A 72,089-nucleotide genomic window follows, 5' to 3' on the forward strand; every position below is an offset into this window, starting at 1 on the left:
TGGTCCTCCATCATGACGTCCCTGCACAGATCCCTCTTACCCGGTGATGTAAGGAGGGGCTGGTGGTCCTCCACCATGACGTCCTTGTACAGATCCTTGTGTCCTTCTATATACTCCCACTCTTCCATGGAGAAATAGACGGTGACATCCTGACACCTTATAGGAACCTGACACACAATGAGACAGTCATCATCCCGACACCTTCATAGCGTTACTATATAATGTCCCAGCATTCCCGGTAGTCCTCACCTCTCCGGTCAGCAGATGAATGATCTTGTTGGTGAGGTCTAGGATCTTCTGCTCATGTATCAGTGAGTGAGGTGGAGGTCCTGTGATGGGGCTGTGGGTCCTGCTCCCTCCTCCTGACACACGGGAAACGGCCGCCGGAGGTCACACCCTCATCACATGTTTTCTTCAGGACAGCGTAGTCCTGTGTATGGGGAGACACTGATACATGTCCCGATACACATTCTTTCAATCCCTCATACTCGTAGTATATTAATATAGATTAGAGAGACGTCATGTGACATAACTCCCAGAATCCCTCACCTCTCCCGTTAGCAGGTAGATGATCTCCAGGGTGAGGTTTAGTATTCTCTCATTCTTATGACGGATTCCTTTACCCATCATGATGACACAATTAATGGACCTAATATAAACACAATTGGGCAACCATCTACAGAAAGAGAAAAAAGTCATTTCAAGCCTGAACCAACAATTTTCTATTTGCTCCCCCCTCTAGTAGTAAGCGCACATTCACACCGGGCAGTATTTTTTGTGCAGTTTTGCCATGAGTGCCACAAAATCTGCATTTAATTCCATGCCGATATGCCATGATGCAGTGAAGATACCCTAAAGCTTGTGTCCAGCTTGGCCGTCCGCCGTTTCCCCAGTAGTTACAGAAGCACCCCTCCACCCTCCCAATAGTCACAGCAGGCCCCCCACTCCCTCCACCCTCCCAATAGTCACAGCAGGCCCCCCACTCCCTCCACCCTCCCAATAGTCACAGCAGGCCCCCCACTCCCTCCACCCTCCCAATAGTCACAGCAGGCCCCCACTCCCTCCACCCTCCCAATAGTCACAGCAGGCCCCCACTCCCTCCACCCTCCCAATAGTCACAGCAGGCCCCCCACTCCCTCCACCCTCCCAATAGTCACAGCAGGCCCCCACCCTCCCAATAGTCACAGCAGGCCCCCCCACTCCCTCCACCCTCCCAATAGTCACAGCAGGCCCCCCACTCCCTCCACCCTCCCAATAGTCACAGCAGGCCCCCCACTCCCTCCACCCTCCCAATAGTCACAGCAGGCCCCCCACTCCCTCCACCCTCCCAATAGTCACAGCAGGCCCCCCACCCTCCCAATAGTCACAGCAGGCCCCCCACTCCCTCCACCCTCCCAATAGTCACAGCAGGCCCCCCACTCCCTCCACCCTCCCAATAGTCACAGCAGGCCCCCCCACTACCTCCACCCTCCCAATAGTCACAGCAGGCCCCCCACTCCCTCCACCCTCCCAATAGTCACAGCAGGCCCCCACTCCCTCCACCCTCCCAATAGTCACAGCAGGCCCCCACTCCCTCCACCCTCCCAATAGTCACAGCAGGCCCCCCACTCCCTCCACCCTCCCAATAGTCACAGCAGGCCCCCACCCTCCCAATAGTCACAGCAGGCCCCCACCCTCCCAATAGTCACAGCAGGCCCCCCCACCCTCCCAATAGTCACAGCAGGCCCCCCACTCCCTCCACCCTCCCAATAGTCACAGCAGGCCCCCACTCCCTCCACCCTCCCAATAGTCACAGCAGGCCCCCACTCCCTCCACCCTCCCAATAGTCACAGCAGGCCCCCCACTCCCTCCACCCTCCCAATAGTCACAGCAGGCCCCCCACCCTCCCAATAGTCACAGCAGGCCCCCCACTCCCTCCAGCTCATCTTCTCAGTAGTCACAGCCACGATGCATACCCCTCCGCTGCGTGCACTCGGTCCCGCAGGAGCGGTCTGTGATCAACTTCAGCCCCGGGTCCCGATTGGGGCCCCCAGCTGCTGAGTGTATAAAGTGCAGGGAGCGGAACCAGGTCGCCAGAGAATGGGATTTGTCCTGCGAACACACAGGAAAGTACACAAAATATTAGTTCTGGAAGCCGCAGGGAATCCCACCACCCGAAAAAAACACACCAAATTGTGGTGCAGGGTTATCAGGCAAAAATGTCCGCTGCAGAAAATCTAAAAAAAAACCAAACAGTTTATACTTACCCTCTGGCGTTGTCATGGCGACACGTCTCCCTCTTCTATGCGTAGCCCGGCCTCCTGGGATGACGCTGTAGTCCATGTGACCGCTGCAGCCTTTGATTGGCTGCTGCAGCCACATGGGTTGAAACGTTATCCCAGGAGGCCGGGCTACGCTCAGAAGACGGAGACGTGTCGCCATGACAACGCCGGAGGGTAAGTATAAACTGTTTTCTTCATTTTAACTCAAAAACCTTTTTTCTCATTTGCGATATTTGCGGTGGAATCGCAGGGTTTCCGCCGCAACGCATGGCTCATCTTCCCTTTAAATTCAATGGGGAAAACCTGCACCAGAAAAGCAGCGATTCTGCAGCATAAATTGGCAAACTACGGCTTAAAAACGCACCGCCGGTCAGTTTATGAAGGGTTTTCGGTGGATTTGTTCTTTCTCATCCACTTTGCTGCTAATGTAATTCGCCGCGGTCTCTCCGCAGTATTGACGCTACGTGTGAACTGACCCCAATTCTCTAACAAGCGCGTGGCTCCCAAGTGTCCTGGATTTTAGGCCCGATACTTCCTTCTAGAGGAAACACTGTGGTTGTCCCGGTTACGAGGGCACTGTGGCTGTCACAATTGTGGGGAAAATATGGCTGTCACTGTTATGGGGGAACTGTGGATGTCACTGAGCTATTACTATTATGGGGCACTGTGTCTGATATGGGAGCACTCTGTACATTACTTATGTGAGGACAACCTTACTGTAATTGTTATGGGGGCTCTGTGGCCGTACCATGGCTATTACTGTCATTGTTATGGGGGCTCTGTGGCCGTACCATGGCTATTACTGTCATTGTTATGGGGGCTCTGTGGCTGTACCATGGCTATTACTGTCATTGTGATGGGGGCTCTGTGGCTGTACCATGGCTATTACTGTCATTGTTATGGGTTCTCTGTGGCTGTACCATGGCTATTACTGTCATTGTTATGGGGGCTCTGTGGCTGTACCATGGCTATTACTGTCATTGTTATGGGGGCTCTGTGGCTGTACCATGGCTATTACTGTCATTGTTATGGGGGCTCTGTGGCTGTATCATGGCTATTACTGTCATTGTTATGGGGGCTCTGTGGCTGTACCATGGCTATTACTGTCATTGTTATGGGGGCTCTGTGGCTGTACCATGGCTATTACTGTCATTGTTATGGGGGCTCTGTGGCTGTACCATGGCTATTACTGTCATTGTTATGGGGGCTCTGTGGCTGTACCATGGCTATTACTGTCATTGTTATGGGGGCTCTGTGGCTGTACCATGGCTATTACTGTCATTGTTATGGGGGCTCTGTGGCTGTACCATGGCTATTACTGTCATTGTTATGGGGGCTCTGTGGCTGTACCATGGCTATTACTGTCATTGTTATGGGGGCTCTGTGGCTGTACCATGGCTATTACTGTCATTGTGATGGGGGCTCTGTGGCTGTACCGTGGCTATTACTGTCATTGTTATGGGGGCTCTGTGGCTGTACCGTGGCTATTACTGTCATTGTTATGGGGGCTCTGTGGCCGTACCGTGGCTATTACTGTCATTGTTATGGGGGCTCTGTGGCTGTATCATGGCTATTACTGTCATTGTTATGGGGGCTCTGTGGCTGTACCATGGCTATTACTGTCATTGTTATGGGGGCTCTGTGGCTGTACCATGGCTATTACTGTCACTGTTATAGGGGCTCTGTGGCTGTACCATGGCTATTACTGTCATTGTTATGGGGGCTCTGTGGCTGTACCATGGCTATTACTGTCATTGTTATGGGGGCTCTGTGGCTGTACCATGGCTATTACTGTCATTGTTATGGGGGCTCTGTGGCTGTACCATGGCTATTACGGTCATTGTTATGGGGGCTCTGTGGCTGTACCATGGCTATTACTGTCATTGTTATGGGGGCTCTGTGGCTGTACCATGGCTATTACTGTCATTGTTATGGGGGCTCTGTGGCCGTACCGTGGCTATTACTGTCATTGTTATGGGGGCTCTGTGGCTGTACCATGGCTATTACTGTCATTGTTATGGGGGCTCTGTGGCTGTACCATGGCTATTACTGTCATTGTTATTGGGGCTCTGTGGCTGTACCATGGCTATTACTGTCATTGTTATGGGGGCTCTGTGGCTGTACCATGGCTATTACTGTCATTGTTATTGGGGCTCTGTGGCTGTACCATGGCTATTACTGTCATTGTTATGGGGGCTCTGTGGCTGTACCATGGCTATTACTGTCATTGTTATGGGGGCTCTGTGGCTGTACCATGGCTATTACTGTCATTGTTATTGGGGCTCTGTGGCTGTACCATGGCTATTACTGTAATTGTTATGGGGGCTCTATGGCTGTACCATGGCTATTACTGTCATTGTTATGGGGGCTCTGTGGCTGTACCATGGCTATTACTGTCATTGTTATGGGGGTTCTGTGGCTGTACCATGGCTATTACTGTCATTGTTATGGGGGCTCTGTGGCTGTACCATGGCTATTACTGTCATTGTTATGGGGGCTCTGTGGCTGTACCATGGCTATTACTGTCATTGTGATGGGGGCTCTGTGGCTGTACCATGGCTATTACTGTCATTGTTATGGGGGTTCTGTGGCTGTACCATGGCTATTACTGTCATTGTTATGGGGGCTCTGTGGCTGTACCATGGCTATTACTGTCATTGTTATGGGGGCTCTGTGGCTGTACCATGGTCATTACTGTCATCGTTATGGGGGCTCTGTGGCTGTACCATGGCTATTACTGTCATTGTTATGGGGGTTCTGTGGCTGTACCATGGCTATTACTGTCATTGTTATGGGGGCTCTGTGGCTGTATCATGGCTATTACTGTCACGGCGGTGATGTGGCTGTTATTATTATGCATATACTTTGAATGTGACTGTAATGGGGGCATTGGGAATGTTACTGGGACACTATGACTATCACTGTTATGGGGACACTTTGGCAGGTAGTTGTTACTGTTATGGGAGAACTGTTGTTGTCACTTTCAAATAGGCACTGTGTGTCACTATTATGGGGACACTGTCACTTTTACAGTTATGGGGGCACCACAGTTATTTTGGTTATGGGGACACCGCAGCTATTATAGTTATGGGGACACTGTCACTTTTACAGTTATGGGGACACCGCAGCTATTACAGTTATGTGGGCACCGCAGCTATTACAGTTATGGGGACACCACAGCTATTATAGTTATGGGGACACCACAGCTATTACAGTTATGGGGACACTGCAGCTATTACAGTTATGGGGACACCGCAGCTATTACAGTTATGGGGACACCGCAGCTATTACAGTTATGGGGACACCGCAGCTATTACAGTTATGGGGGCACCACAGCTATTACAGTTATGAGGGCACCGCAGCTATTACAGTTATGGGGGCACCGCAGCTATTACAGTTATGGGGACACCGCAGCTATTACAGTTATGGGGACACCGCAGCTATTACAGTTATGGGGACACTGTCACTTTTACAGTTATGAGGGCACCGCAGCTATTACAGTTATGGGGACACCGCAGCTATTACAGTTATGGGGAGCTGTGGGGGGTATATGATACCTGGTATGTACATACTATAGGGCAGCATCTCTATATATCTGCTATATACTTCTATATGATATACATACTAATAAGGACATACAAACATGCTGCTCCAAAATACAGAACAGAACAAGAAAAATGCCACTAGATCTAATAGAATGTATGCACAAGCCGTCATGGAGCCGCAGACCTTAATAACAGCCTATCATACAGTCACAGCAATGTCTCCTCACTGCCCCGCCTCCTCTTACCCTCTCACCCGGAAGTCGCTCACAGTACAGGCCACGCCCCCGCACACTTCTTTTCTGTCGTTTGGTTGTAGTCATGGAGACGCCATATATGGAGGGTGGGACGTTCCCAGGTCCGTGTCTTGTGTCTGTTCTCCAACATGAGCGCGATCAATCTTCCAGAGCGAGCAGGGGAGACGCTGTGAATAGCCGGCCTGGGGTCTGTACTGAGCGGGGTCAGTCTTAAGGGGGAGTCTGTGTTGATAGTGGTAAAGAGAGTTTGGTCTTTGTTGAGGGGTGTTCTGGGGTCTGTTATGGGAGGGGGTCTGCTATAGGTTCTGTGGTGGAGTGTCTGGTCTGTACTAAGGGGAGGGTCTTGTCTGGGGTCTAAACCATGGGGAACAGCTTGTGTCGTAGAGGGGGGAACTATAAGGAGCAGTCTATGTGAGTGAGGGGGCACTTCAGGGTCCTGTGTGTGCTTGCGGGGGCACTTCAGGGTCCTGTGTGTGCGTGCGGGGGCACTTCAGGGTCCTGTGTGTGCGTGCGGGGGCACTTCAGGGTCCTGTGTGTGCGTGCGGGGGCACTTCAGGGTCCTGTGTGTGCGTGCGGGGGCACTTCAGGGTCCTGTGTGTGCGTGCGGGGGCACTTCAGGGTCCTGTGTGTGCGTGCGGGGGCACTTCAGGGTCCTGTGTGTGCGTGCGGGGGCACTTCAGGGTCCTGTGTGTGCGTGCGGGGGCACTTCAGGGTCCTGTGTGTGCGTGCGGGGGCACTTCAGGGTCCTGTGTGTGCGTGCGGGGGCACTTCAGGGTCCTGTGTGTGCGTGCGGGGGCACTTCAGGGTCCTGTGTGTGCGTGCGGGGGCACTTCAGGGTCCTGTGTGTGCGTGCGGGGGCACTTCAGGGTCCTGTGTGTGCGTGCGGGGGCACTTCAGGGTCCTGTGTGTGCGTGCGGGGGCACTTCAGGGTCCTGTGTGTGCGTGCGGGGGCACTTCAGGGTCCTGTGTGTGCGTGCGGGGGCACTTCAGGGTCCTGTGTGTGCGTGCGGGGGCACTTCAGGGTCCTGTGTGTGCGTGCGGGGGCACTTCAGGGTCCTGTGTGTGCGTGCGGGGGCACTTCAGGGTCCTGTGTGTGCGTGCGGGGGCACTTCAGGGTCCTGTGTGTGCGTGCGGGGGCACTTCAGGGTCCTGTCTGTGCGTGCTGGGGCACTTCAGGGTCCTGTCTGTGCATGCGGGGCCTCTTTGGGGTCCAGTGTGTGCTTGTGGGGGCTCTTCGGCGTCCTGTGTGGGCTCTTAAGGGTTCTGTGTGGGCTCTTCGGGGTCCTGTGTGGGCACTTCTGGGGGTCCTGTGTGGGCGTGCGCAAGCTCTTCAGGGGTCCTGTGTATGCATGCGGGGGCTCTTCGGGGTCCTGTGTGGGCTCTTCGGGGTCCTGTGTGGGCTCTTCGGGGTCCTGTGTGGGCACTTCTGGGGGTCCTGTGTGGGCGTGCGCAAGCTCTTCAGGGGTCCTGTGTATGCATGCGGGGGCTCTTCGGGGTCCTGCGGGGGCTCTTCGGGGTCCTGCGGGGGCTCTTCGGGGTCCTGCGGGGGCTCTTCAGGGGTCCTGTGTATGCATGCGGGGGCTCTTCGGGGTCCTGTGTGGGCTCTTCGGGGTCCTGTGTGGGCTCTTCGGGGTCCTGTGTGGGCACTTCTGGGGGTCCTGTGTGGGCGTGCGCAAGCTCTTCAGGGGTCCTGTGTATGCATGCGGGGGCTCTTCGGGGTCCTGTGTGGGCTCTTCGGGGTCCTGTGTGGGCTCTTCGGGGTCCTGTGTGGGCACTTCTGGGGGTCCTGTGTGGGCGTGCGCAAGCTCTTCAGGGGTCCTGTGTATGCATGCGGGGGCTCTTCGGGGTCCTGCGGGGGCTCTTCGGGGTCCTGCGGGGGCTCTTCGGGGTCCTGTGTGGGCTCTTCGGGGTCCTGTGTGGGCTCTTCGGGGTCCTGTGTTCACATGTGCGGGTTCTGATTGTGTATGCGGGATGTCATTCATTACACAGGAACCAACCAACCTTGTACCTTATGTAAGAGCCGGACCTCATGTATTACACAACAATAATGAATTCTGTATTTTTACAGGTTCAGGAGCTTTGGGCTTGTTCTCTACAACTGGTCCGCTGTGCTGGGGGGCAGCTATAGGGGCATAATACTGTGTGAGGGGCAGCTATAGGGGCATAATACTGTGTGAGGGGCAGCTATAGGGGCATAATACTGTGTGAGGGGCAGCTATAGGGGCATAATACAGTGTAAGGGGCAGCTATAGGGGCATATTACTGTGTGAGGGGCAGCTATAGGGGCATAATACTGTGTGAGGGGCAGCTATAGGGGCATAATACTGTGTGAGGGGCAGCTATAGGGGCATAATACTGTGTGAGGGGCAGCTATAGGGGCATAATACTGTGTGAGGGGCAGCTATAGGGCATAATACTGTGAGGGGCAGCTATAGGGGCATAATACTGTGTGAGGGGCAGCTATAGGGGTATAATACTGTGTGAGGGGCAGCTATAGGGGCATAATACTGTGTGAGGGGCCACTATAGGGACATAATACTGTGTGAGGGGCAGCTATAGGGGCATAATACTGTGTGAAGGGCAGCTATAGGGGCATAATACTGTGTGAGGGGCCGCTATAGGGGCATAATACTGTGTGAGGGGCCGCTATAGGGGCATAATACTGTGTGAGGGGCAGCTATAGGAGCATAATACTGTGTGAGGGGCCGCTATAGGCGCATAATACTGTGTGAGGGGCAGCTAAAGGGGCATAATACTGTGTGAGGGGCAGCTATAAGGGCATAATACTGTGTGAGGGGCAGCTATATGAGCATAATACTGTGTGAGGGGCAGCTATATGAGCATAATACTGTGTGAGGGGCATAATACAGTGTGAGGGGCAGCTAAAGGGGCATAATGTGTGAGGGGCAAACTATAGGGGCATAATACTGTGTGAGGGGCAGATATCGGGGCATAATACTGTGTGAGGGGCAGCTATAGGGGCATAATACTGTGTGAGGGGTAGCTATAGGGGCATAATACTGTGTGAGGGGCAGCTATAGGGGCATAATACTGTGTGAGGGGCAGCTAAAGGGGCATAATATTGTGTGAGGGGCAGCTATAGGGGCATAATACTGTGTGAGGGGCAGCTATAGGGGCATAATACTGTGTAAGGGGCAGCTATAGGGGCATATTACTGTGTGAGGGGTAGCTATAGGGGCATAATACTGTGTGAGGGGCAGCTATAGGGGCATAATACTGTGTGAGGGGCAGCTATAGGGGCATAATACTGTGTGAGGGGCATAATACTGTGTGAAGGGCAGCTAAAGGGGCATAATACTGTGTGAGGGTCAGCTATAGGGGCATATTACTGTGTGAGGGTCAGCTATAGGGGCATATTACTGTGTGAGGGCCAGCTATAGGGGCATAATACTGTGTGAGGGGCAGCTATAGGGGCATAATACTGTGTGAGGGGCAGCTATAGGGGCATAATACTGTGTGAGGGGCATAATACTGTGTGAGGGGCAGCTAAAGGGGCATCATATTGTGTGAGGGGCAGCTATAGGGGCATCATATTGTGTGAGGGGCAGCTATAGGGGCATCATATTGTGTGAGGGGCAGCTATAGGGGCATAATACTGTGTGAGGGGCAGCTATAGGGGCATAATACTGTGTAAGGGGCAGCTATAGGGGCATAATACTGTGTGAGGGGCAGCTATAGGGGCATAATACTGTGTGAGGGGCAGCTATAGGGGCATAATACTGTGTGAGGGGCCGCTATAGGGGCATAATACTGTGTGAGGGGCAGCTATAGGGGCATAATACTGTGTGAGGGGCAGCTATAGGGGCATAATATTGTGTGAGGGGCAGCTATAGGGGCATAATTTTCTGTGAGGGGCAGTGTCAGGGGGTATATTCTATACAGTAGTTTCAGGAGATCTAGATTAATTCAATGGCGTGACCTGCAATAAGGGTGTGGCGTAAACCGTTAATTAATCGTGATTTTGATTTAGGCCATAATTGCCCAGCCCTCCCGCCATGTATAGCCGTTTCATACGTCCGGGTCATGTGTTCGGTGGATACAAACACTACAATGTGAATAAAGCCTTCAGGAGGATGTCGGATGGATTACAGGACTTTGATGGTCTTTGATTATGGGCTGCCGGCAATGATTGGCTGAAGCGGTCACACACCGCCACGTCACTGCTGGCAGCCTGTAAAAAACAAAACTGTGTCTGATCACCTGAGCAGTTGCGCTGGATTTGAGGGGAATTTAACTCCTTCCCGCTTTTAGGCGTGACTGTACGTCCAAATTCAAGGTGCTTTCCCGCACACGGGCGCACAGTCACGCCCTGTAGATGAAGCCGGCACAGGAGCTGCGCGCTTCATCTCCGGCCCTGTCATACACAGCTGACATCCCGCTGCAATGGCAGTTACCGCCGATCTCAGCCATTTAACCCCTTCAATGCGGAGGTCAATGGTGTCCGCCACTTTGAAGTGGTTGACAGAGGGATGGAGCTCCCTCTGTACCCCCCCAGGCCCCCCGCGATGGATCGCGGATAGCGATGGTTGCTATGGCAACCAGGCAACTGTTGCTAGGCTTCCTGGTTGCCCAGGTGCGGCAGCCTATCAGGTCCTGCCCGAGGCATGACGTAATAGGTAACTGTCAGATGATGAATGACGTTACAATACACTGCACTACACAAGTACATACAGAAGTAGTGCAGTGTATTGTACCGGCGATCAGAAGATCAGATCTCCAAGTCCCCAGGTCAGTGTAAAAGAAAAAGTGACAAAAAAAATGTGAAAGAAAAATCAATAAATAAAAGGTTTAACTAATAAAAACAATAATCGCCGTTTCCCTGATCAACTCCTTTATTATTAGAAGAAAAATGAAAACATGAAAAAAAAACGATACATAATAATAGGTATCGCCGCGATCGCAACGGCCTGATCTATAAAAATATCACATTGTTTTTACCGCACGGTGAACACCGTAATTTTTTTTAAGAAAAAGTGATCAAAAAGTTGCAAGTAACGCAAAATGGCACCAATAGAAACGACAGTTCGTCACGCATAAAACAAGCCGTCCCGCAGCGATATCAACGGAAAAAGAAAAAAGTTATGGCTGTCAGAAAATGGCGACACTAAGACATGATTTTTTTAGAAAAGAGTATTATTATTGTGGGAACGCAGCGAAACGTAAGAAAACGATATAAACTTGGTGTCGCTGTAATCGTATCGCCCGCAGAATAAAGTTACCACGTTGTTATACCGCACGGTGAACGCTGTAAATAATAAAAACCGGGCTGGAATGGCTGTTTTTTGGTTTCCTCATCTCCCCAAAAAATGCAATAAATAGTGATAAAAAAAAATCGCTGGTACCCCAAAATGGAACCAATAAAAATTACAGCTCGAGACACAAAAAACGCGCCTCACACGGCTCCGTCACCGGAGAAATAACACGTTATGACTCTAAGAACGCAATGATGCAAAATGACGGCCCAGACTAGAATTTCACTAAATACCCCACATCGTCATCTGCTGGACCCCACAGGTGGACCCCGTAGACGCAGCCGAGATGAGGAAACTTTAGGGCCTTGTGCGGCTTATAGGGCTAGTGAAGAAGTCAAAGATTAGGCAACACCGGAGCTCAGATATTCTGTATAATCCCCAATAATCCCGGCCTGTGTATAAAGGATCGGTTCAAAGCCACACCAATCCATGGATTATTCATTCTCCCCATTATTACATCATCCTATTATACCCTGATGTACTCCGCCCATCATCCTATTATACCCTGATGTACTCCGCCCAGCTTACATATACCCTGATGTACTCCTCACAGCTTACATATACCCTGATGTACTCCGCCCAGCCTACATATACCCTGATGTACTCCGCCCAGCCTACATATACCCTGATGTACTCCGCCCATCATACATATACCCTGATGTACTCCTCACATATTACATATACCCTGATGTACTCCTCACATATTACATATACCCTGATGTACTCCGCCCAGCTTACATATACCCTGATGTACTCCGCCCATCATACATATACCCTGATGTACTCCGCCCATTTTACATATACCCTGATGTACTCCGCCCATCTTACATATACCCTGATGTACTCCTCACAGATTACATATACCCTGATGTACTCCGCACAGATTACATATACCCTGATGTACTCCGCCCATCATACATATACCCTGATGTACTGCTCACAGATTACATATACCCTGATGTACTCCGCACATATTACATATACCCTGATGTACTCCTCACATATTACATATACCCTGATGTACTCCTCACATATTACATATACCCTGATGTACTCCTCACATATTACATATACCCTGATGTACTCCTCACAGATTACATATACCCTGATGTACTCCTCACAGCTTACATATACCCTGATATACTCCTCACATATTACATATACCCTGATTTACTCCTCCCATATTACATATACCCTGATGTACTCCTCACATATTACATATACCCTGATCTACTCCTCACTTATTCTGATGTACTCCTCACATATTACATATACCCTGATGTACTCCTCACAGCTTACATATACCCTGATGTACTCCTCACATATTACATATGCCCTGATGTACTCCTCACATATTACATATACCCTGATGTACTCCTCACATATTACATATACCCTGATGTACTCCTCCCATATTACATATACCCTGATGTACTCCTCACAGATTACATATGCCCTGATGTACTCCTCACATATTACATATACCCTGATGTACTCCTCACATATTACATATACCCTGATGTACTCCGCCCAGTTTACATATACCCTGATGTACTCCTCACATATTACATATACCCTGATGTACTCCTCACAGCTTACATATACCCTGATATACTCCTCACAGATTACATATACCCTGATGTACTCCTTACATATTACATATACCCTGATGTACTCCTCACAGATTACATATACCCTGATGTACTGCTCACATATTACATATACCCTGATGTACGCCTCACAGCTTACATATACCCTGATGTACTCCGCACATATTACATATACCCTGATGTACTCCGCCCAGTTTACATATACCCTGATGTACTCCTCACATATTACATATACTCTGATGTACTCCTCACATATTACATATACCCTGATGTACTCCGCCCAGTTTACATATACCCTGATGTACTCCTCACAGCTTACATATACCCTGATGTACTCCTCACATATTACATATACCCTGATGTACTCCTCACATATTACATATACCCTGATGTACTCCTCACATATTACATATATCCTGATGTTCTCCTCACATATTACATATACCCTGATGTACTCCTCACAGCTTACATATACCCTGATGTACTCCTCACAGCTTACATATACCCTGATGTACTCCTCACATATTACATATACCCTGATGTACTCCTCACATATTGCATATACCCTGATGTACTCCTCACATATTACATATACCCTGATGTACTCCTCACATATTACATATACCCTGATGCACTCTGCCCAGTTTACATATACCCTGATGTACTCTGCCCAGTTTACATATACCCTGATGTACTCCTCACAGCTTACATATACCCTGATGTACTCCTCACATATTACATATACCCTGATGTACTCCTCACAGCTTACATATACCCTGATGTACTCCTCACGGCTTACATTTACCCTGATGTACTCCTCACATATTACATATACCCTGATGTACTCCTCACATATTACATATACCCTGATGCACTCCTCACATATTATATATACCCTGATGCACTCTGCCCAGTTGACATATACCCGATGTACTCCTCACAGTTTACATATACCCTGATGTACTCCGCCCAGCTTACATATACCCTGATGTACTCCTCTCAGATTACATATACCCTGATGTACTCCTCTCAGATTACATATACCCTGATGTACTCCTCTCAGATTACATATGCCCTGATGTACTCCTCACATATACCCTGATGTACTCCGCCCATCTTACATATACCCTGATGTACTCCTCACATATTACATATACCCTGATGTACTCCGCACATCTTACATATACCCTGATGTACTCCGCCCATCATACATATACCCCGATGTACTCCTCACAGATTACATATACCCTGATGTACTCCTCACAGATTACATATACCCTGATCTACTCCTCACATATTACATATACCCTGATGTACTCCTCACAGCTTACATATACCCTGATGTACTCCTCACAGCTTACATATACCCTGATGTACTCCTCACATATTACATATACCCTGATGTACTCCTCACATATTACATATACCCTGATGTACTCCTCACATATTACATATACCCTGATGTACTCCTCACAGATTACATATACCCTGATGTACTCCTCACATATTACATATACCCTGATGTACTCCTCACAGCTTACATATACCCTGATGTACTCCTCACAGCTTACATATACCCTGATGCACTCCTCACAGTTTACATATACCCTGATGTACTCCTCACATATTACATATATCCTGATGTACTCCTCACAGCTTACATATACCCTGATGTACTCCTCACAGCTTACATATACCCTGATGTACTCCTCACAGCTTACATATACCCTGATGTACTCCTCACATATTACATATACCCTGATGTACTCCTCACAGATTACATATACCCTGATGTACTCCTCACATAATACATATACCCTGATGTACTCCTCACATAATACATATACCCTGATGTACTCCTCACAGATTACATATACCCTGATGTACTCCTCACAGATTACATATACCCTGATGTACTCCTCACAGATTACATATACCCTGATGTACTCAGCACAGATTACATATACCCGGATGTACTGCTCACATATTACATATACCCTGATGTACTCCTCACAGCTTGCATATACCCTGATGTACTCCGCACATATTACATATACCCTGATGTACTCCTCACAGCTTACATATACCCTGATGTACTCCGCCCAGCTTACATATACCCTGATGTGCTCCTCACATATTACATATACCCTGATGTGCTCCTCACATATTACATATACCCTGATGTACTCCTCACAGATTACATATACCCTGATGTACTCCTCACATATTACATATACCCTGATGTACTCCTCACAGCTTACATATACCCTGATGTACTCCTCACAGCTTACATATACCCTGATGTACTCCTCACATATTACATATACCCTGATGTACTCCTCACATATTACATATACCCTGATGTACTCCTCACATATTACATATACCCTGATGTACTCCTCACATATTACATATACCCTGATGCACTCTGCCCAGTTTACATATACCCTGATGTACTCTGCCCAGTTTACATATACCCTGATGTACTCCTCACATATTACATATACCCTGATGTACTCCTCACATATTACATATACCCTGATGTACTCCTCACATATTACATATACCCTGATGTACTCCTCACATATTACATATACCCTGATGCACTCTGCCCAGTTTACATATACCCTGATGTACTCTGCCCAGTTTACATATACCCTGATGTACTCCGCCAAGTTTACATATACCCTGATGTACTCCTCACATATTACATATACTCTGATGTACTCCTCACATATTACATATACCCTGAGGTACTCCGCCCAGTTTACATATACCCTGATGTACTCCTCACAGCTTACATATACCCTGATGTACTCCTCACATATTACATATACCCTGATGTACTCCTCACAGCTTACATATACCCTGATGTACTCCTCACAGCTTACATATACCCTGATGCACTCTGCCCAGTTTACATATACCCTGATGCACTCTGCCCAGTTTACATATACCCTGATGCACTCTGCCCTGTTTACATATACCCTGATGTACTCTGCCCAGTTTACATATACCCTGATGTACTCCGCACAGCTTGCATATACCCTGATGTACTCCTCACATATTACATATACCCTGATGTACTACTCACATATTACATATACCCTGATGCACTCCTCACATGTTATATATACCCTGATGCACTCTGCCCAGTTGACATATACCCTGATGTACTCCGCCCAGCTTACATATACCCTGATGTACTCCTCTCAGATTACATATACCCTGATGTACTCCTCTCAGATTACATATACCCTGATGTACTCCTCACATATTACATATACCCTGATGTACTCCTCACATATTACATATACCCTGATGTACTCCTCACATATTACATATACCCTGATGTACTCCTCACATATTACATATACCCTGATGTACTCCTCTCAGATTACATATGCCCTGATGTACTCCTCACATATACCCTGATGTACTCCGCCCATCTTACATATACCCTGATGTACTCCTCACATATTACATATACCCTGATGTACTCCTCACATATTACATATACCCTGATGTACTCCGCACATCTTACATATACCCTGATGTACTCCGCCCATCATACATATACCCCGATGTACTCCTCACAGATTACATATACCCTGATGTACTCCTCACAGATTACATATACCCTGATGCACTCCTCACAGTTTACATATACCCTGATGTACTCCTCACAGCTTACATATACCCTGATGTACTCCTCACATATTACATATACCCTGATGTACTCCTCACAGATTACATATACCCTGATGTACTCCTCACATAATACATATACCCTGATGTACTCCTCACATAATACATATACCCTGATGTACTCCTCACAGCTTACATATACCCTGATGTACTCCTCACAGCTTACATATACCCTGATGTACTCCTCACAGATTACATATACCCTGATGTACTCCTCACAGATTACATATACCCTGATGTACTCCTCACAGATTACATATACCCTGATGTACTCAGCACAGATTACATATACCCGGATGTACTGCTCACATATTACATATACCCTGATGTACTCCTCACAGCTTGCATATACCCTGATGTACTCCGCACATATTACATATACCCTGATGTACTCCTCACAGCTTACATATACCCTGATGTACTCCGCCCAGCTTACATATACCCTGATGTGCTCCTCACATATTACATATACCCTGATGTGCTCCTCACATATTACATATACCCTGATGTACTCCTCACAGCTTACATATACCCTGATGTACTCCTCACAGCTTACATATACCCTGATGTACTCCTCACAGCTTACATATACCCTGATGTACTCCTCACAGATTACATATACCCTGATGTACTCCTCACAGCTTACATATACCCTGATGTACTCCTCACATATTACATATACCCTGATGTACTCCTCACATATTACATATACCCTGATGTACTCCTCACATATTACATATACCCTGATGTACTCCTCACATATTACATATACCCTGATGTACTCCTCACATATTACATATACCCTGATGCACTCTGCCCAGTTTACATATACCCTGATGCACTCTGCCCAGTTTACATATACCCTGATGTACTCCTCACATATTACATATACCCTGATGTACTCCTCACATATTACATATACCCTGATGTACTCTGCCCAGTTTACATATACCCTGATGTACTCTGCCCAGTTTACATATACCCTGATGTACTCCTCACATATTACATATACCCTGATGTACTCCTCACATATTACATATACCCTGATGTACTCCTCACATATTACATATACCCTGATGTACTCCTCACATATTACATATACCCTGATGCACTCTGCCCAGTTTACATATACCCTGATGTACTCTGCCCAGTTTACATATACCCTGATGTACTCCGCCAAGTTTACATATACCCTGATGTACTCCTCACATATTACATATACTCTGATGTACTCCTCACATATTACATATACCCTGATGTACTCCGCCCAGTTTACATATACCCTGATGTACTCCTCACAGCTTACATATACCCTGATGTACTCCTCACATATTACATATACCCTGATGTACTCCTCACAGCTTACATATACCCTGATGTACTCCTCACAGCTTACATATACCCTGATGCACTCTGCCCAGTTTACATATACCCTGATGCACTCTGCCCAGTTTACATATACCCTGATGCACTCTGCCCTGTTTACATATACCCTGATGTACTCTGCCCAGTTTACATATACCCTGATGTACTCCGCACAGCTTGCATATACCCTGATGTACTCCTCACATATTACATATACCCTGATGTACTACTCACATATTACATATACCCTGATGCACTCCTCACATATTATATATACCCTGATGCACTCTGCCCAGTTGACATATACCCTGATGTACTCCGCCCAGCTTACATATACCCTGATGTACTCCTCTCAGATTACATATACCCTGATGTACTCCTCTCAGATTACATATACCCTGATGTACTCCTCACATATTACATATACCCTGATGTACTCCTCACATATTACATATACCCTCATGTACTCCTCACATATTACATATACCCTGATGTACTCCTCTCAGATTACATATGCCCTGATGTACTCCTCACATATACCCTGATGTACTCCGCCCATCTTACATATACCCTGATGTACTCCTCACATATTACATATACCCTGATGTACTCCTCACATATTACATATACCCTGATGTACTCCGCACATCTTACATATACCCTGATGTACTCCGCCCATCATACATATACCCCGATGTACTCCTCACAGATTACATATACCCTGATGTACTCCTCACAGATTACATATACCCTGATGCACTCCTCACAGTTTACATATACCCTGATGTACTCCTCACATAATACATATACCCTGATGTACTCCTCACAGCTTACATATACCCTGATGTACTCCTCACAGCTTACATATACCCTGATGTACTCCTCACAGATTACATATACCCTGATGTACTCCTCACAGATTACATATACCCTGATGTACTCCTCACAGATTACATATACCCTGATGTACTCAGCACAGATTACATATACCCGGATGTACTGCTCACATATTACATATACCCTGATGTACTCCTCACAGCTTGCATATACCCTGATGTACTCCGCACATATTACATATACCCTGATGTACTCCTCACAGCTTACATATACCCTGATGTACTCCGCCCAGCTTACATATACCCTGATGTGCTCCTCACATATTACATATACCCTGATGTGCTCCTCACATATTACATATACCCTGATGTACTCCTCACATATTACATATACCCTGATGTACTCCTCACAGCTTACATATACCCTGATGTACTCCTCACAGCTTACATATACCCTGATGTACTCCTCACAGATTACATATACCCTGATGTACTCCTCACAGCTTACATATACCCTGATGTACTCCTCACATATTACATATACCCTGATGTACTCCTCACATATTACATATACCCTGATGTACTCCTCACATATTACATATACCCTGATGTACTCCTCACATATTACATATACCCTGATGTACTCCTCACATATTACATATACCCTGATGCACTCTGCCCAGTTTACATATACCCTGATGCACTCTGCCCAGTTTACATATACCCTGATGTACTCCTCACATATTACATATACCCTGATGTACTCCTCACATATTACATATACCCTGATGTACTCCTCACATATTACATATACCCTGATGTACTCCTCACATATTACATATACCCTGATGCACTCTGCCCAGTTTACATATACCCTGATGTACTCTGCCCAGTTTACATATACCCTGATGTACTCCGCCCAGTTTACATATACCCTGATGTACTCCTCACATATTACATATACTCTGATGTACTCCTCACATATTACATATACCCTGATGTACTCCGCCCAGTTTACATATACCCTGATGTACTCCTCACAGCTTACATATACCCTGATGTACTCCTCACATATTACATATACCCTGATGTACTCCTCACAGCTTACATATACCCTGATGTACTCCTCACAGCTTACATATACCCTGATGTACTCCTCACATATTACATATACCCTGATGTACTCCTCACATATTACATATACCCTGATGTACTCCTCACATATTACATATACCCTGATGCACTCTGCCCAGTTTACATATACCCTGATGCACTCTGCCCAGTTTACATATACCCTGATGCACTCTGCCCTGTTTACATATACCCTGATGTACTCTGCCCAGTTTACATATACCCTGATGTACTCCGCACAGCTTGCATATACCCTGATGTACTCCTCACATATTACATATACCCTGATGTACTCCTCACATATTACATATACCCTGATGCACTCCTCACATATTATATATACCCTGATGCACTCTGCCCAGTTGACATATACCCTGATGTACTCCGCCCAGCTTACATATACCCTGATGTACTCCTCTCAGATTACATATACCCTGATGTACTCCTCACATATACCCTGATGTACTCCGCCCATCTTACATATACCCTGATGTACTCCTCACATATTACATATACCCTGATGTACTCCGCACATCTTACATATACCCTGATGTACTCCGCCCATCATACATATACCCCGATGTACTCCTCACAGATTACATATACCCTGATGTACTCCTCACAGCTTACATATACCCTGATGTACTCCTCACATATTACATATACCCTGATGTACTCCTCACATAATACATATACCCTGATGTACTCCTCACAGATTACATATACCCTGATGTACTCCTCACAGCTTACATATACCCTGATGTACTCCTCACAGATTACATATACCCTGATGTACTCCTCACAGATTACATATACCCTGATGTACTCAGCACAGATTACATATACCCGGATGTACTGCTCACATATTACATATACCCTGATGTACTCCTCACAGCTTGCATATACCCTGATGTACTCCTCACATATTACATATACCCTGATGTACTTCTCACATATTACATATACCCTGATGTGCTCCTCACATATTACATATACCCTGATGTGCTCCTCACATATTACATATACCCTGATGTACTTCTCACATATTACATATACCCTGATGTACTCCTCACATATTACATATACCCTGATGCACTCCGCACAGCTTACATATACCCTGATGCACTCCGCACAGCTTACATATACCCTGATGCACTCCGCACATATTACATATACCCTGATGTACTCCTCACAGATTACATATACCCTGATGTACTCCGCACATATTACATATACCCTGATGTACTCCTCACATATTACATATACCCTGATGTACTCCTCACAGCTTACATATACCCTGATGTACTCCTCACATATTACATATACCCTGATGTACTCCTCACATATTACATATACCCTGATGTACTCCTCACAGCTTACATATACCCTGATGTACTCCTCACATATTACATATACCCTGATGTACTCCTCACATATTACATATACCCTGATGTACTCCTCACATATTACATATACCCTGATGTACTCCGCACATATTACATATACCCTGATGTACTCCGCACAGCTTACATATACCCTGATGTACTCCGCACAGCTTACATATACCCTGATGTACTCCGCACAGCTTACATATACCCTGATGTACTCCTCACATATTACATATACCCTGATGTACTCCTCTCAGATTACATATACCCTGATGTACTCCTCACATATTACATATACCCTGATGTACTCCTCACAGCAAATTAATCAGAAATACACTCTATACATTGTTAATGTGGTAAATGACTATTCTAGCTGCAAACGTCTGGTTTTTAATGCAATATCTACATAGGTGTATAGAGGCCCATTTCCAGCAACCATCATTCCAGTGTTACAATGGTACATTGTGTTTGCTAACTGTATTAGAAGGCTAATGGATGATTAGAAAACACTTGAAAACCCTTGTGCAATTATGTTAGCACCGCTGTAAACAGTTTTGCTGTTTAGAGGAGCTATAAAACTGACCTTCCTTTGAGCCAGTTGAGAATCTGGAGCATTACATTTGTGGGTTCGATTAAACTCTCAAAATGGCTACAAAAAGAGAGCTTTCATGTGAAACTCGACAGTCTATTCTTGTTCTTAGAAATGAAGGCTATTCCATGCAAGAAATTGCCAAGAAACAGAAGATTTCCTACAATGGTGTGTACTACTCCCTTGAGAGGAAAGCACACACAGGCTCCAACCAGAGTAGAAAGAGAAGTGGGAGGCCCCGCTGCACAACTGAGCAACAAGACTAGTACATTAGAGTCTCTAGTTTGAGAAATAGACGTCTCACAGGTCCTCAACTGGCAGCTTCATTAAATAGTACCCGCAAAACACCAGTGTCAACGTCTACAGTGAAGAGGCGACCCCGGGATGCTGGCCTTCAGGGCAGAGTGGCAAAGGAAAAGCCATATCTGAGACTGGCTAATAAAAGGAAAAGATTAATATGGGCAAAAGCACACAGACATTGGACAGAGGAAGATTGGAAAAAAGTGTTATGGACAGACGAATCGAAGTTTGAGGTGTTTGGATCACACAGAAGAACATTTGTGAGACGCAGAACAAGTGAAAAGATGCTGGAAGAGTGCCTGACGCCATCTGTCAAGCATGGTGGATGTAATGTGATGGTCTGGGGTTGCTTTGGTGCTGGTAAAGTGGGAGATTTGTACAAGGTAAAGGGGATTTTGAATAAGGAAGGCTATCACTCCATTTTGCAACGCCATACCCTGTGGACAGCGCTTGATTGGAGCCAATTTCATCCTACAACAGGACATACACACACTATAACGTTACTACAGCGTCCTGACAATGAATATACATTACCTGCAGCCAGGACGGGATGTTTATTCAGAATCCTGACACTTCTGTAGCGTCTCTGTGGTATTTACAGCAAGGCAAGCGTAATCTCGCGAGATTACCATGTAACCTGTAATTTCAAACGAGATTACGCTTGCATTGCTGTAAATATCACAGAGACGCTACAGAAGTGACAGGATTCTGAATAGACATCACGTCCTGGCTGGAGGTAATGTTTATTCACTGTCAGGACACTGCAGTAATGTTATAGTGTGTTTATGTGGCTGCATATAGCGATATAGTTATATCGCTATGTGCTGTGTAAATGAATGGAGAGAAGTGTATGATGCTGATTGGCACACGGACAGTATTGCTAAAGAATTCAATTTCTACTACCAATACCTTGATAATATCAACACGACTCCTGATGGCCGGGATCCCTGTCTGGACAGGCCTGCATAACCTATTTTTTTACTATCCCACTGGGTCCAGATGGGTTTCTGACCGCTTATTACAAAAGATCCTCTGACATCCTGGTTCCCAGATCTATAAAGATTTGTAACTCCCTCATGGTCGGTGCTTTCTGGCCTACTGAGATTTCTCTTAATACTGATGTAAAAAGGTGGTCTAAGCTTTTGGCAGCCGGGACATCAGAGTTCTTGAAAGAGCTGATCGGTCCTGAACACATGGGATTTATTCCAGTGGGTCCCATTGATTCTTCTCGCCGAAAAGACTTGTTGACCGTGTCAACTGGGATTTTATGCGCGCTACCCTTACGAAGTTTCGTTTCCCATCTAGTTTAATCTCAACCGTGTTTTGCTCATACTCTGCGCCAGCAACAGTTTAGGGTTAATGGTACACTTTCTGATCGATTTCATATTAAAAATGTTACTCGGCAGGGATGCCCCCTCTCCCCAGCACTTTTCATCCTGATTTTTTTAAACGCTCCTCCAGAAGATTAGGTAAAACCCCTGATATACAGGGTCTGACAGCCGGTAATTACACCCATATACCACTGCAGCCTCCATGAATGATCCCGTTGTTTTGATTACTGACCCTGTCACATTGGTTCCCTCCATCCTACAATGGTTTGTTCTATTTGCAAAGTTTCTAACTTTAACCCCTTAGTGACCAGCCTATTTTAAACCTAAATGACCAAGCTATTGTTTAAGTTTTTCCATCGCCGCATTCCACGAGCTATAACTTTTTTATTTTTCTGTCGACATCGCTGTATAAGGTCTTCTTTTTGCGGGACAAGTTGTATTTTTTAATAGCACTATTTTTGGGTACATATAATTTATTGATTAACTTTTATTAACTTTTATTCGGGGGGAATAGGAAATAAACAAATTTTGCCACTGTTTTTTCGTTCTAAATCTACGCCGTTTACCGTGTGGTATAAATAACACAATAACTTTATTCAGCGGGTTGTTACGATTGCAACAATACCAATTTGTATAGATTTTGTATGTTTTACTAGTTTTACACAGTGAAAGCACTTTTTTTTTCAATATTATTTGTTTTTGTGTCTCTATATTTGAGGAGCAATAACTTTTTTATTTTTCCGCCGATGCAGCTGTATGAGGGCTTTTTTTCGCAGGACGACTTGTCGTTTTTATTGGTACCATTTTGGAGTAGATGCGACTTTTTGATCACTTTTTATCACATTATTTTTACGGCAAGATTCACAGAAAACAGCAATTTTTCCATTGTTTTTTTATTTTATTTTATACAGCGTTCACCGTGCGAGTTAAATAATGTAATAGCTTTATAGTTGGGGTCGTTACGGACGCAGCAATACCAAATATGTGTAACTTTTTTACTTAGTTTTTTTAATAATAAAGCATTTTGTAAGGGGAAAAAGTGGGTTTTTAATTTTTTTTTTTCACTTGTTTTTGTTCACTTTATTAAAGTTTTTTTTTTTTACCTTTTTACTTGTTCCACTAGGGGACTTTGTGATCCCTTGATCGCTTTTATAATACACTGCAATATTTCTGTATTGCAGTGTATTACTGCCTGTCCGTTTAAAACAGACAGGCATCTGCTAGGACATGCCTCTGACATGACCCAGCAGGCATACACTACAGGCAGACCTGGGGCCTTTATTAAGCCATTGGCTGCCATACACGACACAGACACTCGGTGATCTTATCGCCGGGTGCCGGTGGGATGAGAGGGAGCTCCCTCCCTCCCTCTCTCCAAAACCACTCAGATGCGGCGCTCGCTAATGAGCGCCGCATCTGAGGAGTTAAACGGCTGAGATCGATGTTGATATCGATCTCACCCGTTCGAGCAGGGACGCCCCCAGCCCTCAGCTACCTCTGGCAGCTGAGAGCAGGGAGATTTAACGGCTCCCTGCTCTGTTTACTTATTCCGATGCCGCGACGTGAAAAGGTGTATTGGCGGTCACTAACAATTAAAGTCAACTTGGGTAAATGTGAAATGTAAAATGTGTCAGCTCCCTCCTCTGCTACTAGATCATTGACACCCATCACTCCCTTCATGTGGCCTCATAAGTCTATTAAGGTTTTGGGTGTACAGATTCCAGCTAAGCCCGACCTTTTATATCCTCTTGACTATATTTCGTTGCTATCTAATTTTAAATCACAAATTTCAGACTTTCTTATACTTCCTAGATGGGTCAGTAGAATATATTGAAAACCTTTATCCTGCCCAAAATTCTCTACATACTGCAAACTGTAGCTACTGAACTTCCTAAATCCCTCTTTACCCATCTTCAACGTTTATTTTCCTCCTTCCTATGGAACAGCAGACGTCCCAGACCAGCTTACTCCCTCCCAACACAGAAAAAGGGACACAATCCCTGATATTTATATGTTTTATAAGGCAAATCTTAGGCCCCATGCACACGACCGTGCCCGCAATCACGGCCCGCGATTGCGGGCACGGCCGGCCGCTGACTGACTGCCGCATTTTCGGGCCGTGCTCCCATACAAAGTATGGGAGCACGGCCCGCAAAATGCGAAAGAACGGACATGTTCCATAATTCCCGGAACATTTCCACGGCACTGACACCCTTCCGTAGTGCTACGGAAAGGTGTCAGTGTTCAATGAAAGTGAATGGCTCCGTTTTTGCGGACCACAGTTGTGGTCCGCAAAAACGGAGGTTTTTTGCTGTCGTGTGCATGGGGCCTTACTTCCCGCTGGCTGGATTTGGTCTCTCCATCTCCTGTTCCCATACTTGGGAATATAGAGAGCTCTTAGGATCACGAGCCATCCCCTGTCTGTGGAAGTCCAAATTAATTCACCAGAAACGGGATGTACTCTGTGCTATTACTGGGGCCCGATTAAGGTCAACTTAGACCTGACAAAATCTTTAAGCACGAGTGATATGTCCCTTTGATGCAAATTGGAATAATCGGATGAATTTGTGGACATCACGGCTCCCTGGTCTGAACTTCTCAGGTCCCATATTAAAGACATTTGTTTCCGAGGTTCTCTTATAGACATCTCTTCTTTGTTACCTGGAAGTGACAATATGGAACTAACGTTTTTGCCTGGTTTATCTTGTAGACAAACTGCATTTTATACCTTCTCCACTTAGATTTGGCTTGAGGTGCAGAATCATCAAGGAGTTTCTCCAACCAATTCAAATTTCTATGTCCCATATTTACTCGCTATTTCTTTTACAGAACTCTGGCCCAAAACCGGGCGATGTAAGAGAATGGGAGAATGAGCTATTCACATAGTTTGAACTTAAAATCATCCTGCCTTATTCAGACTAACGTAGAATAAGTCCATGTGACGGCCGTTAAAACTACGGCCGTCACACGGACGCATGTATTTCAGTGGGGCCATTCACATAGCCATTCAATGGACCGCGTTAAGTGTGTAATGGTGGGCGCTAACCGCAGACCCCTTTCATCCTGCCGACGTCTTCATCCCCGGAGATGCCAGCACATGCGGCCGTCCTGTTCTGCAGTGACCACAAGGGTGTGTGCGCATGCTCATTCCCGGCCTTAGAGGGCCAGCGTGTGCACGTTAATAATTAACTAATTACTCCCAGATCACCCTGGACTATAAAAAATGTCCTGCCCTTTCACTCCTTGCCTGAGCGTTTTGTATTTCTCTGTTCGTCTTGCAAATAGTCCCTTTGCCGTATCCTGTTCCCGTGCCCTGCTACCTCTTTTTTTTTTTGTGCAAAAGTAGTAATACATTAAAAAATATATATAAATTTGGTTTCACCATAATTATATTGTCCCACAAAATAACGTTAACAACTGTAACTGTGTTTGTTCCTGTGCCATCTGTAGTGTTGTAGTCGTCTTGTGACTGCTGACTTACACCACATCTGGTGTCAGTTGCTACGTTTTTCATCTCCTGCCGCCTAGGTCCCACCTGAGCCGTTGCTACTGTCTGGACTATTACAGGTACCCTTGTGCTCGGACCTTATATTGACTTGGTACTCTGTTGTTTGGCCAACTGCTACCCTTTAACGGCGGTGCAGCCTAGTGGGTCCACATATCCACAGATCGTGACAGTACGCTCAGGCCATGGACTCCGCTGGTCAAACCAAGACCATGACATCAGAAGCAATGCGGGCGGATATGCTAGACCTCCGGTCGCGACAGGACCAACTCCTCCAGGGAGTGAACATAATTGCACATCGGCTGGAAATGCAAGCTGCAGCCACGGCACCTGCTCCTATTGCTACTGCTGTTCCTCCAATTACAACTCTTGGCAGCACCGATTCTCGATTCTCTCTGCCACTGCCTCCTCGCTACGACAGAGACGCGAGGACCTGCAGGGGATTTCTGAACCAGAGTCAGATCCACATGCCAGAGCATTTCCTTGGCAAAAGTATCACATTCATAGTCTCTCTTCTTACTGGCAAGGCCCTCGCATGGGACAACCCCATCTGGGAACGTCAGGGAACAGTGTTTTCTACAGACTTTCCGCACTGTATTTGAGGAACCTGGGCGAGTCACTTCAGCAGCTGCATCCCTGCTGACCCTTCACCAAGGAGACACCTCTGTGGGTGAGTACGCCATTCAGTTCCATACCCAGGCGGCAGAGCTATCCTGGAACAACGATGCCTTTGTGGCTACCTACTGGCAGGGTTTATCCTCTGATATCAAAGACGAGCGTCTGGTGAGCAGACGCACCAGGTCTCTGCCTACCTGGACTCCGGGTCCGCGGCAAACTTCATCCAACATGACCTAGTGGATCAGCTCCAGTTGCCGACTGTTCCCTTGGAGACAACTCTGGCGGTTGCCTCGGTGAATGGACTTCCACTGCCCGACCCCATCATGTCTGAGACCAAGCCACTGAAGCTCCAAGTGGGAGCTCTTCATACTGAGCAGATTACTTTCCTCATCTTGCCCAAAGCCATCAATCCGGTGTTGCTGGGCCTGCCTTGGCTCTGGCTTCATGCCCCGGTTCTGGACTGGAATTCCGGGGGAAGTTCTCCAATCGGGCTTCAAATGTCTCCACCACTGCCTGTCACAGATTCAGCCGGTCCTGCCTCCTATGTCTGAGTTATTGACAGGATTACCCACTCATTTTGAACAGTTTGCGGCCGTCTTTTGCAAGAAGGCGGCTGAGATGCTTCCCCATCAACGGGCGTACAACTGCCCGATTGAACTGGTTCCTAATGCTTCACCGCCCTGTGGACGGGTTTAACCCCTCTCCTTGCCAGAGACTCAGTCCATGTCAGCCTTTATCAAGGAGAATCTGGAGAGGGGTTTTATACGGAAATCCTCCTCCCCGGCCGGTGCCGGGTTCTTCTTTGTAAAGAAGAAATACGGATCTCTTTTTTTTCTTTTTAAATTCTTTATTTTCATGACAGAAAGGTCCATTTTATCAAGCATGTGGGGTACAGAAGTACACAAAAGCACAGAAAATATAAATGTAGAATATACATAAACATAAAACATTGTTATGAAAACACCTATTCCCACGCAGGAGAATAATCTAAGTGATTCCATGCCCCCCTACGTGAAGGCTCGATTCAGGAGGCAGCAAAATAATACAGAGAGAGAAAAAAGTTACAAGGGAAAAGGAGCAGAGGAGGGAGAAATGTGGGGTAAAGTGTATGGAGATTCCCACCACCACATCCCGCAGTTCAGCAAAAGCTCTACTCAGGTTGCTGAGCAACACTCAACTCCCTTATAATGTCTTTGTAAGGGTATGTTCACACGGCCTATTTACGGACGTAAATCGGGCGTTTTTGCCCCGAATTACGCCCGAAAATAGCGCCTCAATAGCGCTGACAAACATCTGCCCATTGAAAGCAATGGGCAGACGTTTGTCTGTTCACACGAGGCGTATATTTACGCGCCGCTGTCAAATGACGGCGCGTAAATAGACGCCCGCGTCAAAGAAGTGACCTGTCACTTCTTTGGCCGTAATTGGAGCCGCTATTCATTGACTCCAATGAATAGCAGCGCTAATTACGGCCGTAATTGACGCGGCGTTCAAGCGCCTGCACATGCCGGTACGGCTGAAATTACGGGGATGTTTTCAGGCTGAAACATCCCCGTAATTTCAGCCGTTACGGACCCCCGCCGTGTGAACATACCCTTAGAGTCAGAATCCTGAAAAGCAATCCAAGGAGCCCATACTTGGCTAAACTTGACATGTGAGATGTGAATAATGGAGGTCAAATCCTCCATGTGCATAAGGTCGTTGATCCTGGAAACCCAGAGGGACAAAGCAGGGGGCGAGGAATCCTTCCATCTCAATGGGATGCAGTGACGTGCTGCATCACTAAAAAGTGAAGCAAGGAACGCTTGTAGATATCCACCGGAATGTCGCAGTGATGGAGAAGGAAAAAGGCCGCATCCATGGTTATACCGGTGTCTGTGACCTCACCTATCACCCTTTTAACGCCCTCCCAGAACGAGGTAAGAAGAGAACACGACCAAAAGATGTGAATGAGGGTGCCATTCTCACGTCCACATCTCCAGCACATGGGGGACGCTGTAGGGAAGATGCGGTGTATACGGACCGGAGTCCTATACCAGCGAGATAGAAGTTTGAAGCTGGCTTCTTGATAGCGTGAACCGACCGATGTCTTGTGAGCTATAGTTAGGATCCGTTTACTTTGTGTGATAGAAAAGGAGATACCCAGGTCAGACTCCCATTTAGAAAGCTAATCGGGGGGAGGTAAGTCAGGGGTGTCCATAAGAAGATACGGATCTCTTTAACCCTGCATTGACTACCGTAGTCTCAACCAGATCACGGTAAGAAACAGATACCCCTTTGCCACTGATCTGGGAACTATTTTATCGCATATGAGCCAAGATCTTCTCTAAACTAGACTTGCGTGGGGCCTACAACTTAATCTGAATCCGTCAAGGTGATGAGTGGAAGATGGAATTTAACACCCGGGACGGGCACTACAAATACCTGGTTATGCCCTTTGGCCTGTGTAATGCTCCAGCGGTCTTCCAAGAATTTGTGAATTGTATCTTCTGAGATATCCTCTGTTTTTGTTGTGGTCTATCTCGATGACATTTTGATTTTCTCCCCAAATCAGATGACACATCGGAGGCATGTCCGTCAAGCCATGCTGCGACTTAAGGGGGAATTGCCTGAATGCCAAGTTGGAGAAATGCACTTTTGAAAATGATGTAGCCCAGGAAGGGCAGAAAATTATCTCTGATCAGGGTCTCAAGATGGATCCTGAGAAAGTAAAGTCCATTCTGGGGTGGCCACGTCCTCAGGGCATGCGGTCCATACACCATACAAAACTTCTACTAGCAATTCATCCCAAACTTCTCTTCACTGACGGCCCCCATCTCTACCCTTACCAAGAAAGGTATGAACGCCAAGGTGTGGACTCTAGATGCAGAATTAGCATTCAATAGCCTCAAAAATGCCTTCACTTCAGCCTCGATCCTCCATCATCCTGATGTGACTCGGCAGTTCTCGTTGGAGGTGGACGCTTCTTCTGTTGGTGCAGGTGCACTTCTGTTCCAGAGAAGCCTCAAAGGAATGGCAGTAGTATGTGGCTATTACTCGAGACTTTTCTCCTCCGCAGAGCACAATTACTCTATTGGGGATCGGGAGTTACTGGCCATCAAATTGGCTCTGGAGGAGTGGAGACATCTGCTGGAGAGCACAGCTCACCCCATCCTGATATACACCGACCACAAGAATCTCACCTGTCTCCAGTCGGCTCAATAGCTAAACCCCCGTCAAGCCAGGTGGTCGCTGTTCTTCACCTGTTTCCAATTTGTGTTGCACTACGTCACGCTGACAAAAATGTGAGGGCCGTTGCCCTATCCATGTCGTTTGAAACGGGGGACACTGTGGCGCCCTCTCAATATATCATAGACCCAGCCTGCTTTGTCACTGTCAATCCTTTGCAATTTAGAGATATCCCTCCAGAGTTGTCCTTTCCCACTGAATTTGTTTTTATGGCTGTGCTGCTGTTTTCCTGAATGTGTGTAGAAAAAAAAAAAGCCCCGTTAAAAGAAGTGTGTGAGACGTTTTTCATAGTTCTAAGTAGAAAAACGGCTCCAAAAACGTCCGTAAAAAACTCTTGATGCTTTAAAGACGGATGAAAACCAGGGGCTGTCTTCCCTTGAAAACAGCTTCGTATTTTACAGCCGTTTTTAGTTTGCCTTGTGAACATAGCCTTAGTCCTAAAACTATCGTCTGCTGGGTCCCCTCCCCGGACTACAAACTGTCCAAGCATTGTTTGGTCACCTGGCTGGTACAAGCCGCTAAACTGCTTACTTCCCTACACTGGGGGCACATAGAAACTATATAACTAATAGAACCTCCTTCCATCCAACATTGGCGGGAAAAGGTCCAAGAACTTTTTTGGGGGAATCTGGTAATAGACTAAAGATCTTCCGCACATTGGACAGGTTGATTAAGTATAAAATGTACAGGATGGGACTTGTCAAACTCCTTCTCTCGCTATCTAGACTGATTGTTTTATAACCTGTGTGCTGTCCTTCCCACCTACTCATATAGCGACATATAATGATATCTCTTTGGCCTAAAGGCTTGGGTATTCTAATTCTATGGTTATTGCTGCTACATATTTACCTTCCTGCTACTTCTAATAATCTTCCATAACAGACAACACCTTGATTGGAGGTCGCCCTCTGTCTTTTTGTTTTGTTTCCATTTCTTTTCATTATGTTTTATTAAGCGGTCTGGTCTCGTGCACATTTTGTACTCCGTACTATATAAAATATATGTCTATAATATATGTACATAAGATTTCTTAGCTACACAGGCTTTTGAGATAGCATGTGTTTTTTAAGCCGCACTGCGGGGTCAGCAAACGACTTTGTGCTCGATTTGTTTGTCTATTTATCTGTAATAAAAAAACGTTTTCATAAAAATAGAATCGATCTAAAGTGAGTTCTGTTGAATGTCAGGTTACTGCGCTTTTCTATGAGATGAATAATATGTTCTGGTGGAGCCACTGAGCAGCGAGCTCACAGCTTTTGTGCTCATAATTCAACTTTCCCCCTTTCCCATAGAGCACCATCTATGGGGTGATGAAATGTGACACTTGTTTCAGTGATGAGGATATTGCTGAAATCTGCAATAATGTAGTAGAAAAGTAAGATGGTTCAGCAGCATAAGTACCTTTCTTATGCAGTAACCTACTCATTATTCTGCCTCCACACAGTAAGGTATCCTTTCAGACAAGGCTACACATCAGGAATTGAACCAGGAATCTGCATAGAAGACTCTCACTGTTTAAGTACCACACCACCAGCTCAGGTTATTCTCTAGAGCTTCTTATTGTTCCCATTAGACCAAATGTAATCATCACGTCCAGCAAGAATAAGAACGTCACCTTTGGAAGAATATGTGACTGGCTCTTGACAGCAGAGGAAGCGCACTGGTAAAGTTCCCTGCCGATGAATTAGAGGAGTCAGGAGCGTATGGGTTCTATCCCCAGGATCTCTGCCTTGTGTCTCCAGCCTTAAAAGCGCTAATGAGGTGTAGAGTTTCTCTTGTTGAAAGTCTGATTACCCATGATTTTTAAAGAGTTGATAAATGTGGTATTGTGTATCTGCAGTCCAGCTGGCTTACAGCTTGTGTGATCTGAGTTGAGTGCAGGGATCACTGCTAAACAATGTGGGTTCTAATCCCCATGTTGTCCTCCTGGTGGCCTTGGGGTGCTTCCCCCTTCCCAAGGTGCTGCCTATGGAGTAAGGGTTATGATACTGGTTTGAGTGATGAGTAGATTGTTGAAAATTTTCGCTAAGTACAGCCGTCTCGAAAAAGAGACTGCTGTGTCGGTAACATTCTTCATATAAGTAACTTTCTTAAGCACTGACAATCACGTTGTGCTGCATCCAGACCACTATAAACACCACCCAGGAAGGCATCTTTTTGGACTAGGCCACACACCCCAGGACTTGAACCAGAGATCACACAGAAGACACTCACTGGTTAGACACTGCTCATGCACCATGCCACCAGCTCTGATTGATCTCTGGACTTTCTTATTGTCCCCATTAGACCAAATGTAATTGTCACTTCCAGCAGGAATAAGAACATGTCATCATTGGAAGAATTTGCAGCCAGCTCTCAGCAGCAGAGGTAGCGCACTGGTAAAGTTATTTTCTGATAAATTAGAGGAGTCGGGAACATGTGGGTTCTATCCCCAGAATCTTCTCCTTGTGTATCCAGCCTTGAAAGCACTTAAGCCCCAAGCCACTGTGCTGTCATGCCCCAATGTGGTCTAAAGTTTCTCTTCATGAAAGTGTAATCCCGCCTCAGGATAAGCACTCTCTAAACTGACTCACCCAACTGCCTACTTTCAGACTCTTTTAAGGCAGGTTTTAGATTTTAAGGGCTGCTTTGAGCTGCAAGTACACAGGATTAAGGTGATTGGGCAGCCACCCCACTCAGGAGCCAAGATCTGCCCCATTACCTCGCTTTTTATGTGGTGACAGGGTAACGAATTGTGACACTTGTTTGAGTGATGAGTATATAGCTGAAATCTGCAATAATATACTGTAGAAGTAAGTAACTTCCTAATGCAGGAACCTTCTCATTATACCAACTCCACGGTATTCTTTCTAACAAGGTCACACACACATCAGGATTTGAACCAGGGCCTGCACATAAAACACTCACTGGTTAGACACTACTTAAGTACCAGACCACCAGCTCAGGTTGATCGCTGTGTTTTCTTATTGTCCCCATAAGACCAAATGTAATTGTCTCTTCCAGCAGGAATAAGAACATGTCATCTTTGGAACTGTCTCTTGACATCAGAGGTAGCGCACTGGTAAAGTTTTCTGCTGATAAATTAGAGGAATCAGGCACATATGGGTTCTATCCCCAGGATCTCCACCTTGTGTCCTCAGCCTTAAAAGCACTAATGAGATGTAGAGTTTTTCTTGTATGATTACCCATTTTTTAAAGGGGTGATACATGTGTTGCGGTGCAGCTGCGGTGATCTGAGTTGAGTGCAGGGATCACTTCTGTACAGCATGGGTTCTAATCCCCACATTGTCTCCTGGTGACATTGGGCAGCTCCCCCCTTTCCCAAAGTACCACATGTGGAGTGATGAATTATGATACCTGTTTGAGTGATGAGTATATTGCTGAAATCTGCAATAATCTACTCTATAAATACAGCTGTCTAGAAAAAAGAAGACAGCTGTATAAGTAACTTTCTTATCCTACAAAAAAACTTGTTGCACTGCCCCCACACCACTAAGCAACTTACCTTTTTTTGGACAAGACCACACATCAGGATTTGAACCAGGGTCTGCATAGAAGACATTTGCTGTTTAGAAACTGCTTACGCACCAGACCACCAGCTCAGGGTGATCTCTGTGCTTTCTTTTTGTCCCCTTAAAACCAAATGTACTTGTCACTTCCAGCAGGAATAAGAACATGTCATCTTTGGAGCTGTCTCTTGGCAGCAGAGGTAGCGCACAGGTAAAGTTCTCTGCTGATAAGTTAGGAACATACAAGTTCTATACCCTGGTTCTACTCCTTGTGTCTCCAGTCTTGAAAGCACTTAAAGCTGCTGTGCTGTTGTACCCCAATGTGATCTAATGGTTCTTTTGTTGAAAATCCGATTACCCCTATTTTTAAAGAGGTGATAAATAGACCACGCCAGCTGCACTGCAGCTACATAAAGTCAGAGTTAAGTGCAACGTGGGTTCTAATCCCCATGTTGTTCTCCTGGTCACCTTCCCCCTTCCCCAAAGTGTCACCTATGGATTATGATGCCTGTTTGAGTGATGAGTATATTGCTGAAATCTGCAATAATCTACTATATGAATACAGCTCTCTAGAAAAAGAAACAGCTGCACAAGTAACTTTCGTCATATAAGTAACTTTCTTATGCAGCAACATATTTATTGCACTGCCTCCACACCACTATAAACACCACCCAGCAAAGTATATTTTTTGGATTAGGCCACACATCAGAAATTGAACCAGGGCCTGCACAGAAGACAAACTCTGCTTAGACACTGCTTAAACACCATACCACCACTAGCTCAGGTTGATCTCTGGGCTTTTTCATTGTCTCCCATAAAACCAAATGTAAATTTTTTACTTCGAGCAGGAATAAGAACATGTCATCTTTGGAAGAATTTGCAGACAGCTCCTGATAGCAGATGTAGCATGCTGGTAAAGTTCTCTGCTGATAAATTAGAAGAATCAGGCACATATGGGTTCTATCCCCAGGATCTCCTTCTTGTGTCTCCAGCTTTTCACCAGTTTAGGTTCACAAGGCGAGGGATTCTTTTAAAGGAGAAATTCTTTGCCTGTTGAGCGTAAGCTGCTTGACAAAATTGTTGGAAAAACATTGTCACCGTTAAGCACAGGCAGCAAGCGTGTATAAGTAAGGAGAATGCCACCTACCACACAAGCTGCATGCAACAAGATATGAACCCAGGCACATGGGCTAACTCCATAACTGGTCTAGGCACTTAATCCCAAAGCCACCATGCTATCATGCACCCTATGTGATCTAAAGTTTCTAATGTTGAAAGTCCGATTACCCCTGTTTTTTAAGAAGTGAATAAACGTGTTGTTGAGAAGCTGCAGAGCAGCTTGCGTGATCTGAGTTAAGTGCAGGGATCGCTTGTGTCAACGTGGGTTCTAATCCCCACATTGGCCTCCTTGGGCAAAGTGCCACCCATGGAGTGATGGATTATAATACCTGTTTGAGTGATTTGTATATTGTTATAATCTTCTATATAAATACAGCTGTATAAGTAACATTATTCATGTAAGTGACTTTCATACTCACTGTGCTGCCTCCACACCACTATAAACACCACCCAGCAAGGTATCTTTTGGACAAGACCACACATCAGGATTTGAACCAGAGACCACACAGAAGACACTCACTGGCTAGACACTGATCATGCACCATGCCACCAGCTCAGGTTGATATTTGGACTTTCTTATTGTCCTCATAAGACCAAATGTAAACATTACTTCCAGCAGGAATAAGAACATGTCATCTTTGGAATAATTTGCAGCTGGCTCTCGACAGTAGAGGTAGCGCACTGGTAAAGTTCTCTGCTAACAGAAGAGTCAGGAACATGCAGGTTCTATCCCCAGAAAACTTGTATAAGTAAGGAGAATGCCATCTACAACACCAGCGGCACGCAGCAAGCTTCAAACCCAGGTGCATGGGCTGGCACTGTAGTGTTCCTGAACTCAGCACTTAACTGCTTCTTTATAGGGTGCAGGAGTCAATATAAATCAAGTAGAAAAATAAATGAGACCATTAAATTACAAAGATGTGATATTATTTTTATTTTTAAAGACAATTTTGACGCAGCGATTATCAAACAAGAACATTTTTATTATTTTGACATGGAAAGAAAGCCAAAAAACTGGAGGCAAGATAATAATTTTAGGCACAACTCCAAGCAGTAAAGCTCATATAAAGTGCCTATAGTTCCCCTCCCCCATCACTTATTAATTGTTCTTCTTCACACACTGTACAGTCGTTTATATTTCCTATTCTTACTAAAGATATTTCACAAATATTATACAAGAAAATGGTGTCAGTAACATCTAGAGAAGCCGAGTAATTCATTAATGGAAAACTTCTAAACCAACTTCCTGTAACATTTGTTGGAGCCGGGTCACTATAAATGACACAGTTTCGAGACTGACACAAATTTTGGTTTTCCCAAAGTTTGCTGCTTTAGTGTTTATCGATCGTTTAGGCCCCATGCACACAACCGTAAAAATCATCCGTACTTGCGGACAGTAATTACGGTCCGCAATTACAGACCTATTCACTTCTATTGACCACGGACAACTTCCCATATAAGTGGCTTCTTTGCTGCCCTTCTTGACACCAGGCCAATCTCCAAAATCCTTCACCTGCCTGTGCGTGCAGATGCACTGACGCCTGCCTGCTGCCATTCCTGAGCAAGCTCTGCACTGCTGTTAAAACTGATCCCATAGCTGAATCCTCTTTAGGAGACGGTCCTGGCACTTGCTGGACTTTCTTGAGTGCCCTTAAGCCTTCTTCACAGCAATCGAACCTCTCTCCTTGAAGTTCTTCTTGATCCGATAAATGGTTGATTTAGGGGCAATCTTACACGCAGCAATGTCCTTACCTGTAAAGCCCTTTTGATGCAAAGCAATGATGACTGTACGCGTTTCCATGGAGGTAACCATGGCTAACAGAAGAAGACTGATTTCAAGCACCTTTCCATTTTAAAGCAACCAGTCCACTCTTATAATTCTATCAGCTGCCTTGTCCTCATTAACACTTTCTCCTGAGCGAACGTGAAATGATGGTAGGAGGCCATTTTATGGCAGGGCTGAAATGAGGTGGAAATGGTTTTTTTGTGATTAAGATAATTTTCATGGCAAGGAATGACTATACTATTAATTGCAATTCATCTGATCACTCTTCATATCAATCTAGAGTTAATGCAAATAGCACTATGAAAACTGAAGAAGCAAACTGTGAAAACCAAAATTTGTTTCAAAACTTTTGGCCAGGACTGCACACATAGAACACAAGCCGCACACACGCCACTGAAAGCCAGGACATTATCTTACAATGTGGTGAATCGGGCCAGAGCGTGGTGCAATATATAGCATTGTTTTTCCCGTCAAATCTGACGGAAACTGCCATACACGCAGATGAGAACAGACCTTAACTTCTCGGCAGCTACTTGGGGTGTTGGTTTACTGTAGACAGTAATGGAGTCGCACTGCTGAGCAGCTACTGTATACTGGATACTGCTCTCCCCGACAGCCAGGAGGACAGCCCAGCTGGTAGCCGGGGGGATGGTAATGAAGTTAGGGCAAGATAAGAAGTGGTTCTAGGGGATTCAGCCATCAAGAGGCGTCAGACTATATTGGTGGGTGAAGTATTAGGTCACAGGATAATGAGATCCGTGCGTTACAAACCAACATTGAAGACACATGTGCCTAAAAATGTCAATCACATTCCTGAAACTGAACATGAAAAATTGGACGGCAACCTATAGTGTATGTTCACAAATGCCAGAAGTCTAGGAAGCAAAACTGGGGGCGCTTGAGGCCTTGGTACTGGAGGAACATATCGATATAGGTGGCTTCGCAGAAACATAGCCGGGCCCTTCACACAATCGGGCTGTCAATCTTCAGTGTTTTACACTCGTTCGGAAAGACAGGACAAATAGGAAAGGTGGGGGAGAATGTCTGCATGTTAAACGTCATACGAAGGGAAGTGTAAAAGAAGCAATACTGGAGGAAGATTGTCAGGAGGTGGAAACCTTGTGGGTGGAATTACAAAGGAACACAGAAATGATTATTTTTGGGTGTAATCTAGACACCCCCCCCCCCACTAAGGAGACGGATGGTCAGATATAGAAACAGATAGAGTGGGCTGCCCAGGCTGGTACTGCAGTGATAATGGGAGAATAGGAACCGTTCTGCTCCAACTGCAAAGGGAATAACATGTTTGTGGCAAATTGTGGAGAACCAAACAAAATGTGATGCTCAGTTAAAATCTGGTAATGTCTAACAATGCAGAGCTGGTTGGGAATGTCACGGTGTGTGGAAACTTTGGTAACAATGATCACAATATCATTTGATTATATAAACTGTAAAAAAATAAACACGGGCTAGGTGGTCAAAAACACAGGGTTTTTTATTTTTATTTTTAAAAAAAGGCAAATTTCTGCAGGTAAAATGGTAATTGAACTTTCAAAAAAACTTCTGGCGTGTCATAGTGAGATGTCTGAAGTTTGGATGACTGGGTGTCCGAGCACGGAGACCCCCACAGATCGCTAAAACGAAGCAGGAGAAGTGCTCAGGTGAGCGCTGAGCCGCTTCGTTTCTGATCGACTTTTCTCGGAAAGCCGAGCATTTGGTGTACGGGCTCGTATATTATACAGAAGTTGCTGTAGGTGAGGCCGGTGCTTTAAGCCTCTTGTAGCACCAGGACGTAACTGTACCTTATGGCGCGAGGAGAGGAGCATGGAGCGGGCTCACTTACGTGGTGTTGATGGTTGTCATGGCAGTCTGGGGGCCTAATAAAAAGGACCCCAGGTCTGCCATCTTTGTGCTCCTATTAAGCCCTTTAATAGGAGGCTGTAAATAGCACAATACACAGCAATACGGAAGTCCTTAGGGGGATGGAAAAAATGTTTACAAAAAAAAAAGGGAGTAAGGCCGGGTTCTCGCGTAGCGTAAATGCTGCGGAATTTCCACAACTGAACTCTGTGCGGATATTCCACAGCATTTACAGTAGCAGCAAAGTGAATAAGAGAATCTCATGCCCGCGCTGCGGAAAACAAAACCGCAGAAAAGTCACGCGAAAGTGTTCTGCGGTGCGTTTCTCATGCTGCGTGTTGTGCAGAGATCCTGCGTGTTTGGCCCATAGACTTCAATAGGGAGCAGAAATTCTGCAACAGATTTATGTTGTTGCGGTTTTTACAGCGTTTGCGGAAACACGCAGGTGCACATATACTTTGCTATAACCAATGTTTAAAACTAAATCCGCAGGTAAAACACAGCATTACCGCAGCAAAATGAGCCAAAGAAACACGTTATTTGGTGGGGATTTCTGTCACACATTGACCAGCGTTTTTATTGAGATTCTGCTGCAGATTTTCTGTTTCAGAAAATCTGCAGCGTATCCGGTGTGTGGGAACATACCCTTAAAGTTTTTAGTAATACACCAAAAAAAAAAAAGACCCTCATCCTCTAAAGTGATATAAAAAAAATAAAATCAACATAATTGATGGACTTGTCCGTATAAGTCTGATCTAAAATAACGTTATTTAACCTGCAGGGTAAATGCCATATTTAAAAAAGAACGAGAAAAAAAAAACACCAGAATTGCTGGTTTTTGGGTACCTTAAATCCTTAAAAAAATGTAATAAAAAGTGATCAAGAAGTACCCAAAATGGTACTAATAACAAACTAGGTTTTTTTCTATACAATCCTATTGTAATGTCGGGGTAGGGAGAAGACAGGTGAGCCCTAATCTACCCGCCACTCAGTCCCTGCCTACTTGCACGGTCCGTCCTAGGCGACGGCGTACAACTGGGCGACGGTCCCTACGCTCAATATGTGCACGACAGACAAACAGACAAGGGTACACAGAAGCTAAGGGAAAAGGGGCAGTTGCCCATGGCAACACCGTGAGCAGCAAGAGTAGTGAACGAGACGAGTCAAACCAGGAGTGTACGAGGTACCAAACGCAGAGCAGGAGAATGGTCAGTCAAGCCAGGGTCATATGAAGCAGAGGTGAATAGTTATAGCAGGAACAGTAGAGCCAGGAAACCAGAGAGAATCACAGGCAAAGACAAGCAGGAAATGAAGGTGTAAATAGACCGAGGGCGGGAGCTAGAACTGTCTGGCCAGGCTGTGATAGGTTCTCCCACTCCTCAGCCTACCAGCCTGAGTGGTAGCAGATCGAGTCACTCTATCAGACCTAGGAGCAGGTGCAGACTGATTAACCACGGGCGTCGACACAGAAGCGGTGTCTGGCAGATCCTTTACAGTACCCCCCCTTTTATGAGGGGCCACTGGACCCTTCCTAGGTGGACCTGGCTTATTGGGGAACCGAAGATGGAGCCTCCTGAGCAATACCCCAGCGTGAACATCCCGGGTGGGTACCCAAGTCCTCTCCTCAGGCCTGTATCCTCTCCAATAGACCAGGTACTGGAGGGAGGAGCCTTGGACCATCCTGCTATCCACAATCTTGGCCACCTCGAATTCTACCCCTTCAGGGGTGAGAACAGGGACCGGAGGTTTCCTCGAAGTAACCAAGGACGGGGAGCAGCGTTTCAGGAGGGAGGCATAAAACACGTTGTGTATTCGAAAAGACGGGGGTAACTCCAGCCGGAAGGAGACAGGGTTAAGGACCTCAATGACCTTGTACGGCCCTATATACCGGGGAGAAAATTTTTTAGACAGAACTTTAAGGCGCACATTTTTTGAAGACAGCCACACCAGATCCCCGACCACAAACAAAGGGTTAGCAGAACGTCTTCTATCTGCCTGAGTCTTTTGTATGCCCTGGGACACCTCTAGGTTCTTCTGAACCTGGGCCCAGACTGTGCACAGTTCCCGATGAACGACCTCTACCTCGGGATTGTTGGAACTACCAGGTAAAAGGGAGGAGAACCGTGGATTAAACCCAAAATTACAGAAAATGGGGGAGTTCCCTGACGAGTTACTGACCCGGTTATTAAGGGAAAATTTGGCGAGGGGAATGAAGGAAACCCAATCATATTGACAGTCAGAGATAAAACACCTTAAATATTGTTCTAGAGACTGATTAGTCCTCTCAGTTTGGCCATTAGTTTCAGGATGGAAGGCCGAGGAGAAGGACAGATCAATCTCCAACTTCTTACAGAAAGCTCTCCAAAACAATGAAACAAATTGTACCCCTCTGTCAGAAACAATATTGACAGGTAGAGATGAGCGAACCGGGACAGCGAATCCGAACTTCACCGGGTTCGGCCGAACCCGTTTTGACCGAACCCGGTCAAAAATATTATACAAATCGGCAGCCACTTGTCTCTATCAATCACTGATAGAGAAAAGAGGCTGCTGATTAAAAATAAAATAAAAAACATTTCATACGTACCCGGTCGTTGTCTTGGTGACGAGTCCCTCTTCTTCCTCCAGTCCGACCTTCTTTTCTGACGCGGCAGCCTGTGATTGGCTACAGAGGCCTCTGCAGCCTGTGATTGGCTGCAACGGTCACATGGCCTGTAACGTCACCCAGGAATGTCGGGCCGGATGTCGAGAGGGACGCGTCACCAAGACAACGGCCAGGAGACCGGACTGGAGGAAGCAGAAAGTTCTCGGTAAGTATGAACGTCTTTTTTTTTTTGACAGGTTACTCTATATTGTGATCGGTCGTCACTGTCCAGGGCGCTGAAACAGTTACTGCCGATCAGTTAACTCTTTCAGCACCCTGGACAGTGACTATTTACTGACGTCGCTTAGCAACGCTGCCGTAATGACGGGTGCACACACGTAGTCACCCGTCATTACGGGGCCTCATGCACACGACCGTAAAAACACCCGTTATTACGGGTCGTAATTACGACCCGAAATAGCGGGCCCATAGACTTCTGTTAGCCACGGGTACCTTCCCGTTTTCTCACGGGAAGGTGCCCGTGCCGTTAAAAAGATAGAACATGTTCCATTTTTTTATTTTACGGGCCGTGCTCCTATACTTTATAATGGGAGCACGGCTCGGAAAAACGACCGGCTGCCCGTGGCCGGCCGTGCTCATCTCCTGAAATACTCTGTGCTGCCTTAAACTCTGTGGACAGGTCAGGATCCTGTTTCTTTTAAATGCTGCTGGGGAACCCGCTCGATCCACTATATAAGGTTGCGCTACAGTGCAACATTTGAAAGAAACAGGATCCTGACCTGTCCACAGAGTTTAAGGCAGCACAGAGTATTTCAGGAGAGGAGCGTGCAGATTCTGTGCTGCTGAGAACTCTGTTCTTACCATTACGTAGCTCTCAGTCTGTTACCTCTCCTCCACTCCTGTCCTCAATAACACCTTCACATGATTGGCAAGTCACCACGTAATGGTAAGAGCAGAGTTCACAGCAGCACAGAGTATTTCAGGAGATGAGCGTGTGGATCTTGTGCGGGGTGGTGACTTGCCAATCATGTGAAGGTGTTATTGAGGACAGGAGTGGAGGAGAGGTAACAGACTGAGCTACGTAATGGTAAGAGCAGAGTTCACAGCAGCACAGAGTATTTCAGGAGAGGAGCGTGCAGATTCAGTGCTGCTGTGAACTCTGCTCTTCCCATTACGTAGCTCTCATTTCTCTTAGGTATCAGTGAAGGCTCCGTGATGGTACTGGTCCATCCTCCAGACATGTAGGGACATCTGTTGGGGGATAGAGAGTCACCAGAAGTCTTCTTCACTACTGGACTATCCTGGATATCGAGATGGAACATACAAGAGAATCAAAATGAACAGGAAGTTCTTAGTAAACATTTTGATCGTATAAGCCCACCTGCCTCCTCATGGCGACTTCTTTTAAGTGGGTCCCTAATCTATTAGGTGGCGCACCACATGGCAACCAGTGCCACCGCAACACCCCGCCTGCAGAGGGAGCAACACAGTCCCCAGGCTGAGACACCTTATGTTGTAGCCCACAGATCAGTCCATAGTAATGCATCCAAAGGATAACTGAATGCAACCACCACCAGGTAACTCAGTCCAGGTATAGAACAGGTGAATGATAGGTTATTAACCCCTTAATGAACAGCCTATTTTCGTTTTTACCTCCCACCATTCCAAAAATCATAACTTTTGTAATGCGTGTCCACCGCGGACTGTTTAGGAAGGTGGAAGCAGCATTAGGGGGGCAGTCAAAATGCTAGTGGGCGCTATCATTGTATTAAAATAAATATCTATGCATCAGAGAAGATTTGTTACAGCATTTATATTTACAAATCAATTATGATGACGTGATCTTTTGCTTTTTATATAATATTGTTTGTAGGATAGAAAGATAAGAGAAAGGACATATACATGAGTCCCGGATTATTTTACCTCCCCGGTAAGAAGGTAGATTATCTCCAGGGTGACGTTCAGTATCTTCTCCGTTATGTGTCCCTTATCCATCACAAAGAACAATGACGTGTAGATGGTTCCGAATGAGATCTACAAATAAAGAGATGATAACTAGATGATATAATTATGAAATGTTAAAGGGACACTCCGGCCAAAACTGACCTCTCCCATGTGCTGCATTCTGGTATTCCATGTGTCGGTCTCTCACCTGTTATTTATCTCTATATATCAGACCGGGATGGTTGCTTAGCAGCGGTGTGAATCCGGCTCGGTGACTACTTTCTCTACTTGGGTCTCTGGAGATCTATGTGTCACCCATCACAGGCTTCAGCAGTTTCTGTACCGCACTAGTTATACACAGGGGGAAACAGAAACTTCTATCATCAACTGCCACTGATACTTAGACAGGTTCCTGTCACACAGGTGTAGAAGAATATAGTGCAGCCTCCCAGTCTGTATACTGATGGTTTCTCAGCTTATTTAGAAGAATATAGAGAGAATAATAATCACAGTGTCCCCCAGCATAAAGAAATTATATGGTCTTTAGCTGGTCATGTGATTGATAGCAAAGCAGAGAGGAAGAGAAAGCTGGGGAAATCTAAGAATCAAGACGGAGGCTTCTTTTAAAGCACGGACAAGGCAGGCGTTCAAAAAGTAAGTACAGTATACATAAAAGAAGTGTAGAGTGATATATACAGTCAGGTGGGGGTGCAGACATGGAAAGTTGTGCTTCCACTGGAGCTCTTCTTTAATTTCTAGTTCTGTGTCTCTTGGCAGTAAGGAGAAAATACAGCATGTGGGAGGTGAGAGACAATACTATATGGATAAAAGTACGTGAACACCCCCCCTAATTATTGAGCTTCACGCATTGAGCTGTTTCAGCTTCACGCATTGCAAACAGGTGCATAAATCAAGCCCACAGCCATGCACTCTCCAGAGAAACATTGCTAGTAGTATGGGTCGTACTGAAGAGATCAGTGGCTTTAAACGTGACGCAGAACAAGAACTGTGTGTCAGGAGCTTCATGAAATGGATTTCCTTAGATCCCCCTGCACAATGCCAGGAGTCAGCTGGAGAGGTGTAAAGCACGTCGTTCTCTAGAGTGATGACGTCTTGTTATCTGGTAGTCTGATGGGTGAATCTGGGCCTCTGAACGTTACCTACAGTAATACATAGTGTCTACTGGGGAAGGACCTTTCCTGTTCCAGCATGACTGCGCCCCTGTAAGCAAGGTCCATAAAGACATGGTTTGATGAGTTTGTTGTGTAGGGACTCGAGTGGCCTGCACAAAGGACCATCCAACACCTTTGGGATGAATTATAACACGGGTTGCAAGCAAAACCTACTCATCCAATATCAGCGCTTGTCTGTGGGAATTTGTGCCCATTCAGTCAAAAAAAGCATCTGTGAGGTCACACTACAAAATCTTGTGGCAAGCCTTCCCAGAAGAGTAGAGACTGTTAAAGCCGCAAGAGGGCAATGATCGAGAGCGAGGGTTCATATGGCAGTAAAACTTCTACCGATCGCAAAATGATGGCATAACCCAACGACAGACTTTGTGTGATGAGAATATTCCGTTACTTCTTCAGTGGAGATCCGCACAGTAACAGCCAATATCCTATGGCCTTCCTCTATCTATCAGAAGTTTAGTCCAGATGGGCCTGAACTGTCTATACGTATCTGCAGGAACATGATCAAAAGATGGTCTCTTGGTTATGGCCATGTCAACTTCCAGCAGACGGTGAGTAATGGTCATTACATTGTGATATGTACCCGGTAATGTAATAAGTGGTGAAATATGACACCCGGACCCCACACCGATCAGCTGTTCGGGCTGCATCCGGGCACCGGATGTTATGCTGGGCATGCAATGCTTCATACACTGTATAGCGGCCGTGCTGCAGAACTGCAGCTCCAGTCACATTCACGGCCGCTAAACTGTGAGCTATCTGCTTCCGGAACGGACCCCCATCAATGATATACCGATGACCTATCCTGTGGAAAGGTCATCAGTATGAAAAACCGCCCCCTGCCCGGACAACCCCTTTAATTCTGGAGCACTGAACTCTCTTTAGCCGTGGGAACCTTCCAGTATTACACTTGAAGATCCCTGACCAAAAATGGAGCCAACTCAGCGTTCTGTAAACAAGTCAACTTTATTACCAATGCTGTGGCCGGGTTGTTTCCTTCAAGAAGGACCCCCTGACGCCACTGTCCATATATGGACATTGACGTCAGGGATCTCCTCCTGGAGCGGAATCCCTGGCCAGAGTTGGCAAGGGGATTCCACTCAAGGAGTAGACACTGACGTCACTGTCCATATATGGATATAGGCGTCAGGGGGCCCTTCTTGAGGCAATCCCCGGCCACAGCATTGGTAATGCTGCGGCCGGGGATTGCGTTTAGGGAGTAACCCCTGACGCCACTGTCCATATATGCTAGAGGGAGCTTGAGTGGCGCTATCTACAGGAGAAGGGGGGTAGCGCTATATGTATCCGGTGCTATCTACAGGGGGGCGCTGTGTGGCACAATCTACAGTGGGCGCTGTGTGGCGTTATCTACAGGGGGGTGTGGCATTATATACAGAGGGGGTGTGGCATTTTCAGACCCTAGACAACCTTTTTGGTGGACCATTGTGGTAAAAACTGATGTTAAAAACGGAAGACAACTAACGACAACTGATGGTTTTGTAGTAAAAATTGTGAAAAATTCTGATGCAACTGATACATTTTTGAATCGGTTTTTGCATCAGTTGTAATCACTTGAGACAAAAAAACTGATGATGATGCAATTGATATATTCGTAACAGTGGCTATCAGCTGTTAATCAACTGTTATGGGGGACTTTGACTGTTGCTGTTATGTGGGCACTGTGACTGTCACTGTTATGGGAGCACTGTGACTGTCACTTTCCTGGGGGAGAGTCGGTTGTCCCTGTTATGGAGGACTTTGACAGTTACAGTGCCCACATAACAGCAACAGTCAAAGTCCTCCATAACAGGGACAACCAACTCTCCCCCAGAACAGTGACAGCCATAGTGCTCCCATAACAGTAACAGTCACAGTGCCCACATAACAGCAACAGTCAATGTTATGGGAGCACTTTGGCTGTCACTGTTCTGGTAGAAAGGTGGTTGTCCTTGGTATGGGGGCCCTTGACTGTTGCTGTCATGTGGGCACTGTGACCGTCACTGTAAGGGTATGTGCACACGACCTATTTTCAGACGTAATGGAGGGGTTTTATGCCTCAAATTACGGCTGAAAAGACGGCTCCAATACGTCGGCAAACATCTGCCCATTGCCTGCAATGGGTTTTACGATGTTCTGTTCCCACGAGGTGTCATTTTACACGTTTTTTTACGTGGTAAAAATAGGCCGTGAAAAAGAAGTGCAGGTCACTTCTTGGGACGTTTTTGGAGCCGTTTTTCATTGACTCTAGCGAAAAAAGCTCCAAAAACGGCCGTAAAAAACGCAGCGAAAAACGCAGCGAAAATCGCGAGCGGCTTCAAGAACGTCTGAAAATCAGGAGCGGTTTTCAAGGGGAAACAGCTCCTGATTTTCAGACGTTTTTTGAGCCACTCGTATTTTTCGCTGTGTTTTTGCGGCGTTTTTGTGGCCGTTTTTGGAGCTGTTTTCAATAGAGTCAATGAAAAGCGGCTCAAAAAACGTCCCAAGAAGTGACCTGCACTTCTTTTGACGAGCCGTCATTTTACGCGCCGTATTTTGACAGCGACGCGTAAAATTACACCTTGTCTGAACAGAACATCGTAAAACCCATTGCAAGCAACGGGCAGATGTTTGTAGGCGTAATGGAGACGGTTTTTCAGGCGTAAGAGTTTTTTGCAGGCGGAATTTCTGCTTCTAAATTCCGTTTGGAAGTTTGAGGCAGATTTTCCTCTCCCTGCATGCCGCGGGCATAAAACGCTGCGAAATACGCTTTCTCTGCCTCCCATTGAAGTCAATGGGAGGTCAGAGGCGTAAACGCCCGAAAATAGGGCATGTCGCTTTTTTCCCGCGAGGCGGTTTTACCGCTGGCGGGAAAAAGACGCCTCCGCCTCCCATTGAAATCAATGGGAGGCACTTTCGAACTGTTTTTGATGAGTTTTTTGGAGCGGTTTCCGCGTCTAAAAACTCGGAAAAAAAATTACACCTGTGAATTACGTCTGAAAATAGGTCGTGTGAACATACCCTTATGGCTACACTGGTGTTACCACGGTTACATAGGAGAGGGGGTGTCACAGGGGCTCTGAAAAAAGATCAAATATCTGTTTTATATCTCCAAAAAGTGTGAGGTTTGATTCTGGAACATGTAAATGGTAATAATATAATAATGTTATGTCATAGCGCCACCTGGTGGCCATAGTACAGATTGCGTTCATCATCCGCCTGATCAGCATTTTAGTAAAAATCTCACATACAAAGAAGCTGAATATGTTTATACTACGCGCATCATGCGTCACACACTGACACGTAATAAACGGACAGGAAAGATTCTGACTGTAAATACCTGAATGATTGCCTCGCTTCACCCAGAAGTCATAAACGTCACTTCCTGTTTGTGTGTTCCAGTCATTTTTCTTCCGGGTACTCAGATGGCCTACCAAGACAGTTGCCACAGTGACCACACGAGGCCGCTGTTGCTACTGCACATCTTTTGTGCTGTCTGCATCATATAAAATTAGGTCTATAAATTCCCTGCAGTATTGCTATATTATTCATTAAAATATACAATATCGGAATAATTTGAAAGTAAAAAGTTCCCTGCGGTGACCACACGATGGCGCGCTGCTGCTCCTTGTATCACTAGGCTTCCTGCATTACATTGAATTTTGTGAGCATTTCCCAGCATTAACCACACGATGGCGCTGCTGCTCAGCGTATCACTAGGCTGCCTGCACTACATTGAATTTAGTGAGCATTTCTCAGCATTGACCACACGATGGCGCTGCTACTCAGCGTATCCCTAAGGCTGCATGAATTACATTGAATATAGTGTGCATTTCCCAGCATTGACCACAAGATGACGATGCTGCACAGTGTATCACTAGGCTGCCTGTATTACATTGAATTTAGTGAGCTTTTCCCAGCATTGACCCCACGATGGCGCTGCTGCAGAGCGCATCACCAGGCTACCTACATTACAATGAATTTAGTGATCATTTCCCAGCATTGACCACACGATGGCGCTATTGCGACGTATAGCCAATGCAGCCTTCCATAAGTAATAAGGTCGTAAAATATAGTCAGTAGTTTCCCAGCGATGACCACATAATGGCGCTATTACTTCATCCATGAAAGTAAACAGTTCCCCGCGGTGACCACACCGTGGCACTCGACATTATATTTTGTATGTTTTTTCCTGCAGCGCATCATCTATAGAGGCTGTTCCACTTGCATTATATAACTAGACGAGACACTAAAGTCTGCTCAGGGGCGTAACTAGGAAAGACTGGGCCCGATAGCAAACTCTTGGCCGCCCCCCCCCCTCGGGTGCCACAAGCAGCCCCCCCTTATAAATAGTGCCCCCTGTAGAACGTGCCACACAGCCCCCCTTAGTAGAAAGTGCAGCACACCACCCCCCTTAGTAGATAGTGCCAAACACAGACACCTGTAGATAGAGCCACATCCCTCCCCTTGTAAATAGTGCCACACAGCCCCCCTTGTGTATAGTGCCACACAGCCCCCTTTGTGTATAGTGCCACACAGCCCCCTTTGTGTATAGTGCCACACAGCTCTCCCCCTTGTGTATAGTGCCACACAGCTCTCCCCCTTGTGTATAGTGCCACACAGCCCCCTTTGTGTATAGTGCCACACAGCTCTCCCCCTTGTGTATAGTGCCACACAGCTCTCCCCCTTGTGTATAGTGCCACACAGCTCTCCCCCTTGTGTATAGTGCCACACTCTCCCCCTTGTGTATAGTGCCACACAGCTCTCCCCCTTGTGTATAGTGCCACACAGCTCTCCCCCTTGTGTATAGTGCCAGAAGGCAATGGCACATCCGAGAAAGTTGTATCAGCCAGGGAGATGTCACTCAAACATGGAAAGGTGGGTTTGGAGGCAGGACTATGTGACTCGTGAGGATATCGGCACCGCCCCATGACCCTCTAATGAGTAATTAGCATATAGTGTGCGTCGTTTTAAAAGTGGATTTTAAAGGAACAGTGTCATCACAAATAATTTTTTTATATGTTAAAGATGTTAGTGCTTTATTAAAAACGTTTATATTCATTTGTGTGTTTGTGTTTTACTTTTTCTTATTTTTACACTTTTTCTTCCCTATGGGGGCTGCCATTTTTTGTTCCATTTCTGTGTGTGTCGATTAACAACACATACAGACATGGAATACGGCAGCCACAGTCCCATAGGGACTGCGAACGGCTCTCGTCCCATTGACTGCCGTGTACGGCGTCTGTGTGGGAACTGCGCATGCGCCGCTCCCACACAGTCCTATTCAAAATTGGCGCCGTCCGGCGCCATTTTCCTGTGGACCGGAAGTCGCGGCCGGACAGTAATATTACTACTTCCGGTCGCGGCTTCCGGATTTGTGCACTTGCACCAGCGGCAGCAAACGGAGCGGACGGGCCGGAGGGAGCCGCGGCGGCAGGAGCAGGTAAGAGATTTCAATGTATGTTCGTGTTTGTGTGTGTTTACTACTGTATGTAAACCTACTACACTGTGGGTTAGCTCAAAAAATGGCGACACACAGTGTAGGAGGTTACACCGTTCAAACCCCTCGTTTATCCCGGCACTAGCCAGGATAAAGGAGGGGGGGTTGCTGAGAGCTCACTAGAGCGAGGGCTTTTAACCCAATGTTGCAATGCTGCAATTTTGGGAACAGCTCCATCTAGTGACCAAAAATGGGTAGTATTATAAATTAGAAATAATTTATAATATTTCCTGGCTCGTGCAAAAAAAAAAAAAAAAAAATTTGAACAATGTTTAATCACCCACACACTAAATGTTTAATTTTTTTAAAAAAAACATGTTTTTCTGGCAACACATTCCCTTTAAGGATTTTGCTGCATCTGAAAAAAACATACAGCGGAATACGGTCAGATCATGTATTACCGCATGGTGACGGTTCAAGGGGTTAAAACTACCAGACAGGTTCCCATGAAATATACAATGAATTGAGAAAAGAAAAACCAGAGACTGCTCGTCCAATAACCAGGCAATTACACCCAGCACTCCACTATATACACCCAGCACTCCACTATATACACCCAGCACTCCGCTATATACACCCAGCGCTCCGCCATATACACCCAGCGCTCCGCCATATACACCCAGCGCTCCACTATATACACCCAGCACTCCACTATATACACCCAGCACTCCACCATATACACCCAGCACTCCACCATATACACCCAGCACTCCACCATATACACCCAGCACTCCACCATATACACCCAGCACTCCACCATATACACCCAGCACTCCACCATATACACCCAGCACTCCACCATATACACCCAGCACTCCACCATATACACCCAGCACTCCACCATATACACCCAGCACTCCACTATATACACCCAGCTCTACACTATATACACCCAGCGCTACACTATATACACCCAGCACTCCACTATATACACCCAGCACTCCACTATATACACCCAGCACTCCACTATATACACCCAGCACTCCACTATATACACCCAGCACTCCACTATATACACCCAGCACTCCACTATATACACCCAGCACTCCACTATATACACCCAGCACTCCACTATATACACCCAGCACTCCACTATATACACCCAGCACTCCACTATATACACCCAGCACTCCACTATATACACCCAGCACTACACTATATACACCCAGCACTACACTATATACACCCAGCAATCCACCATATACACCCAGCACTCCACCATATACAACCAGCACTCCACTATATACACCCAGCACTCCACTATATACACCCAGCACTCCACTATATACACTCAGCACTCCACTATATACACCCAGCACTCCACTATATACACCCAGCACTCCACCATATACACCCAGCACTCCACCATATACACCCAGCACTCCACCATATACACCCAGCACTCCACCATATACACCCAGCACTCCACCCTATACACCCAGCACTCCACTCTATACACCCAGCACTCCACTCTATACACCCAGCACTCCACTCTATACACCCAGCACTCCACTCTATACACCCAGCACTCCACTCTATACACCCAGCACTCCACTCTATACACCCAGCACTCCACTCTATACACCCAGCACTCCACTCTATACACCCAGCACTCCACTCTATACACCCAGCACTCCACTCTATACATCCAGCACTCCACTATATACACCCAGCACTCCACTATATACACCCAGCACTCCACTCTATACACCCAGCACTCCACTCTATACACCCAGCGCTCCACCATATACACCCAGCGCTCCACCATATACACCCAGCGCTCCACTATATACACCCAGCGCTCCACTATATACACCCAGCAATACACTATATACACCCAGCAATAAACTATATACACCCAGCAATACACTATATACACCCAGCTCTCCACTATATACACCCAGCAATCCATTATATACACCCAGCACTCCACCATATACACCCAGCACTCCACCATATACACCCAGCAATACACTATATACACCCAGCACTCCACTATATACACCCAGCACTCCACTATATACACCCAGCACTCCACTATATACACCCAGCACTCCACTATATACACCCAGCACTCCACTATATACACCCAGCACTCCACTATATACACCCAGCACTCCACTATATACACCCAGCACTCCACTATATACACCCAGCACTCCACTATATACACCCAGCACTCCACTATATACACCCAGCACTCCACTATATACACCCAGCACTCCACTATATACACCCAGCACTCCACTATATACACCCAGCACTCCACTATATACACCCAGCACTCCACTATATACACCCAGCACTCCACTATATACACCCAGCACTCCACTATATACACCCAGCAATATACCATATACACCCAGCTCTCAACTATATACACCCAGCAATACACTATATACACCAAGCAATATACCATATACACCCAGCACTCCACTATATACACCTATCAATATACCATATATACCCAGCGCTCCACTATATACACCCAGCAATATACCATATACACCCAGCGCTCCACTATATACACCCAGCAATGCACTATATACACCCAGCACTCCACTATATACACCCAGCAATACACTATATACACCCAGCTCTACACTATATACACCCAGTACTACACTATATACACCCAGCAATACACTATATACACCCAGCACTCCACTATATACACCCAGCAATACACTATAAACACCCAGCAATACACTATATACACCCAGCACTCCACTATATACACCCAGCACTCCACTATATACACCCAGCACTCCACTATATACACCCAGCACTCCACTATATACACCCAGCACTCCACTATATACATCCAGCACTCCACTATATACACCCAGCACTCCACTATATACACACAGCAATATACCATATACACCCAGCACTCAACTATATACACCCATCAATATACCATATACACCCAGCACTCCACTATATACACCAAGCAATACACCATATACACCCAGCTCTCCACTATATACACCCAGCTCTCCACTATATACACCCAGCACTCCACTATATACACCCATCAATATACCATATACATCCAGCACTCCACTATATACACCCAGCAATACACCATATACACCCAGCTCTCCACTATATACACCCAGCTCTCCACTATATATACCCAGCTCTCCACTATATACACCCAGCACTCCACTATATACACCCAGCTCTCCACTATATACACCCAGCACTCCACTATATACACCCAGCACTCCACTATATACACCCAGCAATATACCATATACACCCAGCACTCCACTATATACAACCAGCGCTCCACTATATACACCCATCAATATACCATATACACCCAGCACTCCACTATATACACCCAGCAATACACCATATACACCCAGCTCTCCACCATATACATCCAGCTCTCCACTATATACACCCAGCTCTCCACTATATACACCCAGCTCTCCACTATATACACCTATCACTCCACTATATACATCCAGAAATATACCATATACAACCAGCACTCCACTATATACACCCGGCAATATACTATATACACCCAGCACTCCACTATATACACCCAGCTCTCCACTATATACACCCATCACTCCACTATATACACCCAGCACTCCACTATATACCCCCAGCACTCCACCATATACACCCAGCACTCCACTATATACCCAGCGCTCCACTATATACACCCAGCGCTCCACTATATACCCCCAGCAATTATGTCCCTATTCCTTCATATTACCGGCTTTATGTCCCTGTTCCTTCATATTACCGGCTTTATGCCCCTGTTCCCTCATATTACCGGCATTATGTCCCTGTCCTCTCATATTACCGGCATAATGTCCCTGTTCCCTCATATTACTGGCATTATGTCCCTGTCCTCTCATATTACTGTCATTATGTCCCTGTTCTCTCATATTACCGGCATAATGTCCCTGTTGCCTCATATTACCGGCATAATGTCCCTGTTCCCTCATATTACCAGCATAATGTCCCTGTTCCGTCATATTACTGGCATTATGTCCCTGTTCCCTCATATTACCGGCATAATGTCCCTGTTCCCTCATATTACCGGCATAATGTCCCTGTTCCTTCATATTACCGGCATAATGTCCCTGTTCACTCATAATCCCGGCATTATGTCCCGTGTAGGAGGGCACGTTGTCACGTTTGGTGCTCGCTAATTTAAACTGTGGAGTTTAAGGAATCTCCCTCTTCCTCACCTTTAACCCCAGCAAGGAGGTATTGATTTTCCCGTTCGGATTCCTAGGTTGCAGTCCCGAGAGTAATGACAAATTGGCAGCGGAGCGTTGCATAGGGATGTTAGTGGTAAGATCAGAGGCGCAGTCCGGAACAGAGCTAAGGGTTATCACTAAGAGAGCAATGAGGATATGACAAGACGAGGACGTAGTCACAGTACAGACCAGGGCTCAAAACCCGGAGTAGTGAAAGCCCGGAGTAGTGAAAGCCCGGAGTAGTGAAAGCCCGAAGTAGTGAAAGCCCGGAGTAGCGAAAAGCCCGGAGTAGTGAAAAGCCGGAGTAGTGACAACCCGGAGTAGTGAAAGCCCGGAGTAGTGACAACCCGGAGTAGTGAAAGCCCGGAGTAGTGAAAGCCCGGAGTAGTGAAAGCCCGGAGTAGTGACAACCCGGAGTAATGAAAGCCCGGAGTAGTGAAAGCCCGGAGTAGTGAAAGCCCGGAGTAGTGAAAGCCCGGAGTAGTGAAAACCCGGAGTAGTGAAAGCCCGGAGTAGTGAAAACCCGGAGTAGTGAAAGCCCGGAGTAGTGACAGCCCGGAGTAGTGAAAGCCCGGAGTAGTGAAAACCCGGAGTAGTGAAAACCCGGAGTAGTGAAAGCCCGGAGTAGTGAAAGCCCGGAGTGGTGAAAGCCCAGAGCGGTGAAAGCCCGGAGTAGTGAAAGCCCGGAGTAGTGACAGCCCGGAGTAGTGACAGCCCGGAGTAGTGAAAGCCCGGAGTAGTGAAAGCCCGGAGTAGTGAAAACCCGGAGTAGTGAAAGCCCGGAGTAGTGAAAACCCGGAGTAGTGAAAGCCCGGAGTAGTGACAGCCCGGAGTAGTGAAAGCCCGGAGTAGTGAAAACCCGGAGTAGTGAAAGCCCGGAGTAGTGAAAGCCCGGAGTAGTGAAAGCCCAGAGTAGTGAAAGCCCGGAGTAGTGAAAGCCCGGAGTAGTGACAGCCCGGAGTAGTGACAGCCCGGAGTAGTGACAGCCCGGAGTAGAGCTACATGTACCAGACAAGAAATCAAAAGGAGCGAGAGAGGGGCAGAATACAGCAACAAGCTGATGATTGAAGTCCAGAACAACCAGTGAAACACAAGGAAGTGCCTTCATTTGCAGGTAAGGGATGGCAGGTTGGATCCCTCTTTAAATGGGCCGCTGGGCTTGTTTCAATGGCAACTTAATGTGTCTGGAAGCATGGAACTGTGGCCCCTAGCAGGAAGACATTGCTAGTGTGAGTTGGGTTGCTTGGCAACCTGCTGTAACTACAAATAGAAATCCAACACGAATCGGGACACATGAGTAACAGTCCCGACCCTCTGAGGTCCCCTCTAGGAAAGAGTTCTGGGAGACCTGACAGGATGCTTTGAGTAAGTTGTGGAGCCTGAACTTTCTTCAGATTCCAAGTTTTCTGATGAAATAAAGTAAGTTGTGGGTCAGAGCTAGCCGCGCTGTGTGATGGTCGCCTGATTCCAGAGCTCTTCACCAACATGCCGCAATCCTCCAGCTAAACGGGTAAAACCCGGCCACGAAGGGTGGAATCGGGGACAAACGGAGAACTACTGGGCCGCACAAAACCCAACCTAAAAATGGATACGTTCCTCAGAAGGGAAAACATTTTTTCTCACCGGACGAATCCCATTCTCCATCAGCAGACGACTCCGAGTGTACAGGAGCTGTCATTTCCAGACACAGTCCTGTCACATGTCAATCTCTAGAGCATTCTTTCATAGTATGACATGAAGCAGATAGACCAGAGGGTGATGGGACTGGAGGACATAATGCCTGTTATAAGAAGGAACAGGGACATAATGATTGTAAGATGAAGGAACAGGGACATAATGCCGGTAATATGAAGGAACAGGGACATAATGATTGTAAGATGAAGGAACAGGGACATAATGCCGGTAATATGAAGGAATAGGGACGTAATGCCGGTAATAAGAAGGAACAGGGACATAATGCCGGTAATAAGAAGGAACAGGGACAAAATGCCTGTAATATAAAGGAACAGGGACATAATGCCGGTAATGTGAGGGAAGAGGGACATAATGCCGGTAATATGAAGGAACAGGGACATAATGCCTGTAAGATGAAGGAACAGGGACATAATGATTGTAAGATGAAGGAACAGGGACATAATGCCGGTAATATGAAGGAACAGGGACATAATGCCTGTAATAAGAAGGAACAGGGACATAATGCCGGTAATATGAAGGAACAGGGACATAATGATTGTAAGATGAAGGAACAGGGACATAATGATTGTAATATGAAGGAACAGGGACATAATGATTGTAAGATGAAGGAACAGGGACATAATGCCGGTAATATGAAGGAACAGGGACATAATGATTGTAAGATGAAGGAACAGGGACATAATGCCGGTAATATGAAGGAACAGGGACATAATGATTGTAAGATGAAGGAACAGGGACATAATGCCGGTAATATGAAGGAATAGGGACATAATGCCTGTAATAAGAAGGAACAGGGACATAATGATTGTAAGATGAAGGAACAGGGACAATGCCGGTAATATGAAGGAACAGGGACATAATGCCTGTAATAAGAAGGAACAGGGACATAATGATTGTAAGATGAAGGAACAGGGACATAATGCCGGTAATATGAAGGAACAGGGACATAATGATTGTAAGATGAAGAAACAGGGAAATAATGCCTGTAAGATGAAGGAGCAGGGACATAATGCCGGTAATAAGAAGGAACAGGGACATAATGCCTGTAAGATGAAGGAACAGGGACATAATGCCGGTAATAAGAAGGAACAGGGACATAATGCCTGTAAGATGAAGGAACAGGGACATAATGCCGGTAATAAGAAGGAACAGGGACATAATGCCGGTAATAAGAAGGAACAGGGACATAATGTCGGTAATATGAAGGAACAGGGACATAATGCCTGTAATAAGAAGGAACAGGGACATAATGATTGTAATATAAAGGAACAGGGACATAATGCCTGCAAGATGAAGGAACAGGGACATAATCCCAGTAATATGAAGGAATAGGGACGTAATGCCGGTAAGATGAGGGAGCAGGGACATAATGCCGGTAATAAGAAGGAACAAGGACATAATGCCTGTAAGATGAAGGAACAGGGACATAATGCCGGTAATAAGAAGGAACAGGGACATAATGCCTGTAATAAGAAGGAACAGGGACATAATGCCTGTAATAAGAAGGAACAGGGACATAATGCCTGTAAGATGAAGGAACAGGGACATAATGCCGGTAATATGAAGGAATAGGTACAAAATGCCAGTAATATAAAGGAACAGGGACATAATGCCTGTAAGATGAAGGAACAGGGACAAAATGCCGGTAATATGAAGGAACAGGGACATAATGCCGGTAATATGAAGGAACAGGGACATAATGCCTGTAATAAGAAGGAACAGGGACATAATGCCGGTAATATGAAGGAACAGGGAAATAATGCCTGTAATATGAAGGAACAGGGAAATAATGCCTGTAAGATGAAGGAACAGGGACATAATGGCTGTAAGATGAATGAACAGGGACATAATGCCGGTAATATGAAGGAATAGAGACATAATGCCGGTAATATGAAGGAACAGGGACATAATGCCGGTAATGTGAGGGAACAGGGACATAATGCCTGTAATAAGAAGGAACAGGGACATAATGCCTGTAATAAGAAGGAACAGGGACATAATGCCTGTAAGATGAAGGAACAGGGACATAATGCATGTAAGATGAAGGAACAGGGACATAATGCCTGTAATAAGAAGGAACAGTTACAAAATGCCTGTAATAAGAAGGAACAGGGACATAATGCCTGTAAGATGAAGGAACAGGGACATAATGCCGGTAATATGAAGGAACTGGGAAATAATGCCGGTAATATGAAGGAACAGGGACATAATGGCTGTAAGATGAATGAACAGGGACATAATGCTGGTAATATGAAGGAATAGGGACATAATGCCTGTAAGATGAAGGAACAGGGACATAATGCCGGTAAGATGAAGGAACAGGGACATAATGCCGGTAATAAGAAGGAACAGGTACAAAATGGCTGTAAGATGAGGGAACAGGGACATAATGCCGGTAATATGAACGAACAGGGACAAAATTCCTGTAAGATGAAGGAACAGGGACATGATGCCGGTAATATGAAGGAACAGGGACATAATGCCTGTAAGATGAAGGAACAGGGACATAATGCCGGTAATATGAAGGAACAGGGACATAATGCCTGTAATAAGAAGGAACAGGGACATAATGCCTGTAATAAGAAGGAACAGGGACATAATGCCTGTAAGATGAAGGAACAGGGACATAATGCCGGTAATATGAAGGAATAGGTACAAAATGCCTGTAATATAAAGGAACAGGGACATAATGCCTGTAAGATGAAGGAACAGGGACAAAATGCCGGTAATATGAAGGAATAGGGACACAATGCCGGTAATAAGAAGGAACAGGGAAATAATGCCTGTAATAAGAAGGAACAGGGACATAATGCCTGTAATAAGAAGGAACAGGGACATAATGCCTGTAATATGAAGGAACAGGGACATAATGCCTGTAATAAGAAGGAATAGGGACATAATGCCTGTAAGATGAAGGAATAGGGACATAATGCCTGTAAGATGAAGGAACAGGGACATAATGCCAGTAATATGAAGGAATAGGGACATAATGCCTGTAATATGAAGGAACAGGGACATAATGGCTGTATGATGAGGAAACAGGGTCATAATGCCTGTAATATGAAGGAACAGGGACATAATGCCTGTAATAAGAAGGAACAGGGACAAAATGTCGGTAATATGAAGGAATAGGGACATAAAGGCTGTAATAAGAAGGAACAGGTACAAAATGCCTGTAATATTAAGGAACAGGGACATAATGCCTGTAAGATGAAGGAGCAGGGACATAATGCCGGTAATATGAAGGAATAGGGACGTAATGCCGGTAAGATGAGGGAGCAAGGACATAATGCCGGAAATATGAAGGAACAGGGACATAATGCCTGTAAGATGAGGGAACAGGGACATAATGCCGGTAATATGAAGGAACAGGGACATAATGCCGGTAATATGAAGGAACAAGGACATAATGCCAGTAATAAGAAGGAACAGGTACAAAATGCCTGTAATATGAAGGAACAGGGACATAATGCCTGCAAGATGAAGGAACAGGGACATAATCCCAGTAATATGAAGGAATAGGGACGTAATGCCGGTAAGATAAGGGAGCAGGGACATAATGCCGGTAATATGAAGGAACAGGGACAAAATGCCTGTAAGATGAAGGAACAGGGACATAATGCCGGTAATATGAAGGAATAGGGACGTAATGCCGGTAAGGTGAGGGAACAGGGACATAATGCCTGTAATAAGAAGGAACAGGGACAAAATGCCGGTAATATGAAGGAACAGGGACATAATGCCTGCAAGATGAAGGAACAGGGACATAATCCCAGTAATATGAAGGAATAGGGACGTAATGCCGGTAAGATAAGGGAGCAGGGACATAATGCCGGTAATATGAAGGAACAGGGACAAAATGCCTGTAAGATGAAGGAACAGGGACATAATGCCGGTAATATGAAGGAATAGGGACGTAATGCCGGTAAGGTGAGGGAACAGGGACATAATGCCTGTAATAAGAAGGAACAGGGACAAAATGCCGGTAATATGAAGGAATAGGGACATAAAGCCTGTAATAAGAAGGAACAGGTACAAAATGCCTGTAATATAAAGGAACAGGGACATAATGCCTGTAAGATGAAGGAACAGGGACAAAATGCCGGTAATATGAAGGAATAGGGACAAAATGCCGGTAATAAGAAGGAACAGGGAAATAATGCCTGTAATAAGAAGGAACAGGGACATAATGCCTGTAATAAGAAGGAACAGGGACATAATGCCTGTAATATGAAGGAACAGGGACATAATGCCTGTAATAAGAAGGAATAGGGACATAATGCCTGTAAGATCAAGGAATAGGGACATAATGCCTGTAAGATGAAGGAACAGGGACATAATGCCTGTAAGATGAAGGAATAGGGACATAATGCCGGTAATATGAAGGAACAGGGACATAATGCCTGTAATATGAAGGAACAGGGACATAATGCCTGTAATAAGAAGGAACAGGGACATAATGCCGGTAATATGAAGGAACAGGGAAATAATGCCTGTAATATGAAGGAACAGGGACATAATGGCTGTAAGATGAATGAACAGGGACATAATGCCGGTAATATGAAGGAATAGAGACATAATGCCGGTAATATGAAGGAACAGGGACATAATGCCGGTAATGTGAGGGAACAGGGACATAATGCCTGTATTAAGAAGGAACAGGGACATAATGCCTGTAATATGAAGGAATAGGGACATAATGCCTGTAAGATGAAGGAACTGGGACATAATGCCTGTAAGATGAAGGAATAGGGACATAATGCCGGTAATATGAAGGAACAGGGACATAATGCCTGTAATAAGAAGGAACAGGGACAAAATGCCGGTAATATGAAGGAATAGGGACATAAAGCCTGTAATAAGAAGGAACAGGTACAAAATGCCTGTAATATAAAGGCACAGGGACATAATGCCTGTAAGATGAAGGAACAGGGACAAAATGCCGGTAATATGAAGGAATAGGGACACAATGCCGGTAATAAGAAGGAACAGGGAAATAATGCCTGTAATAAGAAGGAACAGGGACATAATGCCTGTAATAAGAAGGAACAGGGACATAATGCCTGTAATATGAAGGAACAGGGACATAATGCCTGTAATAAGAAGGAATAGGGACATAATGCCTGTAAGATGAAGGAATAGGGACATAATGCCTGTAAGATGAAGGAACAGGGACATAATGCCTGTAAGATGAAGGAATAGGGACATAATGCCGGTAATATGAAGGAACAGGGACATAATGCCGGTAATATGAAGGAACAGGGACATAATGCCTGTAATAAGAAGGAACAGGGACATAATGCCGGTAATATGAAGGAACAGGGAAATAATGCCTGTAATATGAAGGAACAGGGACATAATGCCGGTAATATGAAGGAACAGGGACATAATGCCTGTTATAAGAAGGAACAGGGACATAATGCCGGTAATATGAAGGAACAGGGAAATAATGCCGGTAATATGAAGGAACAGGGACATAATGCCTGTAAGATGAAGGAACAGGGACATAATGCCGGTAATATGAAGGAACAGGGACATAATGCCGGTAATATGAAGGAACAGGGACATAATGCCTGTAATAAGAAGGAACAGGGACATAATGCCGGTAATATGAAGGAACAGGGAAATAATGCCTGTAATATGAAGGAACAGGGACATAATGGCTGTAAGATGAATGAACAGGGACATAATGCCGGTAATATGAAGGAATAGAGACATAATGCCGGTAATATGAAGGAACAGGGACATAATGCCGGTAATGTGAGGGAACAGGGACATAATGCCTGTAATAAGAAGGAACAGGGACATAATGCCTGTAATAAGAAGGAACAGGGACATAATGCCTGTAAGATGAAGGAACAGGGACATAATGCATGAAAGATGAAGGAACAGGGACATAATGCCGGTAATAAGAAGGAACAGGTACAAAATGCCTGTAAGATGAGGGAACAGGGACATAATGCCGGTAATATGAACGAACAGGGACAAAATTCCTGTAAGATGAAGGAACAGGGACATGATGCCGGTAATATGAAGGAACAGGGACATAATGCCTGTAAGATGAAGGAACAGGGACATAATGCCGGTAATATGAAGGAACAGGGACATAATGCCTGTAAGATGAGGGAACAGGGACATAATGCCGGTAATATGAAGGAACAGGGACATAATGCCTGTAATAAGAAGGAACAGGTACAAAATGCCTGTAATATAAAGGAACAGGGACATAATGCCTGCAAGATGAAGGAACAGGGACATAATCCCAGTTACAGGGACATAATGCCTGTAATAAGAAGGAACAGGGACATAATGCCTGTAATAAGAAGGAACAGGGACATAATGCCGGTAATATGAAGGAACAGGGAAATAATGCCTGTATTAAGAAGGAACAGGGACATAATGCCTGTAAGATGAAGGAACAGGGACATAATGCCGGTAAGATGAAGGAACAGGGACATAATGCCGGTAATAAGAAGGAACAGGTACAAAATGCCTGTAAGATGAGGGAACAGGGACATAATGCCGGTAATATGAACGAACAGGGACAAAATTCCTGTAAGATGAAGGAACAGGGACATGATGCCGGTAATATGAAGGAACAGGGACATAATGCCTGTAATATGAAGGAACAGGGACATAATGGCTGTATGATGAGGAAACAGGGTCATAATGCCTGTAATATGAAGGAACAGGGACATAATGCCTGTAATAAGAAGGAACAGGGACAAAATGTCGGTAATATGAAGGAATAGGGACATAAAGCCTGTAATAAGAAGGAACAGGTACAAAATGCCTGTAATATTAAGGAACAGGGACATAATGCCTGTAAGATGAAGGAGCAGGGACATAATGCCGGTAATATGAAGGAATAGGGACGTAATGCCGGTAAGATGAGGGAGCAAGGACATAATGCCGGAAATATGAAGGAACAGGGACATAATGCCTGTAAGATGAGGGAACAGGGACATAATGCCGGTAATATGAAGGAACAGGGACATAATGCCGGTAATATGAAGGAACAAGGACATAATGCCAGTAATAAGAAGGAACAGGTACAAAATGCCTGTAATATGAAGGAACAGGGACATAATGCCTGCAAGATGAAGGAACAGGGACATAATCCCAGTAATATGAAGGAATAGGGACGTAATGCCGGTAAGATGAGGGAGCAGGGACATAATGCCGGTAATATGAAGGAACAGGGACATAATGCCTGTAAGATGAAGGAACAGGGACATAATGCCGGTAATATGAAGGAATAGGGACGTAATGCCGGTAAGGTGAGGGAACAGGGACATAATGCCTGTAATAAGAAGGAACAGGGACAAAATGCCGGTAATATGAAGGAATAGGGACATAAAGCCTGTAATAAGAAGGAACAGGTACAAAATGCCTGTAATATAAAGGAACAGGGACATAATGCCTGTAAGATGAAGGAACAGGGACAAAATGCCGGTAATATGAAGGAATAGGGACAAAATGCCGGTAATAAGAAGGAACAGGGAAATAATGCCTGTAATAAGAAGGAACAGGGACATAATGCCTGTAATAAGAAGGAACAGGGACATAATGCCTGTAATATGAAGGAACAGGGACATAATGCCTGTAATAAGAAGGAATAGGGACATAATGCCTGTAAGATCAAGGAATAGGGACATAATGCCTGTAAGATGAAGGAACAGGGACATAATGCCTGTAAGATGAAGGAATAGGGACATAATGCCGGTAATATGAAGGAACAGGGACATAATGCCTGTAATATGAAGGAACAGGGACATAATGCCTGTAATAAGAAGGAACAGGGACATAATGCCGGTAATATGAAGGAACAGGGAAATAATGCCTGTAATATGAAGGAACAGGGACATAATGGCTGTAAGATGAATGAACAGGGACATAATGCCGGTAATATGAAGGAATAGAGACATAATGCCGGTAATATGAAGGAACAGGGACATAATGCCGGTAATGTGAGGGAACAGGGACATAATGCCTGTAATAAGAAGGAACAGGGACATAATGCCTGTAATATGAAGGAATAGGGACATAATGCCTGTAAGATGAAGGAACTGGGACATAATGCCTGTAAGATGAAGGAATAGGGACATAATGCCGGTAATATGAAGGAACAGGGACATAATGCCTGTAATAAGAAGGAACAGGGACAAAATGCCGGTAATATGAAGGAATAGGGACATAAAGCCTGTAATAAGAAGGAACAGGTACAAAATGCCTGTAATATAAAGGCACAGGGACATAATGCCTGTAAGATGAAGGAACAGGGACAAAATGCCGGTAATATGAAGGAATAGGGACACAATGCCGGTAATAAGAAGGAACAGGGAAATAATGCCTGTAATAAGAAGGAACAGGGACATAATGCCTGTAATAAGAAGGAACAGGGACATAATGCCTGTAATATGAAGGAACAGGGACATAATGCCTGTAATAAGAAGGAATAGGGACATAATGCCTGTAAGATGAAGGAATAGGGACATAATGCCTGTAAGATGAAGGAACAGGGACATAATGCCTGTAAGATGAAGGAATAGGGACATAATGCCGGTAATATGAAGGAACAGGGACATAATGCCGGTAATATGAAGGAACAGGGACATAATGCCTGTAATAAGAAGGAACAGGGACATAATGCCGGTAATATGAAGGAACAGGGAAATAATGCCTGTAATATGAAGGAACAGGGACATAATGCCGGTAATATGAAGGAACAGGGACATAATGCCTGTTATAAGAAGGAACAGGGACATAATGCCGGTAATATGAAGGAACAGGGAAATAATGCCGGTAATATGAAGGAACAGGGACATAATGCCTGTAAGATGAAGGAACAGGGACATAATGCCGGTAATATGAAGGAACAGGGACATAATGCCGGTAAAATGAAGGAACAGGGACATAATGCCTGTAATAAGAAGGAACAGGGACATAATGCCGGTAATATGAAGGAAAAGGGAAATAATGCCTGTAATATGAAGGAACAGGGACATAATGGCTGTAAGATGAATTGACAGGGACATAATGCCGGTAATATGAAGGAATAGAGACATAATGCCGGTAATATGAAGGAACAGGGACATAATGCCGGTAATGTGAGGGAACAGGGATATAATGCCTGTAATAAGAAGGAACAGGGACATAATGCCTGTAATAAGAAGGAACAGGGACATAATGCCTGTAAGATGAAGGAACAGGGACATAATGCATGAAAGATGAAGGAACAGGGACATAATTCCGGTAAGATGAAGGAACAGGGACATAATGCCGGTAATAAGAAGGAACAGGTACAAAATGCCTGTAAGATGAGGGAACAGGGACATAATGCCGGTAATATGAACGAACAGGGACAAAATTCCTGTAAGATGAAGGAACAGGGACATGATGCCGGTAATATGAAGGAACAGGGACATAATGCCTGTAAGATGAAGGAACAGGGACATAATGCCGGTAATATGAAGGAACAGGGACATAATGCCTGTAAGATGAAGGAACAGGGACATAATGCCGGTAATATGAAGGAACAGGGACATAATGCCTGTAAGATGAGGGAACAGGGACATAATGCCGGTAATATGAAGGAACAGGTACAAAATGCCTGTAATATAAAGGAACAGGGACATAATGCCTGCAAGATGAAGGAACAGGGACATAATCCCAGTTACAGGGACATAATGCCTGTAATAAGAAGGAACAGGGACATAATGCCTGTAATAAGAAGGAACAGGGACATAATGCCGGTAATATGAAGGAACAGGGAAATAATGCCTGTATTAAGAAGGAACAGGGACATAATGCCTGTAAGATGAAGGAACAGGGACATAATGCCGGTAAGATGAAGGAACAGGGACATAATGCCTGTAATAAGAAGGAACAGGTACAAAATGCCTGTAAGATGAGGGAACAGGGACATAATGCCGGTAATATGAACGAACAGGGACAAAATTCCTGTAAGATGAAGGAACAGGGACATGATGCCGGTAATATGAAGGAACAGGGACATAATGCCTGTAAGATGAAGGAACAGGGACATAATGCCTGTAATTTGAAGGAACAGGGACATAATGGCTGTATGATGAGGAAACAGGGTCATAATGCCTGTAATATGAAGGAACAGGGACATAATGCCTGTAATAAGAAGGAATAGGGACATAATGCCTGTAAGATCAAGGAATAGGGACATAATGCCTGTAAGATGAAGGAACAGGGACATAATGCCTGTAAGATGAAGGAATAGGGACATAATGCCGGTAATATGAAGGAACAGGGACATAATGCCTGTAATATGAAGGAACAGGGACATAATGCCTGTAATAAGAAGGAACAGGGACATAATGCCGGTAATATGAAGGAACAGGGAAATAATGCCTGTAATATGAAGGAACAGGGACATAATGGCTGTAAGATGAATGAACAGGGACATAATGCCGGTAATATGAAGGAATAGAGACATAATGCCGGTAATATGAAGGAACAGGGACATAATGCCGGTAATGTGAGGGAACAGGGACATAATGCCTGTAATAAGAAGGAACAGGGACATAATGCCTGTAATATGAAGGAATAGGGACATAATGCCTGTAAGATGAAGGAACTGGGACATAATGCCTGTAAGATGAAGGAATAGGGACATAATGCCGGTAATATGAAGGAACAGGGACATAATGCCTGTAATAAGAAGGAACAGGGACAAAATGCCGGTAATATGAAGGAATAGGGACATAAAGCCTGTAATAAGAAGGAACAGGTACAAAATGCCTGTAATATAAAGGCACAGGGACATAATGCCTGTAAGATGAAGGAACAGGGACAAAATGCCGGTAATATGAAGGAATAGGGACACAATGCCGGTAATAAGAAGGAACAGGGAAATAATGCCTGTAATAAGAAGGAACAGGGACATAATGCCTGTAATAAGAAGGAACAGGGACATAATGCCTGTAATATGAAGGAACAGGGACATAATGCCTGTAATAAGAAGGAATAGGGACATAATGCCTGTAAGATGAAGGAATAGGGACATAATGCCTGTAAGATGAAGGAACAGGGACATAATGCCTGTAAGATGAAGGAATAGGGACATAATGCCGGTAATATGAAGGAACAGGGACATAATGCCGGTAATATGAAGGAACAGGGACATAATGCCTGTAATAAGAAGGAACAGGGACATAATGCCGGTAATATGAAGGAACAGGGAAATAATGCCTGTAATATGAAGGAACAGGGACATAATGCCGGTAATATGAAGGAACAGGGACATAATGCCTGTTATAAGAAGGAACAGGGACATAATGCCGGTAATATGAAGGAACAGGGAAATAATGCCGGTAATATGAAGGAACAGGGACATAATGCCTGTAAGATGAAGGAACAGGGACATAATGCCGGTAATATGAAGGAACAGGGACATAATGCCGGTAAAATGAAGGAACAGGGACATAATGCCTGTAATAAGAAGGAACAGGGACATAATGCCGGTAATATGAAGGAACAGGGACATAATGCCGGTAATATGAAGGAACAGGGACATAATGCCTGTAATAAGAAGGAACAGGGACATAATGCCGGTAATATGAAGGAACAGGGAAATAATGCCTGTAATATGAAGGAACAGGGACATAATGCCGGTAATATGAAGGAACAGGGACATAATGCCTGTTATAAGAAGGAACAGGGAAATAATGCCTGTAATATGAAGGAACAGGGACATAATGGCTGTAAGATGAATGAACAGGGATATAATGCCGGTAATATGAAGGAATAGAGACATAATGCCGGTAATATGAAGGAACAGGGACATAATGCCGGTAATGTGAGGGAACAGGGACATAATGCCTGTAATAAGAAGGAACAGGGACATAATGCCTGTAATAAGAAGGAACAGGGACATAATGCCTGTAAGATGAAGGAACAGGGACATAATGCATGAAAGATGAAGGAACAGGGACATAATTCCGGTAAGATGAAGGAACAGGGACATAATGCCGGTAATAAGAAGGAACAGGTACAAAATGCCTGTAAGATGAGGGAACAGGGACATAATGCCGGTAATATGAACGAACAGGGACAAAATTCCTGTAAGATGAAGGAACAGGGACATGATGCCGGTAATATGAAGGAACAGGGACATAATGCCTGTAAGATGAAGGAACAGGGACATAATGCCGGTAATATGAAGGAACAGGGACATAATGCCTGTAAGATGAGGGAACAGGGACATAATGCCGGTAATATGAAGGAACAGGGACATAATGCCTGTAATAAGAAGGAACAGGTACAAAATGCCTGTAATATAAAGGAACAGGGACATAATGCCTGCAAGATGAAGGAACAGGGACATAATCCCAGTTACAGGGACATAATGCCTGTAATAAGAAGGAACAGGGACATAATGCCTGTAATAAGAAGGAACAGGGACATAATGCCGGTAATATGAAGGAACAGGGAAATAATGCCTGTATTAAGAAGGAACAGGGACATAATGCCTGTAAGATGAAGGAACAGGGACATAATGCCGGTAAGATGAAGGAACAGGGACATAATGCCTGTAATAAGAAGGAACAGGTACAAAATGCCTGTAAGATGAGGGAACAGGGACATAATGCCGGTAATATGAACGAACAGGGACAAAATTCCTGTAAGATGAAGGAACAGGGACATGATGCCGGTAATATGAAGGAACAGGGACATAATGCCTGTAAGATGAAGGAACAGGGACATAATGCCTGTAATTTGAAGGAACAGGGACATAATGGCTGTATGATGAGGAAACAGGGTCATAATGCCTGTAATATGAAGGAACAGGGACATAATGCCTGTAATAAGAAGGAACAGGGACAAAATGCCGGTAATATGAAGGAATAGGGACATAAAGCCTGTAATAAGAAGGAACAGGTACAAAATGCCTGTAATATTAAGGAACAGGGACATAATGCCTGTAAGATGAAGGAGCAGGGACATAATGCCGGTAATATGAAGGAATAGGGACGTAATGCCGGTAAGATGAGGGAGCAAGGACATAATGCCGGAAATATGAAGGAACAGGGACATAATGCCTGTAAGATGAGGGAACAGGGACATAATGCCGGTAATATGAAGGAACAGGGATAATGCCGGTAATATGAAGGAACAAGGACATAATGCCAGTAATAAGAAGGAACAGGTACAAAATGCCTGTAATATGAAGGAACAGGGACATAATGCCTGCAAGATGAAGGAACAGGGACATAATCCCAGTAATATGAAGGAATAGGGACGTAATGCCGGTAAGATGAGGGAGCAGGGACATAATGCCGGTAAGATGAGGGAGCAGGGACATAATGCCGGTAATATGAAGGAACAGGGACATAATGCCTGTAAGATGAAGGAACAGGGACATAATGTAGGTAATATGAAGGAATAGGGGCGTATTGCCGGTAAGATGAGGGAGCAGGGACATAATGCCGGTAATATGAAGGAACAGGGACATAATGCCTGTAAGATGAGGGAACAGGGACATAATGCCGGTAATATGAAGGAATAGGTACGAAATGCCTGTAATATAAAGGAACAGGGACATAATGCCTGTAAGATGAAGGAACAGGGACATAATGCCGCTAATATGAAGGAATAGGGACATAATGCCTGTTATATGAAGAAACAGAGACATGATGCCTGTAAGATGAGGGAACAGGGACATAATGCCGGTAATAAGAAGGAACAGGGAAATAATGCCTGTAATAAGAAGGAACAGGGACATAATGCCTGTAATAAGAAGGAACAGGGACATAATGCCTGTAATATGAAGGAATAGGGACATAATGCCTGTAAGATGAAGGAACTGGGACATAATGCCTGTAAGATGAAGGAATAGGGACATAATGCCGGTAATATGAAGGAACAGGGACATAATGCCTGTAATAAGAAGGAACAGGGACAAAATGCCGGTAATATGAAGGAATAGGGACATAAAGCCTGTAATAAGAAGGAACAGGTACAAAATGCCTGTAATATAAAGGAACAGGGACATAATGCCTGTAAGATGAAGGAACAGGGACAAAATGCCGGTAATATGAAGGAATAGGGACACAATGCCGGTAATAAGAAGGAACAGGGAAATAATGCCTGTAATAAGAAGGAACAGGGACATAATGCCTGTAATAAGAAGGAACAGGGACATAATGCCTGTAATATGAAGGAACAGGGACATAATGCCTGTAATAAGAAGGAATAGGGACATAATGCCTGTAAGATGAAGGAATAGGGACATAATGCCGGTAAGATGAAGGAACAGGGACATAATGACTGTAAGATGAAGGAATAGGGACATAATGCCGGTAATATGAAGGAACAGGGACATAATGCCGGTAATATGAAGGAACAGGGACATAATGCCTGTAATAAGAAGGAACAGGGACATAATGCCGGTAATATGAAGGAACAGGGAAATAATGCCTGTAATATGAAGGAACAGGGACATAATGGCTGTAAGATGAATGAACAGGGACATAATGCCGGTAATATGAAGGAATAGAGACATAATGCCGGTAATATGAAGGAACAGGGACATAATGCCGGTAATGTGAGGGAACAGGGACATAATGCCTGTAATAAGAAGGAACAGGGACATAATGCCTGTAATAAGAAGGAACAGGGACATAATGCCTGTAAGATGAAGATCAGGGACATAATGCCTGTAAGATGAAGGAACAGGGACATAATGCCGGTAAGATGAAGGAACAGGGACATAATGCCTGTAAGATGAGGGAACAGGGACATAATGCCGGTAATATGAAGGAACAGGGACATAATGCCTGTAATAAGAAGGAACAGGTACAAAATGCCTGTAATATAAAGGAAAAGGGACATAATGCCTGCAAGATGAAGGAACAGGGACATAATCCCAGTTACAGGGACATAATGCCTGTAATAAGAAGGAACAGGGACATAATGCCTGTAATAAGAAGGAACAGGGACATAATGCCGGTAATATGAAGGAACAGGGAAATAATGCCTGTATTAAGAAGGAACAGGGACATAATGCCTGTAAGATGAAGGAACAGGGACATAATGCCGGTAAGAAGAAGGAACAGGGACATAATGCCGGTAATAAGAAGGAACAGGTACAAAATGCCTGTAAGATGAGGGAACAGGGACATAATGCCGGTAATATGAACGAACAGGGACAAAATTCCTGTAAGATGAAGGAACAGGGACATGATGCCGGTAATATGAAGGAACAGGGACATAATGCCTGTAAGATGAAGGAACAGGGACATAATGCCTGTAATATGAAGGAACAGGGACATAATGGCTGTATGATGAGGAAACAGGGTCATAATGCCTGTAATATGAAGGAACAGGGACATAATGCCTGTAATAAGAAGGAACAGGGACAAAATGCCGGTAATATGAAGGAATAGGGACATAAAGCCTGTAATAAGAAGGAACAGGTACAAAATGCCTGTAATATTAAGGAACAGGGACATAATGCCTGTAAGATGAAGGAGCAGGGACATAATGCCGGTAATATGAAGGAATAGGGACGTAATGCCGGTAAGATGAGGGAGCAAGGACATAATGCCGGAAATATGAAGGAACAGGGACATAATGCCTGTAAGATGAGGGAACAGGGACATAATGCCGGTAATATGAAGGAACAGGGACATAATGCCGGTAATATGAAGGAACAAGGACATAATGCCAGTAATAAGAAGGAACAGGTACAAAATGCCTGT

Source organism: Rhinoderma darwinii, chromosome 11 (assembly GCF_050947455.1).
Source record: "Rhinoderma darwinii isolate aRhiDar2 chromosome 11, aRhiDar2.hap1, whole genome shotgun sequence".
Taxonomy (NCBI): Eukaryota; Metazoa; Chordata; class Amphibia; order Anura; family Rhinodermatidae; genus Rhinoderma; species Rhinoderma darwinii.